Genomic DNA, 70,396 nt, shown 5'->3' with positions numbered 1-70,396 from the left:
CTCCGATAAGAGCATGCCATGGTTGTTTCTGGTGTGGCCCTGCCAGAGCCTTACAAATACAGAGGCAGAAGCTAGCAGTCAACACTTTGTCTGGGTGTGGGGTCCCCAATGGAGGAGCTGGAGGGTGGTCCAGAGGAGCAGAAGGGTTTTACAACTCCATGGGAAGAACGAGTTCAGCCACCTAGACACCCCAGGACTCCCAGGGACTAAAACATCAACCAAGGGGTACACATGGTTCCAGCCAAAAATGTGGCAGAGGAATGCCTTGTCAGGCATCAGTAGGAGGAGTGGTCCTTGGTCAGGTAAAGACTCAATAGATGCCCAACAAAGGGAAATCGAGGGAGGGTAGTGGGGGAGTGGGTCAGGTGCAGGGGCATATACATGGAGGCAGGGGAAGAGGGGTTGGGGGTCTTTGGGGAGGGGGAAAACGGGAAAGGTTTTACCATTGGCAATGTAAATGAAGATGATATTCAATAAATTAAAAAAAACACCATTCTAAGAAAAAAGTTCACAACCATAATGACTTAACTGTTGGATATCATGCATGGATTGTTTTTCTATCAGAATTGTTCTTATATTTTTTCTTATAAGGCAGTCTGGAATGTTTTAACAGTTAATGTAGACTACTCTTGCTAGTTTGAATAATTTTAGAGACTTGTAAATTTATTTCAGGCTTGTGTATTTTATGATACAGAATCTATGACTCAACTTTTCATCTCAATTGCTCTCCCTTTGAACATGTACTTTTGAAGCTATTTTCTTTATTATTGTAACTTCATAATATAAAAACAATAGAAAATATAAATGTAATGGAATTCTTACTTTGTTTAGATTATATTTTTGCATATTCATTGCACGTGGAACTGTGTTGCATGGTGCCACTTTCATAGAAGTGTATGTTGCATCTCAAGCAAAACCCTTAATTTCTTATTTTATTTTATTTTTTATCAAGACTTTTTATGACTATCCTAGATAGGAAGCCTTATAGGTTATCATTTATTTTTTGGCTATAACTCTTTACTACTTGAATTCTTTTTTTTTTTTTTTCGGTTTTTTTTTTTTTTTTTTTTTTTTTTTTTTTTTGGATTTGGTTTTGTCGAGACAGGGTTTCTCTGTGTAGTCCTGGCTGTCTTGGAACTCACTCTGTACACCAGAAATCTACTGGCCTCGAACTGAGAAATCCCCCTGCCTCTGTCTCCCAGAGTTCTGGGATTACAGGCGTGCGCCACCACTGCCCAGCACTACTTGACTTCTTATGGCCAAAAAAAAAAAAATATATATTAATATTAAAATAGGACATTGATCAATGTAAAGTTATTTCTAAAAAATATCAGCTTCACACACTATCATTTAATTCAAGGTTCTTCACAATTTTTGTCTTCCTTTCTGTTTTCAGAATGATATCCCACTTCTATTACTTTTAATCAAATCCAGTTTTAACTTCTTTACTCATCCTGTGTCTCTTCCTAACACTGTTTCAGTTATACCTGCCAACTTCTATCCACATGTCAGTCCTATTTCCAGATGAACATCTTCCAAGCAGCACTGTCAGACACTGAGCATACCTCCTGAAACCTCAGTTGCTTTGTTTGTAACCATGTAAATTTGCACATGAGCCCATTTCACAGAGCAGGCCACATATCCTAAAAGAAAAGGAAAATGCTTAGTGAGTATAACCTTTTAAAATCTATTTCTTATTATCTAAAACGAATGACTATTTTTAAACAACAGAATAGGCATGAATGTACTCTAATAAGTTGATATCTTTACTATATTACAAAATTATTATTCTCCCTACTTTCCTCTCTCAACTAGCAAATGTTTAAAGTATCTTTTAAATATGCAGCATGGTAAACTAATGTTTCTTAAACTATCTAATTTAAAGCCAACATATATATGGTAATATATTCACATTTACTGAAGAAACTAAACTTACAAATTGAAATTTTCAATTCAAATTATAAAAACTGAAGAATGTGGGTAACACTATCAAAATTACTACTATAATTTCTTTAAAACAGAATCCAAATATGAAATCCATCCCTGGATTTTCTATGCCATTCATACATATTTATGGAAAAAATGTGTTCATTCCCTAACCTTATGCTCTCCATATTGTTTAGTCAAGGTACTTGAATATACTTAGGAACTGTGTGAAACCATATTTTAATAGTATAATGCTGGAAAATATAATTTCCCAGACATGTTAGGGCAAATACTACTATATATTGCATTTTCAAGTTTTTCCTCAGTTACAGTCATCCTGTTCAAATGTATTTATTTAACTCAACATTGTTAAGAAAGTTTAAGACATGAACATTTTAATTCAGTCATATTGAAGGGATAAGTATTTAATATGAAAATCATGTTTTTAATTCTCTATATTTTTCAAAACCAAAATGATTCAAAGTCAAGGGAACATAAATAGTTTCCATACCTGTCCATTAATGAAGAGAAGCACAGGCTGTCTCCACAGAACCACACGTATATCCAACACTATTGCTATATCAGAAAGAACTTCACATTTTTAGTTCTTCAGAAAACTGCAAAATTGGAAAGAATTTAAGAAAGCTAAGTCATAGGGAAATCCTTCCAAATATAAAAGTGGTCTCTTTTTGATTAACCAACTTTGCTTTTTTTTCTTAGCTTTGAATATTTGTTCTTCAATTTTAAGGTAACTATAAAATATGAATTATTTTAAATCCAATTTTATACTGAAATTTATTTTACTATATCATTCAAAGCACTTTAAATGTTTAGCATGATATAAGACATGTGAATATTAACTGAATCATATAAATAATGAAGACTTGACAGTTGATAAAAATAATATTGTTTTCTTAGCTAGAGAGGTTATAATACAGAGAAATGAGAAAAAGAAAAATGTATGGCTATTATTTCCTCACTTCTGAAATTTTTGTCTGCTCATCCTTTCAATTATTTCCCTAGGCTGAGAAAATAATGAGTTCCAGAAATAACAGATTATGAAAATGAATCTTAGAATTCAAGGCCAAATATCAGATGTGAGTGCTTTGCCCAGAGCCAGGGGATACTGAAGTGTGTCACTGTGGTTGGAAATGATATCAGCCCAAACTGGGACCTGGAGATCCCTAAATTCCCAATGGAACAATTATCACCAGGCATGAGTGACCAAGAGCAAAATCTACTGGGAAGCTGCATTGTAATCACTGCTGCTGCACAGGTAGGTCTTTAATATGAGAAAATTCCAGGCTGTCAAGTCACATTCTGGACAAAGATTGTGAATGAGAATAAATTTCTCACTTTGAGCAAGACTAAAGATCTAATGATTCTCCTGGAATTGCCTTCATTGACATATTTTGTAGTCTCTATATAATCAGAACATAATTTCAAGATCCTCTAACCTGAATATAGGTAAATGTATGTAACAACTGTTGTCACAGGGATAGATTTTCATATGTGGAGTCTATTGGAGAGAAATAAGAGTAGGTATTCTGACAATGTGGTCTACATTCTTCAAATATTATAAAAGATACTGTAGTCACTTAGTTGAAGAGGCCTCACATATAAAAGTTCTCAAAGTTCATTGATACTTCTTTCATATTCATAAAGCAAAACACACAGGCTAAGTTGTTCGGGACTACTTTCTTCCAATTCATTTTCCTAAAAGTCTTTTATTGAGTAATATGTCTTAATAACTTATATTAAAGCAAATGCAGGGAGACTTCATTACAGAAACATGCAATTTAGGAATAGAGAGAGCAAAAACTTCTTGACATCAGCCATAAACCACAGCTAATAAACACACAAACAGCGTGAGTTTCATGAAGAACACAGACATGAACACAGATAATTCTCTCAGTGATAACTTTCAGAAGATCTGAAAAAGAAAGCTAATTTCATTCAGGGTCATCTTTAAAAACAAACTGAAAATATATAGGTAATGACAATTTCACAATAAAAAACTGTCATGTTGAGATATTTAAGAGATGTACCTCTCTTTATGCCTCGAGATCAGGGTTGAAACATCATTAGATTAGTTTTATATAGGCTCCAAGTTAGTAGTAAGTCTTTAATGCAAAAATGCTTTTTTTAATTAAAGATTTATTTATTCATTCATTCATTTTATGTATGAGTACACTGTAGCTATCCCTCATACACATCAGAAGAGGGCACCAGATCCCATTACAGATGGTTGTGAGCCACCATGCTGTTTCTGAGAATTGAACTCAGGACCTCTGGAAGAGCTGTTAGTTAACCACTATGCCATCTCTCCAGCCCACAAAAAAATGCTTTTAAATAAGCTATTAGGTACTGGGAATTTTTGACTTATTGAATGATAGCTTTTAGATAAGCTCCTGATGCCCTTGGCTTCGCTGAGTGAAAACCTATCCTAGCTTGTTTTATGTCAACTTGACATAAGCTATAGGTATTTGGGAAGAGGTTTCCTCTATGGAGAAAATGAGTCTACCAGATTATGGGCAAATTTGTTGTTTATTTTCTTGATTAATTGATGTGGGAAGACTCTTTATGGGTGGAATTACCTCTTTACTGGTGGTCCTAGGTACAGATTGAGCAAACCATGATTAAGCCAGTAAGCAGCAGTCCTCCATGGACCCTGCATCGATTTTTACTTGCGGATTCTTTTTCTAAGTTCCTTCCCTGACTTGCTTGGATTATATACTGACTAAAAGTTGTAAGATTAAACAAACCTCCTCTTCTTTAAGTTGCTGATGGTCCTAGTGTTTGATTTTAGCACAGGAACTTAACTAAGACAAAGACTTTATGCCATGCAACCAACTGGATAGCTATCACATCAAAACAGGATGCTTCAAACACTGATGGCCTTGAGGAAGCCACAGAAAACTTACATCTGCTTACTGTTGAAGTAGAATATGAGCTCCAGGAGGGACTCTCTCAGCCTTGGCTGCCTCAAACAATTTAAGTTAGACCTTTTCATCACAAGACTTGATGAATTTCAGATACTACTCACTCTTAGATATTCTCAGTTAAGGCCATGGTGGGGAGCACTTCCCTGTCTGCCTAACAGAAGTCTCATGATTGATTCAAAATCAATTCTTCCTATGCAAGGTCCATCTCAAAATTTTCTCTCAGGGGTGAATTTCTATGTTTGTTAAAACTTGTGAAAGTTATGTGTTCATTTGAATTTAATTCTAGGAACTTTCAAATTACTTCCTGATCCTTTCAATGTTTGACTACTCTTTCAAAAGTTTCTTGTTGGATTCCAAGTGGTTTTGTAGTTTCTGTACTCTCCTTCTACTAATTTCTAGTTTGATTATACTATTACATGATATAATAAAATAAATTAATTTTATTCTTTTATGGTAACATTTTCCTTATGTCATAATATGCATAATGTCCTAAAACAAATGATATCAAAACTGTTTAATGTAGAAACACAAAGTATAAATTTCCCTAAAATAGTTAAGTATACTAAATCAGTGCTCATGAAATATAATCCTTGAACAAATGAGTGTGTTGTGGCTCCTTACCCAGGATTGCTGTTGTGCATCAGTGATCTCAGGGTGGTCAGAGGAGCTGGGGATCAGGGTCTCTGGTGGTGCTGGGTATGGTTGGTATAAAAATGCCAGAAGACTGTATCAGAGGACAGCTTATGAACTTAAATGGCAGGGCTAGTTTATAGAGGTCAAGGCACGGGCAGGGGAAGAAAAAGAAAAAGGGAGTATATGCACCTAATGTAAACGAAAACTTTACTCAGCTATCACTAACAAGATAAGAATATAATATTCAAACTCACTAATAAGCAGATATTAGCCTAGAAAATTGGAATACCCAAAACATAATCCATACATCAGATGATGTACAAGAAGAATGGAGGAGTGGCCCCTGGTTCTGGAAAGACTCAGTGTAGCAGTATAGGACAAAACCAGAACAGGGAAGTGGGAAGGGGTGGATGGGAGAAAAGTGGGAGGGAAGAGGGCTTATGGGACTTTCAGGGAGTGGGGGGCCAGAAAAGCGGAAATCATTTGAAATGTAAATAAAAATATATCAAATAAAAAAAAAGAATATAATATTCATCACCTTGACTTGAAACTCAGAGTGCCTAGCCATGAACAAGTGCTGTGGTTTGTATTAATGATTCTCCAGGAGACCATATGTTGGATCCTTGTCATCAGTGTGGCATTTTGATTCAGTAGTAAAATGATTAGCTTATGGTGATACACCCTTGTAGATGGAATGATTCAGATGTTCTGTAATAGAACTATTTCTGAGGAGAAAGGGCTGTTGCAGAATTCTGCTCCTCTACACAGAGCTATTGTCCTGTCCATAAGGACTCTCAGGATGGCAATGAGAAGCCTTCTGAAACTTACCAGTGAGAACAGATTGTGAGTCTCCTGGGGAGAGTAAGAGAAAAAGGACTCAGAAGACACAAGAATTTTAGTATAATATGTATATAGCTCATTGTTTTCCAGGAAAGGGGAAAATGCACATAATAGGTGTAAACCGTCCAGTGGTCAGTTATTCCAGGGTCCCAAAGAGGTGCTACCTGAGGGTCAAAAGGGGTGGGGGGAGAGAAGGAGGCCAAGCACCAAGAAAGACATATCAGTCTGGGTTATGTCAAAGCCTCGTTTAATGTTCTGAGGTACACAGGTTTTAAGGCTTTCAGGAGGGATGTGCCTCAAGGCAAGGACAAAGGAAGGAAGGGCAATCTTAGCAGTTTCAGCAGGAAGAGATAAGGGTCCTCAGGTGGAGACAACACATGTTTGCACAGGCTGGAGCCTGCCAGAGTTATCTAAGGACTTCCTTCCACCGCAATTACCGGAGAGGCTCTCCTTTGTTTTACTCAGGACCTTTGCCCTGTCAGCCGAAGAGAGGATCTCTAATGGCTTCCCACAAATGGGAATAGTGAAGTAAGTGTGTGTGTGTGTGTGTGTGTGTGTGTGTGTGTGTGTGAGAGAGAGAGAGAGAGAGAGAGAGAGAGAGAGAGATATTGGACATTGCCTTAAAGGACATAGTGCTATCTCCTGAGACACACAATCTTAACACCAGGCATGTTATCTGACTATAACAAAACATTTTCAATGCAATATAGAGAAGAAGATGGGAATGGTGTGTGTTCCATGTATGTTGTAAGGAGAGTATGAACAGAAACCCAGGAATAGAAACTACCAATCATCTTTTCACATACTGTGATTTAAGGTACGCACCACAGTTAATTTATCAAGAATAGGCCTGAGAAAAGTGAATTGAAGTATATAAAAGGATATCAGATACTCAAAACATTTTTACATTCTTGTTATTCTAATTAATTAATTCTTTGAAGACTATTAAAGTTTATGCAGACTCCATCATCCCTCTCAGTAAACAGCTGTGTTGTGTTAATCGCTTTTTTCATACTAAATCAGAATTCACTTACTACTGACATTCTCAGGTTATGCAGTACATTGTAATCTAGTCAAGTGATCCTTCGGTCTCTAATGTATCAAGCTAAAGTGTCACTCAGATGCATAAGTATTACTAGGTGAGTGATACAAGGAAACTAGGAAATCAGGGGTGAGCCTTCTAATAATCTTTTCCTGAGCAATGTAAACAAGGTGTGTGTGACGTTATAGAATTTTAGAAATAGTCACCATATAATAGTAAAGATGAATACTTCCAGACCGTTTCTATATACTGACACTGCAGTGTTTCAGAAACATTTCTAACAGTGTATGGCAGCCTTAAAAGGTAAGGCACTGAGCCCACCAATGAACATTTGTTTTGACACCAAGGGGAAAACTGTGGGTTTTTTCTACCCCATTCACAAAACAGAGAGATATGTAGAGTGAGATCTAGGCTATGTGAGGTATCATGCAAAGGCAAGGCAGTAAGATTTCAAGGTCCTCTCATGTCATGGATCATCTCTTGCATATATACAGTTGTCACAAAAACACAGCTGGTGGTATGAACCTTCACAATCTTAGCAGTGATTAGCGCACACTTGACTTATAACACTGAAGGTTTATGTATAAGATAGAGCTGATTATTGGTAAGAAAACAGTTCAAAGTGCTCAACTAGAAAGATGGGGAGGACATGACGTGTTTACAAAAAAAAATAGTGAACCCAAAATTAGGTCAAGAAAATATAAGAAATGAGAAGCAGAAGGAATTTATACACCACAGTGTTCTGAAACTTGTTTCTCAAGAATCTTGATACTCTTTCTGAGCAAATCATTCTTATTACACAAATTGAAATGAAAATATAACATTCTGGGCTTCAACCTGAGTTTCTGGAAATTTAACTGAGAGAGGCAACACCACACTCTCAAACTAAAGAGCTACTACACAAATACAGAAGTTACTAATGAAAGACAAGGTGGTTAAAAAAAATATTTCAGATTAAAAAATAGCCATTTCTGTGTTGGCTTTTGGGGAGGCATTATTTATTTGGGGTTTTGTTTTCTCATAAGATAGTACAGTGGACTATATAAGTATAAAATGCATCACAACAAAATTGTCAGCGTTTTAGCAAATTTTTACAAGAATAGAGTCCATTGAGAGGTCATAGTTGTCAGAACTTAAGTTAGTCCTGTGTTTCCTAGCCTTGTATCTTTAGAATGTCTTCCTAAATGGGTGTATGTCTAATCTAACAAATCCAATAAGCTATTATATACAACGATATCCCCCTAGGTTAGAAAATTATGTATATTTTTTGTTTGTTTGTTTTCTACTATTCTCAGTAGGAAAATAATCTTGTGATCAATTAATGAATAGGAACAAAGATTATGGATTATGGTATAAAACTTCCCAAATTAGAGTGTACACAAAGGTAAACCTAAAGTGCTTATGGGTAGACATACACACATGTTCATGTCCTATGTAGCTGATAAGCCTTCAGCACCTGGTCAACATAAGTGATTTGGAAAATTAACTTAATTCTCACTGCAGCACCTCATGGGGAACACAGTTTTTTTTCTCAGACCTCTTTATAAGTGACCAAATGGAGAAACATAGTGTGAACAAATGCTGTTAACATGCATTGTTGTTTAAATTAACACTTTAACTTTAACAATCTCCCCCATGTGATCACTTGCTCTACTTTATTGTCACAAGACAAACCTCAACAAATATAAGAAGATTGAACTAATCCCATGCCTCCTATCAGATCACTATGGAGTAAAAGTGGTCTTCAATAGCAACAAAAACAACAGAAAACCCACTTACACGTGGAAACTGAACATACACTAACAGCTTAACAACATACCTGAAAGCCCTGGAACAAAAAGAAGCTATTTCACCCAGGAGGAGTAGAAGGCAGGAAATCATCAACCTCAGGGCTGAAATCAATCAAGTAGAAACAAAGAGAACCATACAAAGAATCAACAAAACCAGGAGCTGGTTCTTTGAGAAAATCAACAAGATAGATAAACCCTTAGCCAGACTAACCAAAGGGCACAGAGACAGTATCCAGATTAACAAACTTAGAAATGAAAAGGGAGATATAACAACAGAAACTGAGGAAATTCAAGAAATTAGATCCTACTACAAAAGCCTATACTCAACATAATTGGAGAATCTGGAGGAAATGGACAGTTTCCTAGACAGATATCTGACACCAAAACGAAATCAGGATCAAATAGATCAACTAAACAGTCCCATAACACCTGAAGAAATAAAAAGGGTCGTAGAAAGTCTCCCAACCAAAAAAAGCACGGGACCAGATGGCTTCAGTGCAGAATTCTATCAGACTTTCATAGAAGACTTAACACCAATACTCTTCAAACTATTCCACAAAATAGAAACAGAAGGAACTCTGCTCAACTTGTTCTATGAAGCCACAATTACCCTGATACCAAAACCACACAAAGATCCAACAACAAAAGAGAACTTCAGGCCAATTTCTCTTATGAATATTGATGCAAAAATAGTTAATAAAATTCTTGCCAACCGAATCCAAGAACACATCAAAACGATCATCCAACATGAACAATTAGGCTTCATCCCAGGGATGCAGGGATGGTTCAATATAAGGAAATCCATCAATGCTATCTACTACATAAACAAACTCAAAGAAAAAACCATATGATCATCTCATTAGATGCATTAAAACCGTTTGACAAAATTCAGCATCCTTTCATGCTAAAAGTATTGGAAAGAACAGGAATTCAAGGCCCATACCTAAACATCGTTGAAGCAATATACAGCAAACCGGTAGCCAACATCAAACTAAACAGAGAGAAACTTGAGCAATCCCACTAAAATCAGGGACTAGACAAGGCTATCCTCTCTCTCCATATCTTTTCAATATAGTACTTGAAGTTCTAGCTAGAGCAATTAGACAACACAAGGAGGTCAAGGGGATACAAATTGGAAAGGAAGAAGTCAAATTATCACTATTTGCAGATGACATGATAGTCTACTTAAGTGACCCGAAAACCTCCACCAGAGAGCACCTACAGCTGATAAACAACTTCACCAAAGTGGCTGGTTATAAAATCAGCTCAAGCAAATCAGTTGCCTTCCTATACTCAAAGGATAAGCAGACTGAGAAAAAAGTTAGGGAAATGACACCCTTCACAATAGCCACAAACAATATAAAGTATCTTGGTGTGACTCTAACCAAACAAGTGAAAGATCTATATGACAAGAATGTCAGGTCTCTGAAGAAGGAAATCAAAAAAGACCTAAGAAAATGGAAAAATCTGCCATGCTCGTGGATTGGCAGGATTAATATAGTTAAAATGGCCATCTTGCCAAAAACAATGTACAGATTCAATGCAATCCCCATCAAAATCCCAACTCAGTTCTTCACAGAGTTAGAAAAAGCAATTCTCAAATTCATCTGGTATAACAAATAACCCAGGATAGCTAAAACTATTCTCAACAACAAAAGAAATTCTGGGGATCAGTATCCCTGACTTCAAGCAATACTACAGAGCAATAGTGTTAAAAACTGCATGGTATTGGCACAGTGACAGACAAGTGGACCAATGGAATAGAATTGAAGATCCAGAAATGAACCCACACACCTATGGTCACTTGATCTTCGACAAAGGAGCAAAAAACATCCAGTGGAAAAATGATAGCCTTTTCAACAAATGGTGCTGGTTCAATTGGAGGTCAGCATGCAGAATGCGAATTGATCCATTCTTATCTCCATGTACTAAACTTCACTCCAAGTGGATCAAGGACCTCCATGTACAACCAGACACACTGAAACTAATAGAAAAGAAACTGAGGAAGACCCTAGAGGACATGGGCACGGGGGAAAAGTTCCTGAACAGATCACCAATAGCTTATGCTCTAAGATCAAGAATTGACAAATGGGACCTCATAAAATTACAAAGCTTCTGTAAGGCAAAGGACACTGTTAAAAGGACAAAACGGCCTTTTCCCATATCAAATTGGGAAAGGATATTCACCAACCCTACATCTGATAGAGGGCTAATATGCAATATATACAAAGAACTCAAGAAGTTAGACCCCAGGGAACCAAATAACCCTATTAAAAATGGGGTACAGATCTAAATAAAGAATTTCACCTGAAGAAATTCAGATGGCTGAGAGGCACCTTAAGAAGTACTCAACATCATTAGTCATTAGGGAAATGCAAATCAAAACAGCCCTGAGATTTCACCTTACGCCAGTCAGAATGGCTAAGGTCAAAAACTCAGGAGAAAGCAGGTGTTGGTGAGGATGTGGAGAAAGAGGAATACTCCTCCACTGCTGGTGGGGCTGTAAGATGGTACAACCACTTTGGAAATCAGTCTGGCGGTGCCTCAGAAAACTGGACATGACACTTCCAGAGGACCCTGCTATACCTCTCCTGGGCATATACCCAAAGGATTCCCTGGCATGCAATGAAGACACATGCTCCATTATGTTCATAGCAGCCTTATTTATAATAGCCAGAAGCTGGAAAGAACCCAGATGTCCCTCAAAGGAGGAATGGATACAGGAAATGTGGTATATTTACACAATGGAATACTACTCAGCAATTAGAAACAATGAATTCACAAAATTTTTAGGCAAATGGTTTGATCTGGAAAATATCATCCTAAGTGAGGTAACCCAATCACAAAAGAATACAAATGGAATGCAATCTCTGAGAAGTGGATATTAATTAGCCCAGAAGCCCTAAATACCCAAGGCACAAATAGCATAACAAATGACTCCCATGAAGAAGTATGGAGAAGGTCCTGATCCTGGAAAGGATTGATCTAGCATTAGAGGGGAATGTAAGGACAGAGGAAAAAAAGGAGGGAGGTTATTTGAGAATGGATGGAGAGTATAAGGTTTATGAGACATATGGGGAGGGGGATCCGGGAAAGGGGAAATCATTTGGAATGTAAACAAAGAATATAGAAAATAAAAATATTAAAAAAAAAAAAAAAAAGAAAGAAATTGCGACTCTCCGTGTCGGGTACTGCAGTTGTTTCTGCCGAGCCATCTCGTCTCCAGGGATCCATCTTTTCCCCTGTGTCTAGCCGATGATACTGTACGGAGACATAATTCTTGAGTAGGGTGGAATCTATTTGTGATTTAATGAAGCGGGTTAATCGTTGAAAAGCCCAGGGACCAAAGGAGATTAACAGTAATAACCTTGTGAAGGGTCCTAGAATAGAAGGTAGTAGGGTAGAAAGCCACGGGGATGTGGAGAACCAATTTTCATACCAAGACTCCTGCTGTTCTTGTTCTCTTTTGCGTTTCTCTAAACTTTCTTGTACTCTCCTCAGACTGTCATCTACCAATCCTGTCTTGTCCACATAAACACAGCATTCTTCCCTTAAGGCTGCGCAAAGTCCTCCCTGTTGTAGGAAGAGCAGATCAAGACCTCTCCTATTTTGTAATACTACTTCTGATAAGGAGGCAACAGAATCTTTTAAATTGGCTAAACCATCTGAGTTTGGCCAGGTCCTTATCAATGGCAGCACTAAGTAAATGATATTGTTGTCGATTCTGTTGAGAAGTAACAAGGAGGCAATGCCTGTGGATGTCTTAAAGAAAATAAATGGCAGGCCACATTCTATCTGGTCTACACTTGAAATCTGTAAAGTTTAAATATATGGCCTTTTGACACCCTGAAGGGGGGCAATCAGCAGTAGTCAATATCTCCCCTTGATCTGTTTTATAATTTGTTTAACTTTCAGCTAAATACAATTGCCATGCAAAGAGGGATGTTGAGTCCATAGTTGTCTGTGTTGTCAGCAGTAGTAAGAAGCATCCAAAGGTGTTGAGGATTGAGGCCATTTTCAATGATTATAATCAGCATCATTCTTTGTCTCAGCATCAGCATACTCTGGCAGCTAGCATGTTCCTTCGGCATCCTGCAGAAAAAACACAAACATGCCCTGCTCTCTACACTCAGAGAGATCCCTAGCATTAAAATTTTAAATTTTTTGTAGTATATAGAGATGTGATTCTCCCCTCTTTTATTATAAAAATATTGTTGTAAAGTTCTATGAGCTTGTTCTATAATATCTTATCTTTGTGAATTATGAGGAATCTCAGTAATATGACTAATATAAAATTGTTAATAAGACATCTCAAATGACTGACTATAATAATCAGTTATAATATATGTCTTAATCTGATTTGGAACATTTAGTATAAAAATATGTAATGACTAATTTTATTTTATATTTTGTTTCTTATGTTAAAATAATTATAACTAGAAATCTTGAAAAGCTGTCAATAGTCGTATGTATATTTTTTGATTAATTTTTTGAATTGTATTTGTATAAATAATTGTAAAAGTTAAGAATTAGTATCATTAAAAAGAAACAATTTTAAGCAATTGTAAGCCATGCTCTCTTTCTCTCTATATATATTATTAACATATAAATCAAAAGTTTGATTTTTAACATTTTAAAACGAATAGCTACAGCACCCAATTCAATTATCTGTGCTGAAACAAGGGGATACTCAAAAGAATAAACATGTGACCTAATTATATGAGCTTTACTCTCATAGTAGATGCATTTTTATAGGATGCATGTATAAATCTATAACAATATAAAAACATGTATAGAGGCAAATTTTTAACAATTTATCTTTTAGATAACAATTATTAATTTTGTCAAAAAAGGCTTGTCATGTAATACATTAACAATTAATTATAATCACTTTGCTGTTTAAAATAAGGAACAAACATTTCATCACGCTCTTAAAACATTCTGTTTTAAAAATATTTTTATGATTTTCTTTTGTAACATTTTATTATTACACCAAATCTTTATTGGAGGATGTCAAAACCTTATTTGGAGAGATTTTTATATTAATGGTCTCTTTGTTAAGGAATGGAAGTGAACATATATCATAAACTGTTGACAAATACTTACGGTAGCTTTCTCCAAGTTATGTCTCTCAGTATTTATTTTGCATCTATCTTGAGAACATCAGAGGCTTAAATGGCAAACTTAAAGTGTCTTAGACAAAAAGTTTATCTTAACACCTTTTGAAAAATCATTTTCTTAAAAATTTTAAAAGCCCATTGTTAAGAGCAAGCCATTTCTTGAGGAATAACTTTCTAATGAAAATCTTTTACAGATCTAAGTTTGAACTTTATTTTGAACCACATCTGTATGAATCTTTTAAAAAAAAAATGTTTTTTGGCCAGAAACTCTCTAAGTGAGTCCTACAAGACAAAACTGCATCTCTCAAGCCTCTGCAGCTTTGAGCAGCTTTGAGGCAGCTCTGAGCTTTGTATTAACTCAAATGTAAATCTCCTGATCTGAGTTTGTTATCTCTAAGGCCAGACCTACACCCACTGGTCCTGTAAAGAGTAACCAGACCCCATTGTATGAAGGTCAAATAACAAAAGGGACCTGTAATATCAAAGCATAACTACAATTTGTGGAAAGCAAAATCCAGTTTTAAACAATCTTTTCTCCTTAAAATTAATGGCAAACACATTATTTCCATATTGTAAAGTTTGTCCATCATCTTGTTGAATGTATGACAGTGTAACTTATTGAAGAGACATTATTTTAAATTGTATTTCTTATAAGTCCAATCTCCAGGCCAAGATTCACACAAAACACAATGCCAATTTAAAAGCATCTTAGAGGCCTGTATTTCCTGGGTTGCATCATGCCACGTGTAGCTAGATAAGATGCCTCCGACACTGAATCACCAGGGTTTGTTTTTTTTTGGGAGGGGGGATTTGTTTTTTCCTGAGACAGGGTTTCTCTGTGTAGTCCTGGCTATCCTGGACCTCAGTCTGTAGACCAGGCTGGCCTCAAACTCAGAAATCCGCCTGCCTCTGCCTCCCAGAATGCTGGGATTACAGGTGTGAGCCACCACCGCCCGGCTGAATCACCAATTTTAAACTAACCTTTTCTTAATAACACTATACCTTTTAAATCATAACCAATTAATTTATAACTCTATAGTCAAGATATGTAAAACCTTATACTATTAAGACCAATTAAAAACAAGAATAAAGCAATTACACAAATTTCATAAATTAAACCAAAGTTTTCCCAAACTGAAGGGTATTGGCCCTTTAAGAGAAAAAAAGTTGAGTACTCTGCCACTGCCTCTTTAGCATATCCTACCGGCCTGCACCACCAGAACCGGCTGCTGTGCGCAGGGTTTTGTTGTTGTTGTTGTTGTTGTTGTTGTTGTTGTTGTTGTTTTTCTAGCTGTGTTTGACTTCTACTTAAGAATGTGAAGCACCTTGAATTAGCCTCCTCTGTGTAAACTAGGACTGACAGGACTACCAGCAAATAATTTTTTTTTTCTTTTTAACATAAAACATAAAAACAACCAATCATTCAGCTAAACAAAACAATGGACAACACAAATTGACACACATATAAACAAGTTTTGGTGCACCAAGGACAAACAACAGACAGCGAGGGAACTTGATGTCCCAAAGAGATCCAAATATCTTAACCTGAACTAAGGAGATCTCCAGTAGATTTCAGAGAGAAAACAGGACCATCTCTCATTTTCCTGTTCTCATCAGGAGATTTTGAAATAGCTTCCAACCTTTTTTTTTTTTTTTTTTTTTTTTTTGATATCGTGCCCTACACATGGAAAAACTGTTTTTCTGAAACCTGCGTTTTTTCTCTTGTTTAAGATTTAACAAGGGGGAAGTGGGGGGTGCCTAGGTGAACACACATACCTGTAGAGGGAGGTGGGAGGGGAGGAGAGTCCAGGAATTTCTTTGCAGTCCAGGTCTTACATGCTGCGGTAAGCGGTTTTTTGTCCGGCTGCCTCAGCAGCAGTCTCTGACTTCCAAAGAAAAAAATTTCCCTCAGAGAAAGCTCAGCTTGGGCCAGCTGGATAAATTCCTCGGGTGTCAGCCAGCCCTCAGCAGAAGATTCTAAGTGCCAAAGTGAAAGTCCACCCATAGGCTGTGACTGTGGACTTTAATTCTTCTAAAATTTTAAAGGAAGGGGCTTGTTTTGGCTCTGGCTTTTTCTAGGCATTTGTCTTTGAAATAAATCTTGAAGTTAGAGTGACCATTTGTCCCTCGTAGCTCCTTTAAGAGGGCTACTTGCTCTCTGCAGCTTTTCTCCTCCAAGTTGGCTTTCTCCCGGGGCCGGGGGTCTCTTAACTTAATGGCATATCAGCAGGGGATGGTCCCTTTCTCATAGTTTCTTGTAGGTTCTTAATTTCTAAAGAAAGTTCTCCTAATTCTTGTTGCAAATGTAAGACCTGTCTGAGCCCGGTGATTTGTGCCTGAAGCGCAGCTTTTGTTTGGGTTAATCCTTCAACCACTGAAATCGACAGAGGCCCAGGAGCGGCTGACGGCATCCAAGGTAAGTATGGTGGGGGCCAAGTGAATCCATGTCTTTGTGTGAAAAAGACTCGAGATTCTCGGGGTCCGTCACCATACCTCTCCTCTTCTAACTCAGCCTCGGAGGCTGGGTATAATTTTGAGTCTGAGGAGCGGTGCGGGCGGCACTTGTTTTTGGTTTCATTTTGGCTTTTTGAAATCTCCTTAAGAGAAGGGTATATACTTCTAGGAATTTTGGGGTCCTCTAGGGGTCATATAATCTTTGGAGGAGGGTCCTCCATATCCCCAGGCATATCTACAATCACAGAGGGACATAGAGAGCGTGGCTCACCCTCACCGCTTTTGCTTTTGCGTGACGGCGGTCTTGAAGTTTGCAGATGGGTGCTCTCCCCTCTATTCTCAGCATTTATTATTATGTCCCATATAAGGCCCCAGTAACTAAAAGATGCATCAGACACTGGTTCACCTGTTTTAAATCTTATTAATTTCTTTTTTTTTTAAATATTTTTATTTTCTATATTCTTGTTTGCATTCCAAATGATTTCTTTACCAACCCTATTCCACATTAGCGGGTGAATGTCAGGTCCACTTAAAACTAACCAAGGGCATTTTTTATCAATAAAACAAAAGAACTTAATTAAATCTTTTTTCTTAACTCTTATTCCTCTCTCCCTGAGTGATTGCTTGATTTCTCCTATAAAAGAAGCTTCTTTTGATAATTGTTTCCCCATGACAATTGGACGACAAATTTTTGACCACTTACCTGCCCCTCCAGTGACGCATGAGCATTGCGGTCTGTGGGGTCCTCCTTTTCCCGGGGGTTTCTCCTCCATCGTCCAGTAGTTGGCCGTACTTCGGGTTCCTGTTTGGGCACCACTATGACCCATCCAGCAGGTCCAGTTATTCAGGGTTCCGAAGGGGTGCTACCTGAGGGTCAAAGGGGGAAGAGGGAAAGGAGACCAGACAAAGGGGGGGGGGTTTCAATTGTCAAGGTCTTGTTTAATTTTCCAGGGTACACAGGTTTTAAGCTTTCAGAGGAAGGGCTCGCCTCGAGGCAAGAACAAAGGAGGGAGGGGCATTCTTGGCAGTATCAGCAGGAAGAGATAAGGGTCCTCTGGTGGAGACATCTGATGTTTGCATAGTCTGGAGCATCCCGTGGTTATCTCAGGACTGCCCTTCGACTGGCAGTTCATGGGGAGAGGCTCTTCTTTGTTTTACTCAGGATCTTTGCCCTGCCAGCCCTCCGGGCTGTTAGTGAGGGTCCATTATGGCTTCCCACACATATACAGGAATTGAAGTGTGTTTACAAGTGATGGAAGACTAATGTAAAAGGTTAGCTAGTGTCAGATAATTGGATTCTGGATGTCATTCCATAAGAAAAGAAACCAGAGTTCCATGGAGAAGTAGCAGGATCATTTCAAAGATAAGACAACAAACCATCTAAATCATGAAGCACATACAACATGCTGAAAAGATACAGGAGCCAACATGGAAGAGCTTTCATGGCCAAAGTTGAAGCAATTAGAGCACTAAAACAATTAATGGCAGAAGTTATAATAATATACAAAATAAAATCTTGAGTCTTTATGTATATAATGGAACAAAAATAAAATTCCAATTAAATGTGCAGAAAATTTGAAAGAAATAAAAAAAATTACCATTACACTAAAACTGCAGTATTGATTCATCCAAACAGAAAGACAATATTTATCTACTCCTCAGACTCATTGTTCTGTGCCTACTTACATGCAGTAAGGACCATTACAGCCAAACTGTTAGGAAAAATTCACTGAGATGTTGAAAACAGTGCCTAATGTTTTGAAGAGGCACGGATTATTTTCATAGTCTCTCAGTATTTCTTCTATGGCTTCTATTATTTTAAAAGGAAATACAAAAGGAAAAATCTTTACAATATTTTGAATTACAAAAGAAAAAATAGTTTAAAATAATATCATTGCTCCTTAACCGGGTGATTAAGATACCATGCATCTCCCTAATGTTGAAATGAGATAAACAAAGCAAGAAATACTTTTTGGTATTTGCGCTAAATATATATGACCTCAACCTAAAAGAGAGAAATCCAAATTCAGAGACATTCTAGCAAAATAAGTAATTATTTCTCTTCAAAGGTGAGGTCACCAAAGATAAAAATAGTAATGAACTATCACAGACTAGAATAAATTAAGATATATAATAAATAAATGTCAACTGGATTTCTGGATTGGACAGTGGAATAGAAGATGTACAGTACTAGAAATATTTCTGTCATCTTTAGGACAACATATCATGAAACTTGTAATATTTTACTTTTTCCAATGTCCTAATTTTGAGAATTAGTCGTTAGAATATAGAATATAAAATTCAGGAATAGGGGTAAGATATGAAACATTAGTACTGCTTCCTATGAGTTAAATATGACTTTCCTGTACAGATTGATTTCTGATTTTTTATTATGTATTTATTTACTTTATTAATTTATTTACATCTCAAATGTTGTCCCCCTCCCTGTCCCCTTCACAGAGTCCCTTTCTCCATCCCCCATCCCCTTCTCCTGATTTCTTCTTTCAAAAAGGCAAAAAACAACACAGTGAAATGGCATTCTCAAGTAATTATAAGGCATGCTTAGTCCCTGAATAGATGCCTAATACCCTCTGTATATATTCATTTGGCCATGAATTTGAAAATCTACAATACTAATAGTGTAAACATCAGGAAATAGCTTCAAAAATGATCTTCAAAAATGAAATATCTCTGGCTCCCTGCCTGTCAAAACTAGAAGAACCCCTCCTTACCCAACATACCATTTCATGCTATGAACAAGAAAGTTAAGGCACGATTCTTGCCAAGAGAACTCATGTGCATATGAAAAATATAAAGCACTGTAAGAGCAAAACTATTCTTGTAACATACATAGAGAAAAAATGATCGGTCAAGAAGAAAACCAAATAGGAACCTGCCTGGATTCAACTGAAGAGAGCCAAAGAGACAGAGCCTGAGCTCCTGTAGTGTATTCTGCGTGAGTTATGGGATAATACCTGCAAAAGGACACATGCAGAAAACAACAAACTAAACACACGCTACCATACTTATAAAAGTTTAACAAGTATGTGGAAAGTATTATTTTTCAGCTATATGTGAGTATACTACTGTTTATTAACTTCTCTGTTATATTTTGAGAAAGATTTTAAGTGATCCAGGTGATCATATCACTTTTCATGTATTTGCATTATAGAATGTTTATTTGAATATGATTGTCACTGTAAATATTAATATAAATCAAATTATGTCAACCAAGAACATTCTGTTTTTATACTTTTTTCTTTAACATGTATGAGCGTTTTCCTTGCATGTATATCTGTATACTAAATGAATGCCTAGTGCCCAGGAGGCAGAAGAGTGTGTCAGATCCTCTGAGACTGAAGTTACAAATAGTTGTGAGCTATCACATGGGAGCTGGGAATTGGTCCCTGGTTCTCTGGCAGAACAGACAGTTATCTTCATCACTGAGGCATTTCTTCATCTCCAGGAAAAGCCATTTTTATAAATATAGTACTTAAGCTGACCTGTCTTCTGCATAGACCTCTTTTTTCTCTGTGACAATTTAATTTTAAACACATACACAACTGCTTCTTATCTTCATGTAGGCTTATTTTTTATTTATTTATTTATTTTATTCACTTTACATCCTACATACTGCCCCCCTCCAGCTCACCCCTCCCACAATCCTTCCCACATCCCCAGTCTTCTCTGAGCAGGTTGGGGCCCCATGGATATCCACTCACTTTGCATATCAAGTCTCTGTGATGCTAAGCACATCCTCTGCTACTGAGCCCAGCTAGACAATGGTGGAGAGGTAGAGGACATATCCAGAAAGAGACAGAGACCTGGGATAAGAGGAATGCCCAAAAATCAATGGAGGTTTCCTTAGCTGTGACTCACAGCATTGATGATAGCAAACATGAAGAGGCCATCTCCTGTAGCCAGGCAGGAACCCTAATGAAATGATAGGAACACCAATTTTCAGTCCAAAATGTATCCTATCTACAAGAAATGCAGGAACAGGAGATGGAGCAGAGACTGAAGGACCTTCCAACCTACAGCCAGCCCAACTTGAGACCCATCTCATGGACAATAGTGTCAGCACCAATTCCTGACACTATTAATAACATTCTGTTATGCTTATAGACATGAGTCTAGCATGGCTTTCCTCTGAGAGGCTCCACTCTGCAGCTGACTCAAACAGATAAAGACACCCATAGCCAAAACATGAATGGAGCTTGGGGATTCTTAGGGAAGAACAGAAAGGAAAGGAATGTGGCCTCTGAGGGAACTCCACAGGAAGACCACAGAGTCAACTAATCTGGACCCTTCTGGCTCTTAGAGACTGAACCATCAATCAAGGAATATACACAGGTTGGGCCTAGGCCTCCCAGAACCTATGGAGCAGATGTATAGCTTTGTCTTCATGTGGGTCCTGAGCAACTGGAGTGGGGGATATCCCAAAACCTATTATCTGTATGTGGGATATCTGTGTCTTTTAAAAATTTATTTATTTATTTGTTTGTTTGTTTATTCACTTTACATCTCAATATCAATGACCCCACTCCTCCTAGTACTCCCTTCCAAATATCCTTCCCTACTTCTTCCTCCCCTTCTCATTTGAGAAGAGGGACCTCCCCTCTGTGTATCACAACTCCCTCTTCTTCCTGGCACTTCATTAACTGCAGGATTTGGTGGATCCTCTCTCACTGAGTCCAGACAAAGCAACCCATTTAGGGAACAGAATCCACAGTCAGGCCACAGTTCCAGGGAAAGCTACCACTCCAGTTGTTGGGGGACCCGCATAAAGACCAAGCTATACATCTGCTACCTATGTGCTGAGAGCTTAGGTCCAGTTCATGTTCGCACTTTGGTTGGTCCTTTAGTCTCTGGGAGTCCCAAAGAGACCAGGTTAGTTGACTCTATTCGTCTTCCTGTGGAGTGCCTATCCTCTTCCGGTCCTCAATTCTTCCCCTCTCTCTTCCAAAAGACTCCCCAAGCTCCACTAATATTTGGTTGTGGATCTCTATTTTTGTTTCTGTTAGCTGTTGGTTGGAGCCTCTCAGAGGTCAGTTATGCTAGGATCCTGTCTGCAAGCATTATAGAGTATCTTTAATAGTATCAGGGATTGGTGTTTGCCCATTGGATGGATCTCAATCTGGGTCAGTCATTGGTTGGCCATTCTGTCTCTGTTCTATTTTTATCTCTGCACATCTTGTATGCAGGGCACATTTTGAGTTGAAGGTTTTGTGGGTGGGTTGCTGCCCTTATCCCTTCACTGGAAGTCATTCCTGGCTACAGCAAGTGACCAATTGAGGATCCATATCCCCCACCGCTATAATTTTTAGCTAGAGTCAGTCACCAGCATAAACACCCTGGGGACTCCCAGGGTGGTTCCCCTCTTCACCCCCCCATCCCTGTGCCAGGTCTCTAGCACTTCCTAGAAATGCACTCACCCCCACATCAGATTTCTACTTTCTCTCCTATGCTTTCCCTACACCTACTCCCCCAGAACCCACTCCCTTCCCAATCACCCCTTCCACACAGTTCCCTCCATCCATCCACCTCAATATCTGTTTTGCTAAATGCATTGTAAAATAAGCATTTAGGAAATAACATTATATAAGTATTTAATGTCAATTACAGTATAAGAAGTATTTTATAAGTAATAATGGTAGATATGAACATATAAATTTTAAAGAGGCAAAAATTACTAAATATATTGTTAGAAGACATGAAGAAAAATCATTTATATATTCTATTAAGTAATATCATAAATGAATGTGTAAAATGAGTGACATCACACAATTTTATTATTTTAAAGCTCTGTTTATTGCAAACCTTTATACACTGAAAATTATGACTGCTTAAACCTGCGTGAGTGTAGTTTGTTGTAAAGTTAAAGTTTAGATATACAGGTTGATGACAACAGCTATTTCAGACTCACAAGGGGATACATCAGGGTGTTATCTGTTACCTTGCCTATGTCTTCTTTCCTTTATTCCTTTATTCCTAAAGACTCATCTTATTTGCAGCCCCTGCTGAGAGTGAGACTAATCAGAAGAAAATGCCTAAGCATATATAACCCAGAATCCCCTAATGAAAAGGATAAGGATAAACATGTCCAAATAAGATACTTAATGGAAACTTTCTGGTAGATCTTAACACTTGAAACAAAGTACAAAGAGAAACCCCACTTCCTAGAGTATTATCACATACAGGACAGACAAAAACTGTATCCGTGAAGTTGAAGATTTCTTTGGCAAGAAAAGTAGTTCATCTCTTGACAGCTGTGCCCTATGTCCATTACTAGAACAATGGCCATGCTTTATGAATGTAAACAAATAAAATCATATCAGTTTTAATTTCTCCTGAAAGAAAATATATAACTTTCCAGAGATGAAATAAAAGAATTTAAATTAGTTGGTATCAAAATGCTATTAAATTTTTCTGCCTACTTTTATTTAATAATTTTGACTGTTCCTACTATGACAAGAAAAGGCAGTTATATAATGTCTTCTGATCCCCAAAGCCTGAAACATTGTGAAAGATTGTCTTATTTCTCCCTAACTTGGATCTCTGGTCACCGACCTTTGCATTGTTCATCTAAATCCTTTGTTTCTCAAATAGATCAGAGGTGAGGGTGTCACTACCATGTAGAAGACTGAAAGGGATTTTTTACTTAAATAAAGGAACTTTACTCTTGGCCCAGAAACAGAGGCAAGCCCGAACAAGCCCTGGAATGCAGAGCCCACCCTCAAGGCTGTTAAGACATTAAGAGAGCTACCTCCACAGAGTCAGGGACCATCTGGGCTCTTTCTCCCCGCCCAACCCCGGCCCCTCTGTTGTAACAGATAAGCTTCCCACCCTTCCCCATCACCTACATGCCAACCCGCACGTACTACCCGCTGATGTAATTATATGAGTTACCCAATCTTGTAAAAGCACACGAAACCCCCTCACCTTTCCTATAAAAAACCCCAGTTTTTGAGTCTCGGGGTCGGCCCCTCTGTCTTTTGTACAAGACATGTTTGGACCCGGAGCTCCGCCATTAAAACTACCTCATGTGTTTGCAGCAAGTTGGTCTCTCATGCTTCTTTGGGTGTGCGCCAATCCAGGACTCGAGTGGGGTCCCTCATTTGGGGGTCCTACAAAGACCAAGGAAATTTTCTGTACTTACATGCATTTGGGTGCATGTAAATAGAACTTTCAGTTCCAAAGAACAAAACACCAGGCAGTTGTGGCACATGCTTTTAATCCCAGTATTTGGGAGGCAGAGACAGGTGGGTTTCTGAATTCAAGGCCGGCCTGGTCAACGGAAAGAGTTCCAGGACAGCCAGGACTACACAGAAAAACCTTGTCTTGAAAAACAAAACAAAACAACAACAACAACAAAAGAACAAAAACATGGCCATAAAAAGGGACCCACAAGAACCAACAGCTTTCTTCCTGCTGTCAGTGAACTTTATTTTCAGCACACTCGTAAAAATGCAAGCAATAAGATAATGCGATATTCCCCTAGAGGAATTGCTGCCTAAAGGAAAGGAAATGCTGAGATGAGATTTTCTAGGGATGTTAAAGCCATGAAAGTAATGGCTTCTTCACCAGGAGAGACTTTTTATACATAAAAATCATGCATCCAGTGGTGGCTACCCATAAATAATTGAAAAACTAGAGTGGTGTGATCAACAATAGACAAAGATCTGCTAAACAAAGAAAGTAATCAATTTATACAACTAATAACAAAGCACTGTGTTATATGTTTCTTAAAAATACTATATTCACTAAAAAGAGAAGCCAGCTCTGGATTTCCTCAGCTTTTAAACAAACTTCCTTTTACTTTTCTTAGAACATGAGAAGGAATTGCCAACCTCCCAAAAGAAAAGCAATCCAGCCAATCTGTGTGAGGACAGTTAACTTCTACATGACTATCTACAAGCAGACACACACACACACACACACACACACACACACACACACACACACACACTTCTGCTTTCTGCCTCCTCTCCCTGAGTATCCAGGTGCACACCTAAATGAAGTGGAGCCAGGAAGCCATAGGCCAGCAGGATCTTGGTCTGATTACAAATGAGCTGAGGGGATTCCTCAAAGGATTTCAGTGTTACAGCTCTTTTAGAAGGTATTCAGTGAAACAGCTTGTACATATATTTTATTCAGAGTGAACAAAGGCTATAAAAACCTAAGAGATCAGAAAAGGGTTTCCAGGTGAATTTACATTGATTGAGGGTTAAGGTAGTGGGAATGCCTCATTTTCATGAAGAGGCATTCCAGGTGTTTGCTTTCTGGGCAGATTTTATAAGGAGAAAGGGAGTTCATGCCTTAATTTAACCAAGGACTATGTGAAATTCCTCAGAGAGGATGCGGGGCAGGAGGGGCAGGTTCCCCAGATAAAGTCAGGCAGAGAAAAAGAAGCACTACTGGGAAAGGAAGTTCCCCCAGTTATGCCAAGCTCAGGGAAGCTGTCTGGTCATAGTAGAATAAAACCTTAATAACAGAGCTTCCCAACATCTCCCCCTATTTTGTTTTATAATGGAGAGATGTCATCACATGCTTTGAGAACCTTATATCCTGTATTTGAGGAGTCTAGGGTCTGATAATCCACCATAACCTAGTTGTTGGTAATTCTGGCAATGATAGTAACCTGTCATCTGAGAAATTACATAAGGGAAGGAACAAATACCAAAATAAAACACGACTAAATCAGAAGGCTAAAAAGGTATTGGAGCCCAGATAAGAAGGAGTTATTGAATCAACTTAATTGCTCACTTGGTTGAAATCTCAAAAGCAAGTTTGTACAGAGTTTTTCTGAGAGTATTAATATTAGTCTTAAACATCATTTGATTCAATTACATAGATGCAACATTCTTTTTCCCATATTATGGAAGTCACTGCCATATTCACACAGGAGGTGAGATATTATTATAAACATATCCCTAAAATAATCAGGGATATTAACATCTCAAAGACATTTTTCACTTCCATTCTACACTGTACAACTGTACTGCATATAATGAACTACCACTGTATCAATGTACATAATCACATCCAGTCATTCATCTCCCTCCTACAAAATGTAATATTAAAAGTATCAAAACTATTTTCATATTTTCCTAAAGTTTATTTTAAGTTATAGGTAAATATTACAGAGACTATTTTGTGCACATATATGTCTATAAATACACATATGAAATTAAAGATCTGCCCCTAGAATCACTGCAGGTGTGACTGCTGTGTCATAGTGCATCAAAAGACAGCAGAAAGAAGAGACCTACAAACATCTGAGTGATTAGTAGCCTAACATTACTAGAAGAAGAGAGAGAGAGAGAGAGAGAGAGATAGAGAGAGAGAGAGTCTGAGACAATCACCAGACAAATGTCACGGTGCCTGAGCAGATAGCTAGTCTAAGATGACCATTAGTCTGGTGCCTTGCAGTTCTGAGCAGGGGCAGATCATGTCCCAGATGACCCTTTCCTGGAGCCACAGGGCACAAGCACAGCATAGCAATCCTGAGATCACTGCTGTGTTGACCACAGACACTCAGAGACCTCAGATTCCACTAAAAGGAGCAAGTAGTAGAGAAATAGAAAAGAAAAAATAGAAGGATGTGAGCACAATATAAAGAGGAAGAACTGGAGTCTCAAGGGTAGTGAGGAATAGTTTTATATGAGTAGCTAGTAATGCCACCTAGGACCATGGTGGATTTCTGGCCTGTGCTGCTACCACAGTCTATATTTTGCTCTATGGTTCAGCAACATCAGGGATCTATCACCAAAAACCAGGTGGATTTCCCTGGTCTAGGCTGAGACAGTGTTCATGTCTGAGGGCTATGCAGAAATGGCCCAACCCTCAACCTGGACATCATGGGAGAGCTGGCCCTAGGTGCATTAAATCAAGAGGGTTGTCCATGGCCCTCACTTGCTGCAGCACTTAGGAAAACAGGCCCTACACCTAACAGGGACAGCATAGTACAGTTGGGTTTTAGATAAGCTGGCTCCAAAGGCAGGAGTGTGGGAGAGCCAGCACTACTTCATATCTGGTAAGTGGTCAGTGGCATCTGCAAGGGAGAGATTCCCCTCTCCCTTTACCTTTGTCACCTACAGTGGATAAAAGAACTGACCACAACAGGGTCAGGAGACCAGGAGAGCTATCTTTGTCACTCAACTGCTGCAGCACTCAGACAGTAGGCCCTACACCTTGCCTGGACAGCATGATAAAGCTGACCCTGGTTGTAGGGTCTGCTGGTGAGCTGACTCCAAGAGTGTGAGAGGAGGAGAGCCAGTGAGCTAACAAGTCAGATACCTCTCAAACACAGATCTAGGACTTTGAATTAGCCCACCCCAAAATCTATCCGATTGATGAACAGCTGGGGTTATGAAGGGGCCAATCCTATGTATCCAAACTACAGGACCTCCATGACACAGGCCAACAATAGGATATCCAAGAGGCATCCCAGTGACATTCTAATATTGATAGAATAACTGAAGTCACAAGACTCCTACCAGACCAATGAGTCATTGCAATGAATATTTGCAAGAAGTGTGGCCAAAAGGCTTTGAAGTGAAAATTTTTACTTTCTTTGGAAAATTAGTTATGTCAAATGATGTTTTGCTGGGGCACACAGGTAAAAGTATGTCTTGCTAAAGCAAACACTTGAAAAGAATGTTTTCCTGAAACTGACACAGGTGAAAGGATGCTTTGAAATACCAAACACATGTAGGGACCTGTGATAGAGTATTAATATGACCCAATAGACAGTAGGAGATGAACATTGGGCATTGGTTTGGTTTGCTCTGCCTAGCTATTCTTTGCTAATGACACACATGTGTTGGTTGGCTTACATAGCATTGTTGAACTTGTGGTAACAATGATACCACCCAAGAATCTCACCCAAGAACTGCTTGTGAGGTTCCTGCTTCAATGACCTTACTTCAGGTTCATTGGTGAGCTTTGCAGTTCCTTCAGACAAGAATATCAGATTCCCTAGAAATGGAGTTGTGGATAGTCATGGGCCACAATATGGATTCCGGGAATTAAATCCAGGTCTTCTGCAAGTGCAACAAGTACTCTTAACCACTGAGCCATCTTTCGAGTCCTAGAATGCTCTTTAAAAATACATATAACCAAGTCTGATTAGTGCTGCTTGCATACACACAATTCATATGCAGAGTTCTCTATCCAGGGACCCCATCACTGAGAAAAACGATAGGCAACTTCATTGGTTCATTGGTAGGCAACTCAATGAAATTTCAATAGCCTATATTGTTTTGGGAAACCTATTAACAAACATTTCAAGGGTTGGGGATACCCCATACCTGTGATTACAGGTTCTTGTTTGCTTGTTTGTTTGTTTGTTTGTTTGACATACTCTGGAAGGAGCAGTATACCTCTGATATTTGTTAGATATTTTTATTAATATCCACAAAAACAATGCTTAAATAAAAATTAATAAATTTGTAAGTTGAATTTAGATAACATTAAAATAACTTGGTGTACTAATATTGAGTTTTCCTTTATTCCTTTGAATTATGACTTGAGAAATACCCAGAATTGAGAATACTGACTTTTCTTTTGAACCAAGAACAAAAAATAAATTACTAATTTATAAAAAGTCATAGGTTATTCTAAGAATCCTATTATGCAATTTATAAGCTGATATCAGTAAATTTCATAAATGTATTTGAGAAAAAAAACTGACAAATATTTTTACCTGAACTTTCAGTATTGCACAAAATAATTGTGAACCCAAGACTTCATTTTTCTGGCACTAAGATCAAACTACCTGAAAAAGAACTTTTCTTGTAAAATATTCAGTATTATAGCTCAGAACCACATATTGCAGAACTCAATTTAATCCTTGTCTTTCAGTTAAATATTTTCCTCTTTCTTAAGTATTTACTTTCAACCATAATAACCAATATAAATATGTTTGCAAGTAAAAACACAAGGCATATAAATTCATCTGACTTCATCCTCCCATATTAGTTTGTATATCTACTAATTGCACTTTATCCTACATTGCATTAAGGGATACCTGGCAAGTCTTTGTCACTTAAAAAATTAAGAAAAACATCATCACCAGGTATCACTCTTTTACATTCTCCTTCTATTTTTTCAAACGTATTTTAATTTGTTAAAAATAAAGTGCTCACAAAAAGGGACCTAGCATGATAGCACTCTGGAAGACCCAACACTCAGCTGAAAGAGACAGATGCAGATATTTGCACCCAACTAATGGACAGAAGCTGCTGGCTGACCCCAGTGGTTGAATTAGGGAAAAGTTGGAGGAGGAGGGTGACCCTATAGGAGGACCAGTAGCCTCAATTAATCTGGAACCCCAGGATCTTGTAAACAGTGGACCACCAAACAGGCAGCATACACCAGCTGATATGAGGCCCCCAACACACATACAGTAAAGGACTGCCAGGTCTGTGTCCATTCAGAGATGATGCACCTAACCCTCAAGAGACTGCTGGCCTCGGGGAGTTTAGAGCTCAGGTAGGCTGGAGGATGGGGACATCCATGTGGAGACAGTGGGAGGGGAAGAGGTATGGGATGTGGAACAGTCGGAGGGTGGATGGGTTTGGCAGAGTGGGGAATAAAATACAGAGTGTATAAAAATAATTAATTTTGGGGCTGGAGAGATGGCTCAGCAGATACGAATACTGACTGCTCTTCTGAAGGTCCTGAGTTCAAATCCCAGCAACCACATGGTGAGTCACAACCATCTGTAATGAGATATGATGCCTTCCTCTGGGGTGTGTGAAGACAGCTAAAGTGTACTTACACATAATAAATAAATAAATAAATACATACATACATACATACATACATACATACATTTTTAAATGGGGGAAAAAGAAAAAATAAAATTCAGAAAAATACTAGAGACTTGAACAGGCACTATGTATAAGCTCTCTCCATGATCCATTAAAAAAAGGTAAGCTAGTCAACTACTGTAGTCATCAGGTGTATGTGAAAGAAGATTATATAGCACGATGCCCTTTGCATACTACCAAAATGCCTGAAATTAAAGGACAGAGAATACTGAGTATGACATATATGCATCTGCCTGCAGAGTGTCTATATGGAGTACAATGGATCCATCAACTCTGAAAGCATGCCTAATTTCTGACTAAAATATCCATTCTAAGAGCTCCTGTCAAAATACTTACATTTTTATTTACGCAAATATACATGCAAAAATATCTAGAGAAGCATTTTTTTATTAAAGACATAACTGAGAAACACAAAAATAGTCATTAACACAATAGTAAATAAATGGTTTATGGCATATTAAAACAACAAAATCCAGTGTGGGATAGAGGTTATACTCTGCTGTTAACATGGGCCACAATAAATGATTCTCAGAAAGATGTTGTTGAATTAATGGTGGTAGAGACAAAAAACTGCAACACACAATTTTTCTTGCACCTTGTTAAATTCACAGTAATAGTTACACAAGGGCTCAGTAAAACATATTCAATTGGGCCAATACAGATATGAAGAAAGGATGGAGAAATAGATATGTTAAACAAATTATTGATGGAAATTTAACATGGAAACTGTTGAAATTCCTTGAACATTCTATATAGGTAGGTTATGAAGGTAAAAGTTATTAGCTTTGTTTTTTTTCTTATATTGAAATAACTGAAATATCAGAGATCACATAATCTCCTTCCAAATGGCCTTCTGGGAAGGTTCAGCTTTGGATGCAATACAGCATGAAACTAATTGCCATAATGGGAGACCTGGGCCCCTGTGATATTTCCATTACAGTGGCCTGTATCCTTGCACAATCTCTCCTGATTTGCTACTCTTCAGAGAATTATATTCTCAAATAGTAGCACCTACACACAACACAGTGCTGAGACACTGATTGTCATTCAAGGTAATAACTCTATGAGCTCTCTGGCTCAGATTTCAATATTGTTTCAATGCTATTTTCCATATGAAAGAGTGAAGGAAATTATCTTCTGCACTAGTTTTCTACCACTTATGTCCTGATTTACGTCTATGCATGTGTGAGATTCTTAACAAGATTCAGGTTTCAAGTGATGTTCGCTCACCTGGGTGAAAAGAGACAGCAAGGACCTCAGATGTGATCAGGAGTATATCAGGGAGAAAAATAACTCTTCTAGAAACCCAATGAGCATATTCTAGTAGAGAGGTGGTCCACAGTCATGAATTTGTCTTATAAAATTCTTTGGAGGTTGCCCAAGTTTTTAAGTGTTTTAGAGGTAATATAGAATGTTTCATTTTATCAAGATGGGTTAGATGCCCACAAACAGGAGTCAGACAGAAGTGGTATGTCTACCATCATTTCATTTCTTTGATGACTTCAAAGTGAGAAAATGATAGCCATGTATTTGTGTTTGTATGCATGCATAGTTATATAACTATGTGCACATATTAGAATTGGAACTATATATTCAATATATGTTACAGTTACTCTAAGCTAATGCAATATGGGTATATATTATGCATATGCACATATAATAACAATGTGTATGTGTCTAGACTTATACATATTATCAGTATATATGTGTGTGTACATACACACAAAATGGTTTGCTCCTCAGGAATTCCTTTTTATCTTTTTATCACTGTGTAGCCCTCTTCCTAATTTCAGTCATCACTCAGATACTTCACATTGTTTTTGGCTGTTAGGTGCTGGATCCCTTACTCAGCCCTCCCTGACTTTATTTTCACTGACTTCTGTAACAGATTTACATAATAAATGAAATTTGTTAATAGTTAAGAAAAACTCATATGTTAAATCCACAATTAATTTTCCTAATAATAAGAAAATTATAGTATATGAAATGTAAGGAAGAATTTTAAGGTGTGAGTGGCTGTATGTCAAGTACCAACTGAATTACACATCGGTGTAGTGGTCACAGTTTGAGGCACAAAAGAAAGCAGTGAGTTCACCTTAGATGTTTGTATTTGTAAATTTTGCAAGTTTCTTAAAGTTATTCCTTTAATCTTGTTGAGCAATTAATGATTGTTAGGTACACATAGAAGCATCCTTTTGCATAAGGATCCCTAATTATAGTGGCAAATATACTCAATATATGTTACAGTCACTATAAGCTAATGCAATATGTATATATATATATTATGTATGTGCACATATAATAACAATGTGTATGGGTCTTGATTTATGCAAACTAGGATCCCTAATTATACTGGCAAATATACCCTAAATTCAGATTCATCCACCTTCTCATTCAATATATAAATCCAGAAAGTCAGTAACGCTACCCACCACCATATAGCTATGGAACAGAGCTGTGTAAATGCAATCTAATCCCTATTTGCCGCAAGTTGGTAGCTGGTAGACTGGACAAGCTAATGATTCTTACAAGAAACATGTTTCTGAACACATGTATGCATAAAATTTAAAACCCTGACATACATTTTAATGCAGTTTCATCAATACAAATATGTTTGATCTTTTACATCAAAAGTGGCCTTTATAATATCCAGAACCTGTTAATTTTTTTAAAAACTTTTTTTAAAAACTGCCTAATTTAAGGATTGTAGTTGAGAGAAGTAATTTTTTAAATAATTAACTAAGCATTAAAGACACTAAACTATTTTATTTAATTTGAATGAATTGTTATCAGCTATAAATGGCTGATACATTTCTCCTTTGATGTACTTTCTTCTGTGACAAACTCTGTCTCAGCTTCACACAGTTAATACTTAAGCAAAGACTTTAATTCTACAGTGTCTTTGTACTTCTCTAAAGATTCATATCCTTTCTGTGACAAAATCTACTTCGATTTCCATAAGACCCTACATAATAAATCAATGTGTTTGTTCAGTGTCAGTATTTTTAATCATTTTATAGACAATGATTTTATGACTTTCTATTAATCTAATATTTTCCTTCTTGTCTACACCAGGTGATAGGGATGATTAACAGTAGTGTCAACAGTGACTTCATTCTGGTGGGTTTCTCAGATCAGCCTCAGCTGGAAAGAAGACTCTTCATAGTAGTTTTAATTTCCTATCTTCTCACTCTGGTGGGAAATACAATCATTATTCTGATCTCTTCAATAGATTCTAAACTCAAAACCCCTATGTACTTTTTCCTCACTCACCTATCCTTCATTGACATCTCTTTCACTACCAGCATTGTCCCCCAGCTGCTATGGAACCTAAAAGGACCAGCAAAGACTATCACAGTTATGGGCTGTGCAGTGCAGCTTTATGTCTCTCTGACTCTGGGCTCTACTGAGTGTATTCTCCTGGCAGTAATGGCTTTTGATCGTTATGCTGCTGTCTGCAAACCTCTCCACTATGTAGCTGTGATGAATTCACAGCTCTGCCGGGCTCTAGCAGGAATCTCATGGCTCAGTGGAATTGGAAATGCTCTCATTCAAGGAACAATCACTCTTTGGCTCCCACGTTGTGGCCACCTGTGGCTCCACCATTTCTTCTTTGAAGTCCCCTCCATGATCAAGCTTGCCTGTGTGGACATTCATGCCAATGAGGTCCAACTCTTTGTAGCCTCATTGGTCTTGCTGCTCTTACCCTTAGCACTGATACTGACATCCTATGGACATATAGCCAAGGCAGTTATAAGAATCAAGTCATCCCAAGCTTGGCGTAGAGCCCTGGGCACATGTGGATCCCACTTGATGGTTGTGTCTCTCTTTTATGGGAGTATCACAGCCATCTACATCCTGCCGAACAGTTCATATGCCCACACCCACGGGAAGTTCATCTCTCTCTTTTACACTGTTATGACCCCAACCCTTAATCCCCTCATCTACACACTGAGGAATAAGGAGGTGAAAGGGGCTCTGGGACGACTCTTCAATAGAGCCTCTGGAGCATGCAAAGGAAGTAGAGCACGTGGTGACAAGATCCTGACCTGATCCTCTAGTGTCTGATCTTGCACTGCAGTCATCTTGGCCTCTGAAGCTCACTATATAGTTTGCCATTGTTGTAATGCACTTCGCCTTGAGCCTGCTGTCTTCTCAGTCTCTTCCCAGGATGTTTTGGGACTTAGGTGAGGCAATATTTCCTTACATCCCTAGAAGTTCATGACTCTTTTGTTACTCATACTCTCCAATTTGTCCCATCCCTACTTTTTTTTCTACTTGGCATATGAACTCACAAACATTATCATAATGTTCCATATCATGTCCCTCCCCAGGAATATTCTAATAATCCAAGAAAGCAACTATTCCCACTTTTACAGCAAACACCACCATTAATATTGCAGAAAACATTGGGGGAAATTAAACTACATACTTGGGATTTTAACTCTACCATTTCTTTTCTGAGCTTGTGCAGACTTTAGTAAAATCTTCATTTTCATATTGAGTTTTAATTTAAAAGTAATGTTCATTGTGATAACCAACTTATTTCATACTAAATGATGAATAGCATGTTTTCAAACTTCTATTTTTATGATTATAATATTAATATATTCAGGTTTATCAAGTTTGATTATATCAAGTAATATTCCTTACCCAATTTGTATTTATGTATTTACTTGCATCCATATATGAATGAAAAAATAACCTACTTGAAAATGTGACCAAAATGAGGTAAACATTATTTCATATTACTTTGTAACATATACTTTTTAAATGTGATTTTTCAGGCTAGAGAGATGGCTGAGAATTTAAGAGCACTGGCTACTCCTCCAGGAGTCCTGAGTTCAGTTCCCAGCTACTACCTAGTGGCCCATAGCCATCTATAATGGGATCTGGTGATGTCTTCTGGCCTGAAGGCATACATGCAAGCAGAATGCTGTATACATAATAAATAAATAAACAAATCTTTAAAAATGTTATTCTTATGTCATTCAGTTTTATTAAATTATTTTTTATTTTATGGAGATTATAATTACAACTTTTCCCACTCTAAACCCTCCCATATGCCCCTCCTTGTTCAGTGTTGTGGTCTGAATATGTTTGGCGAAGGGAGTGGCACTATTAGGAAGCTAGAGTAGGTGTGGCTTTGTTAGAGGAAGTTTGTCACTGTTGGGTTGGGTTTTAAGATCCTCTCCTGGTTGCCTTCAGATCAAGGTGCAAAACTCTTAGCTCCTTTTCTGGCACCGTGTCTGCCTGGATGTTGCCATGCTTCCTGCTATGATGATAATAAACTAAACCTCTAAATTTGTAAGCCAACCCTAAGTAAATGTTTGCCTTTATAAGAGTTGTCTTGTTAGTGTCTCGTCACAGAAATGAAAACCCTAACTAAGACCCTAATTACTTGATTTTAATGATGGCAATGGAATCAAAGGCATCCTCCCAAGACAGATGCTCTCTGTGTGGCAATAAATAGCAGCACCTGGAATAGGAAAAACTAACAGAGTTCAACTTCATGCTGTATTGGAATAGCTAGAAAACACTGAACAAGAAGTTAGTAAGTAACATGTATCATTAATAAACTGTTTCTCATCCTAACAAAACTCATACTGTCAAGAAGAGGATATGGCCTTAATGGACACATAAATGTTTTCCAGAGATAAAATATCCAAGCAGTTACTGGTCATTACCAATACCTTACTCAATCCATTTGTAATAATTAAATAAATTAGGCTTTATTCATCTTAAATAGTTGTTTTATGTAAATGTGTACTTTTAGGAAACAATTCACTATGATAGGGTTACTCAGCTGCAGTCTAATGGTGGTGACTTATTTGTAGCTTTAGGTTTGATTTCTATGAATTTTGCTTTACAGAGTGTTGGGAAGATATATTCCTCACACTGACATGAACTCAAACTCTAAAAGACATTCTCACCAAACATTATAGATTATCCCCTATGGTTAATCACCTAATTTACCTCCTCCATCCAGGATACAAGGTGTTCACCTAGTACAGCTATAACATGTGGCACTTAAAGCTATTATTGAAAAGATATACTAGCACAATCCAGCTTTCACCTTATAGTTACTTACTTTATGATTTTTGTTATAATTAGTTTAATAATAATGAGTTACAGCCGGGCGGTGATGGCTCACACTTGTAATCCCAGCACTCTGGGAGGCAGAGGCAGGCAGATTTCTGAGTTCGAAGCCAGCGTGGTCTACAAAGTGAGTTCCAGAACAGCCAGGGCTATACAGAGAAACCCTGTCTCGAAAAAACCAAATCCAAAAAACAAAACAAAAAAAAAAGCAAACAAAAAAATTAATGAGTTACAAATTTCCCTACTATCTTTTGTTACCTGTTTTCAATTTTCTGGCATCCTTGTGTAGTCCCTCATATTAAAACTTCATCGATAATAAGTTAATATAAAATAAAATAAACCTGTAACCTTTCCCCATTTAAAAATTGTGTTTTAGGAAAAAAAACATGAAGGTAAAAATGGTTAATCAAAATATCAGCCATTTATCATTCAAACAATATTTCAAGAACCACTGTAAGTACATCACTATAAGCAATTAGATGATAAATGTATTGCCCATATTAATACATAATACTCCATGGAAGGGAATATAAACAAGAAAAAAACCTTAAATACATATACAGTTAACTTTACTGATTCTTGGGGTGTTTAAGAAATTAGTAGTAAATGATTTATTTTCCATTGACTGCTATTACTTTGCAGATGATATAACTGCAAATATATGCAAACAAAAGAAACTTTTGCTTTAGTTAAGAATATTTTGAATATGCTGAAGAACAGAGGGCATATTTCTGAAGAATGGATGTCAAGTCCTTGACTTCTAATGATAAAGGTCAAAAATTGACCCCACATGGCAACTCACAATTTTTTAAATAAAAATAATTGAAGCATCCAGAATGTCAACAAAACAGTCACAGTTTTTTTCTTTCTTTCTTTCTTTTTTTTATTTTTCGAGACAGGGTTTCTCTGTGTAGCTCTGGCTGTCCTGGAACTTACTGTGTAGAACAGGCAGGCCTTGAACTCAGAAATCCTCCTGCCTCTGCCTCCCAAGTGCTGGGATTAAAGACGTGCGCCACCACTGCCTGGCAATTTTTTTTTTTTTTTGCAATTACAGAGTGGTATTCAATTAACAGAACAATAATTGTCTTTGTATAAGCTGCATCAGAAACAACTGAAGATAAAAAAAAAAAGAAAACCAAAAGAAAACGATTAAATAAGTAAATAAACCAAAAACCAAACTATTATTCCCATATATAATTTATGTTGGAAACCAACAAAAACTTGCTTTAAATTTCTATGCCAATTTACAACCCCCAGACTGTACCAGGCAAGGTTAGTGGCTATTGAAAATACCACCAGGACAGGACAATCTAAAGACACATTCAGCAGTGTGCTAACTATCCAAAAAAAAAAAAAAAAAAGACACTGTACAGTTAAAACCAAATCTTACACAGCCTTACATTTCTTTCTCTATAAGGGGGTTAAATGCTTTATAGACAAGAGAAAAAAATGTGTTAGAACCAACGTATTCATCATCATCTTCTTCCTCTTCTTCCTCCTCCTCTTTATCTTCCTCTTCCTCTTTTTCTTGCTCTTTTCAGCCTTGACCATTGTCCTTTTCGCTGCATCAGGGCTTCCTTTAGCTCTGTAGGCAACAATATCCTTTTCATTCTCCTTCAGCTTGGCAACCGCCTTCTCATAGGGCTGCTTGTCATCTGCTACAGTGTTATTCCACATCTCTCCTCGTTTCTTTGCAACAGCACCAATGGATAAACCAGGATGTTTGCCTTTGATTTTGGAGCAGTACTCAGAACAAGAAGAAGGCCAAAGGAGGCCTCTTGGGTGCATTGGGGCCCTTGAACTTCTTTTTGGTCTCCCCTTTGAGGGAGATGCAGGTTTCATTTCTCTTTCATAACAAACCTTGTCATCCTTTGCCGTATCTTCAAATTTCTCCTTTTCTTTAACAGACATGGCCTTCAAGCTCTCTGAGCACTTCCTGAAGAACTCTGAGAAGTTTATAGAAGCATCTTGGTGCTCCTTCCAGCAGGTTTGCACAAGGAATGCATATGAGGACATTTTGCTTCTTGGCTTCTAAGGATCTCCTTTGCCCATGTTTTTAGTTAATTTTCCTCCGTGAGGTACAGAGTCGTCTCAAAGTACCTGTCTGGCTTTCCCTTGAACTGGCTCTGTCTCTATGGAGCTCTAAGTACTGCAATGGCTGTGAGAGCCAGAGCCATACGCCCAACTCACACTTTTATAACTATTCAAACGTCCTTTAAATATTTCTATCAATTCATCCTCATTGTTATCCACATGAGTGTCTAAAAATGAGATCTGATCAAATATGATCTATTAAAACAGAAGTGATAATTGTCATTCTCTTAAAAGAATATAAATGTTCCAATGAATAGTACCATGTGATCTTAAAAACAGGAGAAAAAGTTAAAATCCATATTAGAAGGCAGAGTGTGTTGTGAAACTAAAATCATAATTTAAAACCTTATCTAAAACATGGATAGTCTCCAGGTCCACACATCCAGGTAAGGGTTCTATGATGTCACAACATTTGAAAGTAAAACTTGCCCTTCAAAGCCTCAGGATCTGAAGCCTGTAGAACTTCTATACCCACCCTGCTAGGTCTGATTGACATACTGTCAGTCAAGACTCTCCTAGATAAAGCATGCAGCTTTTACTTGAGAGTTTCCTCATTCTGCTCCGAGAACCCAAGCCCTGTAACACTGTTTAAAAATCTACAATAAAGAGCTAAAATGATGCTGACACATGCCTCACATGGTTCCCTGAGCATCATCAGGAGTTCAGAAAGTGTCATAGTCCTGTTCATTTTGTGAATACATCATCTCACTTTTGAGTAGCACTTAAGACACAGGCTCTGGCATTAGTAGGCAGAACAAGAAAAAACTTTCATGGGCTTTGACTGCTGTTGACAAGACACTTAACCATTGATTTGATATGGTTATTCAGTACTGGTTTGTTTAGGCTTCCTACTTTGCCATTCTATCTTAAGGTGGGATTGTGTGTGTGTGTGTGGTGTGTGTGTGTGTGTGTGTGTGTGTGTGTGTGTGTGCATGCATTTGTGTATGACTATGTACATACCTTGGAGACCATTTTAATTTTCTATCCATAAACTTTTTTTATTATGTTTAATTAATAAATGCATTACAGTGTAAATATGTAAGGAATAATCACAAGATTAGTGAGCATTTAACATGCATTATTCTGTGCTTATGTAAATAACGAATTGAAGATGTTCATGCCTCTGCATGAACCGATGGCAATCTGTGTCAGATGTAATGTACATTCCTATGATATTTGCAGATGGCATAAAGTCCAAAGCTGCTTTCCAAGATTTGTACAGATGACATTATATAACCAATTTGATACAAAATGAAAATCTTTGTTCTTTTCAATTTAAGTAAAAACTGTATCCAACTATGACTTTAATTATATTTTTAGATATAAGAATAAATATTTTATTATTCATTTAAGTGTTAAACAAGATTGTTTGCCTTAGTAATTATCTGTTGTTTTTTGTTTGTTCTCCTTCCTTCATGGTAATCATCTCTTCATCTTTGCAGAAATTTAACTTTTACCAAAACATATGTCTTTTAGGGACTCAGAGTTTTTAGTGATATCAGAACTAAGTGATATCTTTCTCCATTATTTCATTGCTATATTAACATTTTTATTGTTTTGAGATATGTTAAATGTGAGATCTTAATTCTGAATTTTTCCAGAGATTTTTAAATGATATCCCTTCCAACCACATTCTATGGAAGGGATTTTTCACCTTTATGATGTGAGATGCACATTTGATACAATGAATTTTCACATGAACTTCAGTTCATAAAATGAGAGAGAAAAAAAAAAACTAAATCAAGTCCAGTGCATAAGTAGAGAGTAAAAATATGGAGCAGGAGCCAGACTAGGAGACCTATGTGGGTTATAAGAGGCAACAATTCAAAACTTTGCTTAAAAGATGAACAGTCTCCAGGTCCTCACAAACCTATAAATAATCAAATATCGCTTTATAATAGTCATACTTAGAAACATTTTACAACTGTATGAAGTTGCACTACTTTTCTCAAAACAGTAAGCACACTAGTTCCAATCTAGAAATTCCCTTATTTGACCAGGTCTTATTTGAGTGGTTTGATTTCTTCTTACTGACTCTAAAGTTTATGTTTTGTTTTAATTTTTTAAATTTTTTTAGAGATTTATTTTGTTTATTTTATGTGAATACACACACCAGAAGAGGGTGTCGGATCCCATTACAGATGGTTGTGAGCCACCATGTGGTTGCTGGGAATTGAACTCAGGACCTCTGGAAGAGCAGTCAGTGCTCTTAACCACTGAGCCATCTCTCCAGCCCTTGTTTTAATTTTTTCTTGTTTGTTTCTGGGGTTTTCTTTCTGTCTGGTCCCTCTGGTTCTTTTCTTCTGGACATGCTGGCAACAATGGTGATAATTGTGCTGAACCTCAGAGGTTTAAAACAGGATGCAACTAAGGAAATGGGGGAAACCTCCCTGTTGGTTTGTGGGGCCAGAAAACAGCCATAAATGGGAGTTGGATACTTAAATTTGGCCTTTTCATAGGTCAGAAAGAAGAGATTCAGATAGAAACTTGTCCGCACCCTCTATCTGAGACACAAGTCAGTTTTTTTTCCATTCCTGATCATTATGCACAAACTCTATAGACCCAATACCAGGAAAACACAGGAGGGATCTGGAAATGGAAGGTGAGTCAAACCAATCATTTATTTAATTTTGCTGTAGCTCTCAGGAATGGAATGGAAAAATATATAAAACAATAATTTTAAACTGAAAGGTTAATTCTCTCTAGTCATCCACATTTTCATTTTAAAAACTTTGAAAACTGGATTTGAAACCTAACATTATTCGATCTTTGATTTTGAATTTACATGCACAAACTTGAGCAAGGGCTGGATATATTCTCTTTATACTTGTTTCTTCTCTTCAATTGAAAAACCGATGATAATACTTATTTAGAGGCTTATTGTAAGAACCAATCAGGTATGGACATGAAAAGTATAATATATATGTGAAGATTATATATATATATAATATACATATATGTATACACATAATACATATATATTATGTATATACATTATGTGTGTGTGTGTGTGTGCATTATAGTATCCACAGATCCTTCTCATACAGTTTTATTAGGAGGCTATGAAAATATACATCACTGCTAATGCTATTTACATTCAGAACCTTGTATCTTCATTTAATATCTGTAGATAAAATTTTCAGCACTTTCCAGATTGACTTTTCTGCATTTCAGTATTTGTGGGTGTTAAAATAGAGAATTATGTGTACAAATCTACCTAGTACTGAAAGCCCAAACATATCAATAACTTCGAAGCTGTTTAAATTTGACAATTAAAAATAAGGGCATCTAATAACCAAGTCAGGAAGTTAAAAAGATAGCAATATCTAAGTAAATTTAGCTTGTTAGCATATATCTGAGCCAGTGTAGAAAGTGAGGAGCATAGAACAATTTAAACATCTGAGATGGTTAGCTACCTGCCTTAAGACCTAACATCAGATTCCAACCTCAGGACCTTCCACTCCTTTTCACACTTTTTTTATGATATCAATTAGATACATCTTGCATATTTAATTCCTCCTTTCACAGGAACCACAGCATATTTTTATTTCTAAATTAAGTTTCCCTAAACACCATAATTATCTTATATATCAATAAGGCAACCACTCCCCTTCCCCATAGTCCTTTCAAGGCAAATCAACTGAATTACCTTAGTTAGTCTTAACTGTCTCCCTCATTATAATTTTGTTCTACCTCTGTGCTTCTGCCTGACAAATACTGACTTAAGCATCTTCTCTGAGTCAGTGCAACAGCAGTACAGTCCTCATATGATTCTTTCCCTCCCACTCTCTGTTCCTTCTTCTCCATTTTCTTCTCTCAATTCTACCTTATGATTTAAGAATTGGTCTTTTATCATTATTCATTTTTCTTCCATATTCCTAGAAATATTTAATATTTAGGAGTGTATCAAGTACTTAAAACTGTAGAAATGTGCTGTAATCCATATATAAAAACTATACTGATGACTACTGTTATTAATTTATTACACTTATAATAAATTTTATTTTTATACAATATATAATTATGTAATATTATATATGCCATATATTACATAGAATGTATCATATATTAAATATTTATATTAAATGCTTTATTATTATATTAAATATATGTGGATCTCACATTGGCAAGGAGAAAATCTCTCCCACAAAATGTGGTTGTACGCAATTTACTAAAATCTCTGAAAAAATACATCAATTATGATCCTAGATTCTAACATATTTCAAAACAATTAGCAGTATATTTTACTAAAAATCAAATATTATATAATATATCATTATATATTATATAATTATAAGTAACATTTTATATTTATAATATACATATATTATGCAGAATATATAATACGTATAATATATCATGTATTACATAAATTATATATTTATATAATTATAAAATATATATGTATATTTTATAATTATATAATATATAGGATTATATATTACATATGTATTATATATATTATACAATATTAAAATCACAGTTATTATAAATTATAATCATGTAATTTGAAATTATTGGAAACAGCCCATGCTTATCTCAGAAACTCAATAGCATTTATAAACAGAAATAATAGCCTATACTTATTTGGAGAGAAATGGTGGGAAAATAATGTAATAATCACTGTGAAACACAGTGAAAGAATCTTGGCTTTTACAGCTTAGAAAAATAGTATGAAATTTTCAGAAACTCAGAAATGATATTGTGAATGCAGACTTCTTCACAAAGCACTCATCCACACTGGACAAAGGTAATATTCTACAGTTGGCATTTTAGAGATTATAATCATACAGAAGTTATGTGAATGCTGAGTACCATCCATGACCGAATCTGCAACCCAAGAGAAAACTTCATTTGTTCCCAAGGCAAAATTTGGGTCATGAATACAAAGAAAAATAAAGGTTTTTCTTCATGCCAAATAAATCTCTATTCTTAAAATAATCTTCTACTCTACAGGAAATGCTGTCTGTCCCATCTCCTTGGGAATATAATACAAGAAATTAATATGTTTCTGAAACACTACTTCTAAAACACAGTCACTGAGTGAGAAGTGGAAAAAGAGTGGAATTATATGGACCAAATTTGAAGTGAGGACTTGAATTAGTGTGGTGAAAGTGAACAAACTCTATAAGGTAGAAGTCTCAGTAATCAACTTAATTTTCCATAGATGGTCATAGGCATCTGGAAATTTCTGGAGCAATTTCACTATGTAAGTTATTAATATTGTTGCTATCGTTTACATTCCAACTTACATCATATACAAATGGTACAGCTGGTTGTCTTTAATTACAAAATAGATGAATTTCAATTTTCAATGGTTGTAAAAGCAATACAGAGTTTATATCCAAGTACTTTGATTTGTTTTAACTAATGGAATCCCTAAAAGTTATGAAGTAATACACTCAAAGCCCACTGATTCTTACCAAGTAAAATAAATATATTTATTGGTTAATGACAGAAATTTTATAATTAGAGGTAGAAGGATACATACATAATATTTTTTATTATGCCTCAGGCATGGAATGAAAAAGTAAAAGGTTTTTCTGGAAACAGATGAGATAAAATATCAAAGGAACTCATTAAGATTAAAGACAAGAGCCGGGCGGTGATGGCACATGCCTGTAATCCCAGCACTCTGGGAAGCAGAGGCAGGCGGATTTCTGAGTTCGAGGCCAGCCTGGTCTACAGAGTGAGTTCCAGGACAGCCAGGGCTATACAGAGAAACCCTGTCTCGAAAAAACCAAATCAAAAAAAAAAAAAAAGTAGTATGAATGTGCCCACTACCCTGTAGGGAAATGCTACTATGTATAGGGATATTTCTTTAGACCTGATTATGCAATAGAGAGGCCAGGCAGGCTTCAAGCTTGCAATTCTTTGCTTCTGTCTCCAAAAGGATGAGATTACAGGGGTATGCTATCACACTTGATTTATAGGTAGAGACAGAGGTCTGGCTGTAGAAATACTCTCTCCCTATCATTCATCACTGTCATTCATTCTACCACCAGAGCAATAGCACAGACTTAGAAAATAGGCCCGGCTAAAGAAAGCCTTTAAGATTTTCATTGTCTCATTGTAATAATAGGGTGGGACAAAAAGGTGTCAGAATAATAGTCAATGAATCTGAAACTGATTTATCAGTCATATCATTTTTACTACATCCTAATAGATATCTGTTAATTTCTATAATACAGTGTATGTAGGTACAAAATAAAGCAAACACACTATTTTTAACTTCTACCATGTAAATAAAGAATCCATAGTTAATTGATATAGAACTGAAACTGGGGTAGGTTTACAAGTTACATTATATTGTTTAATACACTTACCTATATAAGTGCTTCTATGCTTGTTTTAAAGAAGAATATTGAAGCATGAAACAGACACTCAAAATCACAGTTAGTAAGCAGAAAGTCTGGGATTTCAACAAAGGGCAAACTTATACAAATATTGGGATTTAAACAAAAATGAATTTAAGCATGTGTATATTGTGTGTATATATATTTGTATATGAATGTGGGTATTCGCAGGTGAAAGCTTATGAGAGGAGAAGAATAAAGGATTTCAGGAATCATTTCTTTTCTTCAAATTTGTTTTAAAGCAAGGTATCTTATTTTTCTGATTCTGTGATGAACATATGAACTTCTGGCAAATCCTCCTGTCTCCCATCTTATTGGAAGAGTATTGGAATTACAGATGTGGCCCACTATCCCCACTTGTGACCTTATTGCTTTTTTAATTATGTAGGCTCCAATGATGAGCCTTGGGTTATATGGCTTGGGCTGCAAGCCTTTTATCAACTGAGTTGTTTCCCAGCCCAACAAAAACAAATTTAAGACAAGAATTAGAATAACTGGCCATTGAGGTTACTTTTCATAAGTGATAATATAAAGGAATTTCAATGGGGCAGCTGAGGTAGTAGACATAGTAGAACTAGTGAGTCATATTTCAGAATAAAGAAGGCTGAAGGGAAATGTGTACATTTGTGTGTGCTGATAACACTGAGCAATTACAAGTAGATACAGAATTGTACAAGGATTTAAACATTTGAAACTCTGGTGTTTCTCTAAGATGAAAAGTCTTTTATAGAGATATTTTTAAACAGCATGTTCACAATCTACAAATATCCTAGGCCTGAAATTTTAAGAAGGTTCTTAAACGTTCTGCTGTGTTCTATGATGCTTTTTATCTCACCATAGGATGGGCCGGAGAACTTGGAAAGAACAAAAGAAGTCCTGGCATGACATCTTCTTATCACCCAGGTTTTATGAAATGTTCCAGGTCTCATGAGATTCTTGGTCTTATTCTCATTGTGAGAAAGATGGATGTGTTGCCCTAAAACACAGACACAGACCCACTGCACTCTGCCTTTGCTACATTGTTCAAGTGGTTTGGAGGAACTCTGTCTTCTCCAAATTTGTGTTAATCTATTCTATGCTGTCGCTACTAAACGCCCACATCATGTTGAGCCAATGGTATTACTGAGGATGCATTTTAAAAGAAAATATAACAAAATCCAGAAAATAGCTAACCTGAATTAACCAGCCATTAATTAAGCAACATTCCACAGGTATACTGCTGTTCTTTCAATACTACAACCATGCCAAGGCAATATTATACAGAGAGAAAACGGGCATCTTATCTCTGTATTACTTCTAATTTTCCATTGTTTCCTCTTAGCTGAGTGGTGACCATCTCTGAAATTAGGTATTTACAGGTTAAAGCTAGAATTTTACTTGTTAATAGTAATATGTGGATCAACAATCAGAGCTCAGTAGATGACTTCATCTTATTGGGATTTTCTGACCGGCCTTGGCTGGAGACACCTCTCTTTGTAATTTTTCTGGTGGCCTACATCTTTGCCTTATTTGGTAATATCTCCATTATCCTGGTTTCTCGCCTAGACCCCCAGCTTGACAGCCCCATGTACTTTTTTGTCTCTAACCTTTCTCTTCTGGACCTCTGCTATACTACAAGCACTGTCCCTCAGATGTTGGTCAATCTTAGAGGGCCTGAAAAGACCATTAGCTATGGTGGCTGTGTGGCCCAGCTTTATATTTTCTTGGCCTTGGGCTCAACTGAATGCATCCTTCTGGCCATCATGGCCTTTGACCGCTTTGCTGCCATTTGCAAGCCCCTTCACTATCCTATCATCATGAACCAGAAACGGTGCATCCATATGGCCACAGGGACCTGGATTAGTGGATTTGCAAACTCTCTTGTGCAGTCCACCCTCACTGTGGTAGCCCCAAGGTGTGGACAGAGAGTAATAGACCATTTCTTCTGTGAAGTTCCAGCCCTTTTGAAGCTAGCTTGCATTGACACAACTGTGAATGAAGCTGAGCTTAACGTTCTTGGAGCTTTACTGCTCTTGGTGCCTCTCAGCCTCATCCTGGGCACCTATGTGTTCATTGCTCAGGCAGTGCTGAAACTCCGTTCTGCTGAGAGTCGCTGGAAGGCCTTTAATACCTGTGCTTCACATTTGGTAGTGGTCTTCCTCTTCTACTTTACAGCTATCAGTATGTATGTTCAGCCTCCCTCAAGCTATTCTCATGACAGGGGCAAGATCATGGCTCTGTTCTACGGCATTGTCACACCTACCCTCAACCCATTCATCTATACTTTGAGGAACAAGGATGTGAAGGCCGCCCTGAGGAGGGCACTAACAAAGGAGTTTTGGGTCAAGACAAGGCAATAGCTAAAGAAAGGCCAAAGCAGCAAGAATAAACAGATTTGCTTCTCAAAGAAAATTCTGGACTTGGAATTCATGAGGGAACCATCTAACAAATGCCACAGAGATCTTAAGAGTGACTGGGCCAAGAAGGAAACAGTCAACTATTGGTGATACATATACTGCACTATAAAAGTGCAATAGATCTCTCATTGTGGCAATAACCTTAAGGGATGCTTGAACTGCAGGCAGGACTGAGCACTGTGACTGAAGAGTTCATACAACAGCAGATGGCCATAACATTTGTTATTCTGAGTCACAGTAAAGACACTCATTTTAAAGTACATAAGAAAAATCTGTAAGAAAATTTGTACATCAAAATTTTAAATATAAAATATTTTGAAATAAAGCTTGTCTAATAATTCATAACACACCCAACACAATTTGGGGTTGTTACTCAATAAACAGGATGTGGTTTAAAAATGTCTAATCTGGAAGATAAGGCAGAACAGTATGATGATTTGCACAAGAAACACTAATTAGAATAACAAATGTTGAAAATGTTCTAACTGAAGAAAGTTAAGTCACATGAAATTTATACACATAAAAAAGCTATCTCATTCAAGGCATGCTCATTTTATTTCAATGTATGATTGTGAGAACAATATTAAATTACAACCTTTGGTGAATATATTAAATATTTTATTACTGTTTGCTTTTGACTGATTAACAATACATATTGGGTAAAGCTGTAAGGGAGAACTGAGTTCATCAAATGCCAGCATTATTACCTTAATAGGAGTAAAACTCATATTGAATCATAACATGATTTCTTCAACAAGTATAAGTTGTGTGTATAAGACAAGTTTTTTGTCATTCTTTTCACCAAATGTGTGCAGCAACACTTTCCTTAATTCAATGTGCATGAGGGGGAGAGAAAAGGGGACAGAGAAATGGGGTGAAAGCATACAGGTAATATTTGAAAGTGCTTTGAATTTTTCTAAAAGGACATTGAATTTAAAACTTAAAATTGAAGTTGTAAAAGAAATCATAGATGTGTTGCTAATACTGAGATTAAGAAAAAAAAAACAAGTTCCATAATTTGGAGCCAATCTTGAAGCAAACTTTAATTAAATACTGACCATGATAGACTCTGGTCAGATCTGCTCCCTGGAATCCAAGCAAGTAGCAATGAACACAAGTCACAGGAGCTTTTTTTTTTTTTTAAATAAGTCTTTGTGTGTGTGTGTGTGTGTGTGTGTGTGTGTGTGTATAAAACCTGAGTACACTGTAGCTGCCTTCAGACACACCAGAAGAGGGCATCTGACATCTGATCCCATTACAGATGGTTGTGAGCCACCATGTAGTTGCCAGGAATTGAACTAGAACTCAGGACCTTCGGAAGAGCAGTCACTGCTCTTAACCACTGAGCCATCTCTCCAGCCCCATCAAAGGGGCTTTTAAAGACAAAACCATACAGTCACCGTACTTCCCATATGACTTTGCTATTTTCCAAGAACTACAATACCCAGCGTTCTAAGACGTTACCTGGTCCTTGGGCACGTGGGACTTACAAGTTGAATATGGCTCTTACTGTGTCTAATTGAAAAATGAGTTATTTCTCATTTCATTAATCTACACAAATTTCTCTGTGATAATTTATAAAATCATGAACATATATGCTCATTATGAATAATGTGACATTTTCATACTGTGAGTATACATCCATAGGTTTTCTTTACACAAATCATATACTATAAAGTATAAGGTGTGAATGTCTAAACATTCACCTAATAAATATCACTTCTTTGTTTTCTGTCACTATTTCTTTTTTTTAAAATGTAACTGTCACTTTTTTAATATATGAGTATACTCTAGCTGCTTTCTGACAGACCAGAAGAGGACATCAGATCCTATTACAGATGGTTGTGAGCCACCACATGGTTGCTGGGAATTGAACTCAGGACCTCTGAAAGAACAGTCAGTTCTCTTAACCACTGAACCATCTCTCCAGTCCCCTGTCACTATTTCTAAGTTTAAGATTAAGTTCTTGACAAAATTTTTAAAAATGTTCTGAAAAATCCTTTTTTTTTTTTTTTTGGTTTTACTGTTTGTTGTTTATTTGCTTTTGTTATTGTTTTAAGTTGTGCAGGAAATATTCTAGGGTATAGAATCTGAAATTTAAATTAAATGGGTTTGTGATTAGAAACATTAATGGTCTATATTTCCAAAATTATGGAAATTTGGAAATTAAGACCATGCAGATGTCATCTAATACAGAATATATGCAAAAATCATATCCATTAAAGTACTCCAGTAAATTGAGATGCTACAATCCATGAGACTTTTCTTTTTGTGTATGAATTCTATTTGTTTACCAGACAACCTATTTAAAAATACATTACAGTTGCTTCTTTCAGCAACACTGATTAACCCAAACTTTCTTTAGATGGGCAGATTAGTCCTATTTGAATCTTTTACTTATTCTGTCATTTGTTAACTCACAGAGCACACACATAGCCTTCTGCTTCTCAGTATCATGCTGTAGACATTAGTGCTCAGTAAATAAAACAAGGATGATTGAGCTACACTACAAGGGCTGCGGCAATATTTCCATCTCCCTCTAAAACAAAGAACAAAATGCTGCATTTCCTATCACTGACACCAAGGTAGCCTCTCCTTTTCCTGTGTTTCCAATTGATGAGGCAAAGGAATCTGGAGCATTAGAAAAGGCTTTTGTAAAACCTTGATGACCCATTGTTATACAAAAGGAGAGCCCATTTCCTTAGCTAAGTATAATCTGAAAAGGAATCCCAAGTTTACAAAGTTTTTTATCTCAGTATTTCTCACAAACTATTGCCTTTTATTAGGTGCAATTCACAATAATATGACATAAAATATAAGCTAACTTGTATTAACAAACGTGCATAGTATTAATGTCCATTGTTCAAGCAATGTTAATTCTCAGAGACCATTTGATGTTGAGAGTAGATGAAAAAATTACACCTTAGTTTCTTAGGTTTTCCTTAAAGTCTAGATAAAACTCAAGCATTAAATATTAAAACTTTTGTTTTGTATTGAAATACACATAATCATTTAGTTATGACAGTAGTATGAATTTCTAAACAAAATCACCAAAGAAATGTTTTGCTGTTTGTGAGATATTCTTATAATTCTCCAAGCCCACTGAGTTAGGATGACGCAGCAAAAAGTACCTTGGTGGGTCTGTGCCACGTTATGTTGCATGGACTACACCATGTAACAGATCTAACAGGAGAGGTTTACTGAGGAAGGGGAAACAGAAGCGGGAGTGGGGACATAAAAGAGAAGTGAACACTGGCAAGCAGAGAAAAAGGGAGATAGAGAAAATGAGAGAGGCATGACATCTAGAGGGACCTTGTAAAGATGTGTCTATTACATAGGAAAAGATGGAGCTCACAATGACAGTGAAAATGAGCCACATCTTACAACAACAGGTATGTCAGCTACTGGTGCTAAGTCACTGAAAGGTAGGCTGATGGAGTGCCTGATTTACAACATTCCTCCCTTTTGTTTGCTAAAAAAAGGTGAGAAAATAGAAAGGGAGGTAGGAATGAGGCTGCTGTACTCTTTACAATGCTTCCTGTTGTCTGAGGTTGAAAGCATCTTTGGAGATGCAAGTCCTAGGAGTGCTGGCTAATTCCCTGATTGTCTAGGCTCTGTGTGATGATCTGGAGCTTAAAAAAGTTCAGGCCTTGTCAAAGCAATCTGTGAGACTGGACCATCTATCTGGGTTTAGCACTTTAAAGCTGCCTGGAATGCAGATTTGGAGGAAACATCTGGACCTGGCAGGATGCTGGAACAGATTAGGGGCAAAAGATAAAGTTAAGGAATTTACAGATTTTTTTTCCTTAGGTCCATGGTCCTGGTAGTTGGTGGAGGGGAGTCCTAAGACCAGAAAAAGGGGAAAGGATCCTATCCCTAAGAATAAACAGATGGCAGAAACAGGCCGTTGATTGACAGAAATACTTATCTGGAGTCCATTTGACTCATGAGAGGTGGATTCAAGAAAATTCCCTTACTATTACAAGAATTTTTTATGCTTATAGAAAGATCAGTTTTAGATATAAAGATCAGTTTTATGTTTATAAAGAGATCAGTGGTGATAGCATCACCATTGTTTGTAATATGTACAGAAATTCATACTGTAGAGATGTTGTAGACATGCTACCAAGAGCATTGTTTGTAATTTATATTAAAATCTGCATTGTAGAAAAGATAGTAAAATTACATTTTTTGTGTCATGGTAGAATCTTGTGTTAAAAGCATGAACTCTCTTTAAGGGGAGCTTAGGATGGACAAAACGTCCCATGAAGCAAAAGGGCAAAAGCTTGTGATCTTGATTTTCAGTATGACTAGAAACTGTGAAAGAGGGGCTATTCCCCTCTATCTAGAAGACTGGAGGATTATTCAGAAAGGTATCTCTAGAAAGAGGGTTTTTAGCACAAGGAGAAGCACTTCTAAATCTATACTTAGAAGACAACCAAATAAATAAATAAATAAACAAATACAATCTTAAGCTTGTAACAATGATAGTAGTTGTGGTAGTGGTAGTAGTAGCAGTAGTAGTAGTAGTAGTTTACCAGAGCTAGGTTAATAGCTTATCAGAACTCCACTGAATAATGTTAAAAGTCTGAACTTTTGTAGTCTTAATAAAACAGTTTATTAGCGAGAAAAATAAATCTGAAGCATATTGCATTCTTTTTATATACCATAAATCACTTTCTTATCACTTCAGCTTTCCTGTCCTCTAACTTTCAAATTTTGCATTTACATACATTAAAACACCCTCTTAGACCCTAAAACATTTTCTTAGGTTCCCACAATGTAAGCCCTTGTATTTTCAGATCTAAAATAACCCTTATACATTTTTTATCATGATATTTACCACAGGGCACATGTGGTTAAATACTGAGAGCAATCATTGTAAAAAGAGTTCCTTTAAATAAAGGAATAGTGAAGCATTACATTGAAATCTGTTTTGTGAGGTTATCTCTTTTCTCAGTCTGGTAACAAGGTATATTGTATATAGGCCTAGTAGTAACTCTAGGAGAATATGGCCTGTGGCCTGATTGTATACATGAAGAGGCAGATACTGAATCTACTAAAAATGGTCAGAGGGCAGGCATCCAGAAGACAGTCAGAGGACTACCCACCACCTGGGTTGGGAGCCACTTTAATGAATAAGTATTTGGTGGAGAGATGGAAAAGAAAGAGAAGCAGAGCAGTTTTTATACCATGAAGTGAAACAGAACTGTAGACTTGAAGGTCTCGAGGAACATCTTGACGTGAGAGGCTTATGTTGCTACCAGAGGTTATTGTGATTTCTGGGCCCATGCTGCCACCAAGGGCCGTGCCTGGGTTTATGGTTCCATTTCACCAGGGATCTCTGTGATATCTTTGGCCCATGTTGCCACTAAAGGCCATACAGACATTCTGATCTGCTGTCTGAAGCCACATTGATGTCTATAGGTTATCTGAGCAGATCTCATCCCTCACTGGCTGTGACAGTATAGATAGCTGTCCACAGCCCCATCCTGGGAAGCACTGAAGATCTGTCCTGGGTAGCAAGGTTGTGGGAGAGCTGTCCTTATCCCTCAATGGCTATGGGACTACAAAGAGCTGACCCCACCCTTCACATGATGAGTTAGGGAAAGCTAGCCCTAGTGATGTGGGTGTGGGAAAGCTGACATGATGACCAACTCAGCTACTAAACTGGTCCAAATCCAGGGCTTTGAGATGGCCCATCCCAACATCTAAATCATTTATGAGCTGCTGGAGTGTATGAAGGAACTGTTCCTGCAGAATCTCCATGACTTAGAACAACAGCAGGAAATCTGAAAGGATTCTTGGTGAGGGTCTAGTATTCATGGGTTAGCAGAAGCCAGAGGCCCCAAACCAGACCACTGATGACTCATTGCCAATGAACATTTGCAAGTAAAGCTGTTTGGGCAAAAGGGTATACTGTGTAACACACCAACACACACTGCAGCTTCCACAGAAAGATGGAATTTTTTGGTTTTTGTTTGGTTGTTTTTTTTATTATATTTTTTTTATTTTCTTTTTTGGGGGCTGGTTACATGGGTGGAGGACAGATGTGGAAGGACTGGGCAACGGGTGGAATAAGGGTATATGATGTGAAATTCACAAAGATTCAAAAGAAATATATTAAATTTTTAAAATGACAGAGACTTGGCCGACTACCTGGATAGAAACCCTAGGTTTCTCCATGGTCATTTGGACAGAAGTCCCAGGGTAGTATCAGTCTTTGGCTGCCAGGCCCAGAAATCTGGTAGACTTTCCTGTAGGGTAGGACCTTGGGGCAACTGCAAAGTGGTAGGGCAGTTCAGAGTTTGGAGAGCATTCTGGCTGCAGTCAAGGTGAAGGGCAGGTTTTCACCCATAGCTGGCCTTGACACATTAAAAACAAACTCCAGGTGGACTTTCTTCTGTGCCTATCTTCTTTGGAGGAGAACAGGAGTACTGCCAGGAAATAGCATATCTCTCTCTCATGAAAAACTTTTTTATTGAACATTATAAATGTCATTTTCTGAAGATCTCTGAAGAGTTTGAGGGCCATCTATCTATTAAGTATACCTCATGTAATTACTTGCTCTAGTTACTTAACTTTGAAAACTGAATAAGACTTATTCCTGTAAGTAATTATATTAGCACGACTACAAGTATAGTTCTTAACATATTACAGAATTTGTTCATTTGTAAGATGACTGACAATATTAACTTGTATTTCTTAATTATGCTTAACAGTTTACAATAATTTAGTAAGTCTAGGACTTAATAAGACTAGGACTTTATATTCCATATCTATTATGTTTACACTTAAAAATAACATTTTTTTTCGAGACAGGGTTTCTCTGTGCAGCCCCGGCTGTCCTGGAACTTCCTTTGTAGTCCAGGCTGGCCTCGAACTCAGAAATCCACCTACCTCTGCCTCCCAAGTGCTGGGATTACAGGCATGCGCCACCACGCCCTGCTAAAAAATAACAATTTTTAATTGAAGCTCTTCTAGTATCAAAATAAAACTTTTAATCATAGACACAGTCCATAGAGAGAGTGGCAACTCCTTTGATCCTTTTATAGTACACAATTATATACCATTGAATTTTTTGTATGGCTTAATTTATCCAAATAGCTAAAACTTAAAAAAACAAAGAAAGCTAGACAATTATTACTGTGAACATGAGTAGACCTCAGAAACTTATAAATCTTGATTATCAAACATATGTTGTTACTTTTCTAAATTTTCTATTAGCTTGGTGTTAAGCAGTTACCAAAGACATGCCATTAGTCCTACATCTTAAATTAACTTTTATTAATCTGAATAGACCTGTAGAACCTCATTATTTTATCATCTTAAACAGTATATCTGAAAAACAATTGAATGGCATATACAATATGTTGTAGCATATATAACCTTAATTTTCTAGCATCATAGTTAAGTTTGTACCAATTCAAAGTATTTGAGCCTTGTTGCTTCCTTAATATAAAAGGAGATACAATGAGAAATAGAAAGTTCATTAGGACTAAGACATTTTACAATTGTTGCTTTATGCCATGTGGTCATCTTAAGATGGTGAAGTTACATAGCATGCACTCTTTAATCTGAGTAAAGATAGTTGCCAGCCCATGTGGCTGCTTACATCCTGATGAGATCACTAGCAGAGATGTGAGAGAGCTACATGGTTGCTTTTTAAAAACAACTATTTCCTACCTATACATATATTAAGATATATTATTTAAAAGACTTATGGCTAAAATAAATATAATTTATATAAATAATAATTTAAAATGTTTATATATATATACATATATACATACATATATATATATATATATATATATATATATATATATATATATGTCTAGATATAGATATATATCTACAATAATTTACAAATCCTGAGATAAGAATTTACAGCATAATCTTAGGATATTGTTTTTGGATCTAAGGCCAGAGGTCACATGAGGACAAGCTGTAGCTTAAGAATCTGACTCCAGAATTTGAAATCAAATTCACAAACAAATGATCTTCATACCTTAAGAGATTATTTCCAGCAGGCTCTGCAGGGGGGAGTAGGTGCAAGCTGAGCACACCACAGCTAGCCTACTTTGTTTTTTCCCCCTGCTCCCACCTTAACACACTGTTGGGGACAAGGAGATCAGACAGAAACAAAAAGGGCTCAGAGAGAAGAAAAAAGAAATAGGGAATGAGGAATTTTTATGTTCCCCTGATCATTTGGTTAGAAGCATTAGGATTCATTATTTAAGGTGTATGGAAGCCAAATTTGACTGAAAGGGGAAGATAAGTTTAGAGGCTCTTAAGTCTGGCACTAGGTATAGTCCTGATAGGTCTATGGTATTTTTTCTTTTTAAAAATTAGTTATTTTATTTATTTACATCCCGTCCCAGTCCCACCTCACAGAGTTCTTCCCCCCATCCACCCACCTGACCAACTCTGAGAAGATGCCACCACACCCCCATATCCCCTCACCTTGGAGAACCCTCTGACCTGAGAGGTTCTCCAAGAAAAATCCCAAAATGGAACAAGGAGATGGATGAAGCAGTTCCCATAGGTGAGGTAGAGAGGGCAGTCCAAAGCCTGAAGTCCAAGGCGTCTCAAGGATTTAGGGAAGACCAGGTAAAAAAGGCACAAGTTGGACAGCAGGTTGTCACTTCACAGTCCAAGGGCCAGGGCTAAAAGCCCAAGGAGATGTGGATGACTGGTACCAGGACTTTCCAATGAAGCCAGAAGGTGAAAACCACTGAAAACTCACCAAAGAGTCCCAAGTGGGCAATTCCACCAGAGACTCAGGGAAGCATTTACACTTTCTGAGATGGATCAGTCACCAATTCATGGATAGAGTGTCATTGTAGGCAGACTGGGGATAAAAGATAGGGTCCTAGTGTAGCTCAGGCCCACAAGAGGGGAGCACACAGGCACCAGGATATCCTACCAAGTCTTTAGTACTGACTTTAGGATCAGGCAGCACCTGGAGCTTGGCTGAACCAGGCCAAGGTATGCTACATTGATCATGTGATATAACAGATCTAACACAAGAAGATTATTGGGGGCAGAGGGAGCAGACAGTCACCTTGGAGTTGGGACATGGGAAAAAAGAGATACCAACAGAGATAGATAAACAGGGAAACAGAGAAACAGTCGAGATGTTGAGAGGGACCTTTTATAAAGGGTATGCATGTCACATAGAAAAATATGCAACTCATAGTCATAGTGGAAATGTACCACACCTGGTACTGACAGGTGATGGTGTAAGTTCCCACAGGTGAGGTAGAAAAGGAATTTCTGGTGCTGAAATGCTGAAACTTAGGCTGGTGGAGCACTGATTTACAACACAAAATATCTATTTGATTCTGTCCACATCACAGACTTGCCAGAAGTATTTCAGGGATTGGATGTAGAAAACCCAACTTTGAATTTTTAACCATATAAATATGGTTCACATTTCTACATGCATGCTTCCTAGTGATATACCATTAGAAACCATGGGAAAGACCAAAGACTTAGACTTGACTCTAATATAGATTGAATGAATTTGTTCTTACTGCTAGCAAAAGAACAGCAGTCTTAGAGCCAAACATACAATGCAGTAAGAAGCTAAAAGAATAATTTATAAAGGTGAGCATCAAAAGTTTACATTACAATGTTTTTAAATATTTATTCATTATTTTATTTAAGTACACTGTAGCTGTCTTCAGATACCAGAAGAGGGCATCAGATCTCTTTACAGATGGTTGTGATCCACCATGTCGTTGCTGGGATTTGAACTCAGGACCTTCGGAAGAGCAGTCAGTGCTTTTAACCATTGAACCATCTCTCCAGCACTACATTACAATTATCAATGGAATTCATAGCTGGGCAGGAAATTGTTTTACACCCCTCAGATCCTTCTCTTTCTCATGATATAGTAATAAAAAGACTATTTTTTATTTACAGCAATAAGCAAAGATTACAAAAGAGAAAGCAGGAACAGCATTATCTTATTATCTCACAAGCAAGACACTAAAATCTCTTAGGCATTCCAGAGCAAAGGTCAATGGCTCTTAAAGCATGCCTAATAGCATTGTAAATTTCCTTAGGGACCCCATGGAAGTTATGTGTAAGTGTTACACAGGGTAAGCACTGTGGGGGAAGTGTCACTGATTGACTGGGATAGAGCAGGCAATAGCATAGTGACATCAGGTTAGGACTGACTATGACATCCCCACACTAGAAAGAATTTAATGCATCTAAACACAAGGCTAAGTCCACTAAAGAATATGTAACATCAGGCAAGCAAATCAAATTAGTTTAACAGTAAAAACAATAAAAAAATCTTTATCTTTGAAATTAATTTACGCTATTAGTAAATTGACTAAACATATTGGCAATTTTTGCAAATAGACAGTGGCCATCAAATAGAAAGAAAAGTATAGACCCATATTTCATAAACTAAAAATATTCATATTGTTAGGTTTCAAACCCAGCACAAACAGCTGAAATGCCTAGTTAACATATCAAGTCAGATACTGGCTGCCAGTTCACCCTCTATCCCTCAGGGCCCTGTTACAGTGCCCTCCTAACCATTTTGGTTACTGGATCTTTTCATCTATTCTCTTTGAGGCATCTCTTTACCCTCTCTCTTCCTCTCCCTTGTCCTCACATGGCTCAGGGTCATGTCTACTCTGAACTCTCTCAGATATCCTTGACCCTGGCTATACTCTCCCACATGTCTATAATAAATTTTCTTCTTCACCATACCTAGAAGCAGTTATGACCTTTCCTTTTTCTTTCTATTTTTCATATCAGAACATTGTTGCCATGTTTATTAGACATAAATGGACAATTTCCAATGATGCTATGAGCAAATAATAGTTTTACATTTTGAATATAAGTATTTATTATCATCTTACCAACATACTAGACTTAGCATTCACTGACCACATGTGTAAATTCTTTTTTGGAGGGGGGGAATTTTGTTTGTTTGTTTGTTTGTTTTGTTTTGTTTTTTGAGACAGGGTTTCTCTGTGTAGCCTTGTCTTTCCTGGAACTCACTCTGTAGACCAGGCTGGCCTTAGAAATCTGCCTGTCTCTGCTTCCCAAGTGCTGGGATTAAAGGCATGCACCACCACTTCCCAGCATGTGAATTCTTAAGAATAAAGAAAAAATAGAAAAATAAAATAAAGGATTGGAAAATGAAAAGCAAATTTTAAAAGAGAAAGAACTTCATGATGGGTTGGCAAGTATAACTAAATAATACACAAATAAGTAAAAGACAATCTTGCAAAAACAACCACTGAAGATGTATTGACCCCAAATGAATACCCAGTGAGTTGAATTGTAACTGTAAGTTTTTTGATTATCTAACCCTCATAGTTCCTACTTTGCCTATAGGACCACATACTTTTGAAGAGCTTACCACTTTCTCTATTAGCTATTTCATAGTTGGGATTAAATGACTGGTAAGAAGAAACTTTTGGAATCAAGAATTTATGTTGGCTTAAAGTTTGAGAATGTACTTCCAACACTGGGGAAGACATGGTAGCATGAGCATGAGGTCATGTTGTATCAAGAGGGAAGAAGCAGAGAGCACAGAAGAAGTGGAACCCAGGTTAGAAAACCTCAATGCCTGGTCCAAATGTGCAACATAACCCAAAGAAACACAATCTCCCTAATATTCCAACAACTTTCTGAACAATGCCACCTATAAGGCCCCAAGCATTCTGACACATGAACCTGTGAGAGATATGTCACATGAAAAACCCATTAATTGTTAAAATGGAGACTTGAAATGAATCAGCTTTACAATGATTTTAGAAAAGACACGGTGTTTGGAGGAAGCTTAGAGCTCATGTAATGCTAACATAGTATAATGCTAAGAATTCTTGTAATTGAGAATTCACATATATAAACATCTACTAAATATTTACCTATTTATATGAAGCTTATACAAATGTGCATGAGTTTATCAATGACAAATTAAATTGAAATAAAAAATAAAGGGAAAAAGGTTCTTTTCACATATAAATCTATAAACAAACTTTAGAAATCAGATTTAAAAACCTATTTATTTCCCTTACCTGTAGTACTTGGATTATAACATTCAGTTATATCAAGACAATAATTAAATAGTCTCCACTGGGTGAGTCCCTGAGGAAGAATTCCTCAAAATTCCACACTCTGAACTCACAGTGTTTATCTGAGAGCCAGCTTAGAGGAACAGCATGTCCCTTGGTGCCTGGGCAGCTTCAGGTACCATGAACCTAATGAGAGGTTAAAACATCTTTTGCTTCACATCACTTTTGTTTGAAAGCTCCTTAGTTTTCTCCTTGGAAGAAAATCCCATAGCTTGATTCTTGAACAAAGATGTTCTGTCTCAGGGATTCAATGATATTTGTTCCTACCAACTAAGATCAGCATCGGTGAGTGAAACTTCTTCAAATTCTCTAAGATGCACCTGAGATTTAAGCAGCATGAGCAAGCATCCATGTCAGGTATCAGGGGTATGACTTCTAATAAAACTTACTAAAATCTCCTTCCTCAAAGAATAGTTTGAATAGCCTGGAAAATACATGCAGAAAGTGAATTTATGAAAATCACATGAATTATAGCCACCTCAGTGTGCATGATCTGGGCTACCTTGAGCAAACACTGCTTGGCCTGCCTATTGTGCTCAGAAGAATTTAAAACCAGGGAAATAACATGACTGTCTTAAAATTATCAAATATTTTTTCAGACAAAGTAGATGGGGTCTTAGGGGAAGAATTTCAAATTCCAAACATCAAAATTAATTTTGAAATTGAAATTTCAAGTATCAAAGCATGATCCAGGAAAAACAAAACAGCATAGACTTGCAATATGACTGATTCTTTGTGAATAATCTAAGAAATCATCATTATTAGACACAGGGAAAGGATTTGATAAGTAATAATGAGTAAAGAGAAGGTCAGTCAGAAGACATCTTGGGGAAGATAATGTTTGGCATGCCAAGATTTTTGGGTATCACTTGTAATAATGAAATTGTCAGAAAATAAAGTATGGAATTAAGAAAGTCATGGCAATTTCCTTCACAGCTCTGCCTAGCACAAAATGGAAGCATGATTGGAACTGCATAAAGTTAAAGAATGAAACTGCCAAAGATGAAAGAGTCATTTACAACAACATAACAAGAGGTAATAACTAAAGAAACAGTTGCTTGAATGTGAAGATGAAAGAGATGTGACAGACAGAGGTGGAGTTGACCCAGTGGGAGATAGCTAACCATGAATATGAGGATCTGAAACAGGAGCAAAGAAGCAAGAGAAAATAGACTATAAGAGAATGCTGAGAATGGAACATGGGCTTTTGTCTAAAATGGATGAGATGTGATATATATATATATATATATATATATATATATATATATATATATATATAATACAGAGATGTACAGAGAGAGAGAAAGAGAGAGGGAGGAATAGGAAGAGAGAAAGAGAGAGAGAGAGAGAGAGAGAGAGAGAGGGGGGGGGGAAATCACACTGTAACAAAGCAGTCACTGAGATTGAATACAAATGGCCAAAGAGCACACACAGGCTTGGAAAAGGCAGAAAGAACTTTATTTCTGTGCAGATAGGAAAATGAAGAACTTAGTACAAAGTTGCCTTCATGTTCTCACTGAAGTGACTAATAGGTTTCTTGTCATTGTTGTTCCTAATCATTTATAGAGTGTACCAGTAACTGAATTTTCTATAGTCATCAGAGGAGGCTGCAATATATTAGCTTGATGCTAAGGTACCATGTATAAAGGATGATGTTACTATATGACCTCATTCCCACTGGCTTTATTGAAGTAAAGCAATTTTAGTCATTCAGTTATTCTAATAGTGACAAGTCAGGCTCTAGCCCAGAAAATTCTTTTGACTTGTTGATTACACTTAAGGTTTCTAGTTCCAGAAAATTGCTAAATATTTGTTAGAACTGAATGTTAACTAATCCCAGGGATAACAAGTTCTTCTTGCTATCACTAGTTTTCTTTTAGCTTTTCTTAAATAGAATTAAACTTTGAGTCTCAAGAGTGACCATAATGAATGTGAGCTTCTGTGGCGAGCCCCTGACCAGCAGGGGAAGAAGACCACCGACACGGATTCTTCTCTGATCACACTTTATTGGAGCCTACTTGGTTGAGGGAGAGCTGGAGGCGAGGGGCGAGGGAGAAGGAAAGGGAGCGGCATATATAGGCAGGACAGGATGTTTCTACTATAGATAAGCTAGTCAAGCTGGGATAGGCTGCTTGCTGTTGCCGGGCAGACTTGTGCTGGGACAAAGGCCAAAATGAGATGTTTACTGCAATCCTCGGCGCCATCTTGTAATGGCGTTTGCAGGAACAATAGGCAGCCCCTCACATCTCCCTCCTTTTGTTTTATTATGCAGCAAATAGATCTCCCAAATGAGAGGGTAGAGACAGTGGTCGTACCTCCCAGCCTTTTATCAGACCATGTACGGGAGTAATCTCTAGGCCTATTCTGGAGCCCGAGATACTCTCGACCTGTCCTCTGCCGTTTTTCTGGGAAAGGGAAACTTGGGCAGGCAACCCTTATGCGGAACGACATGTCTCTCAGAGGGATAGTGGCCCTCTGTGCGATACCTTGTTCAACAACCCTCCTTGGGTGCTGAGTTGGACACTCTGCCCAGTGTAATGAACCTGAGTTCCGGGCGTGCAAGAGCTGTCCGGTCAGCTGTCTAAATGCTTGAGCATAATTCCAGGGCTGCAAATGCCTGAGTAATAAAGCCTCAGAGATCTTTGTAGAGGCTGATCCAGGCTTGAGGAGATTGGCCGGCTTCCAGAGCTGTCAAGGCTCGAGCAATGACAACCTTTTCCCTGTTCCGAGCTGCTCACATTTTGCAGAAAAGAAATAGAGTTAGAAATAGTCCTGCCAGACAAAACACGCCAAACATGCCAACTCCTATCCACTCTTTAAAATAGGAAAAGGTTTTTACCATCCAATCTGAAAATTGTCCTATAGTGACCAATTCTACCTTGGTGCTGTTAAGCACATGAATGTGATAACTGAAATTAGCTTGTAAATGCTCAAATTCTCTGGACCAATTTCCACTCAGAATATTAGACAACTGCTTAGACTCATTGAGGGTCGCAGAGTAGGGTGTTACACAGATGTGGGGAGTTCTGTCTACACAGCTTGTAGAGATGACATCAAATAAATCTTGTAAGGCTACCTCTAAGAGGTCTATTCTCTTATTGAGCATTAAGATTCCTGATGCAAAATGAGCATTCATTTTCTCTTGTGAGGAAAGAGCAGTAGAAGTCTTCTGTACTATTTCATTAATTTGAGTAACTGTTTGTACCTGATTAGCCATGGCAACTCCTGCAGTGACCGCTGCAGCTGCAGAAACCGCTATTGCAGTGACTATTGCGGCAGTGATGCCAAAATCTCTTTTCTGTCTAAACAAGGTAACCAAAGGAAATTCACTTGGATCGACCCTAACGGGGATAGGTACTAGGGTAGGCATGCGCATTACTAAAGCTGAGTCATGTTTTCTGTTGCCCCAGCACTGACTGATGTAACAACTTTGGTTCTTGCAATCCACTACTGGAGAGGAATAATTAAACAGCAAAAACAAAAATGGAGGATCTACACACATGCGACCTCTAGAGAATGTCATATTATGTTGCTTATGAAGACTATTAACTACAAGCCTATTAGTAGTGGAGTTTAGGACTCCAGAAACATTGAACATATCTACCTTACTATTTTCCAAATTGACTATAGGCGATAGATCACAGACTGCACCCTTAGAGTTAATAAGGGTCCAGGTTGATAAAGGCCATCCTTTCTTTGTGGAATTGTTACGATACTTGTATCTGTCTAGATCAATTGTAAACCAGAAACCAGGTGAAATGGGAAACACTCTATCAAAGTGTCCCCTGCAGTGTAAAAACTCAGGTGGGTAGTCAGGAAGGACATTTGGACAAAGATAAGTAGGCTTAGACCCATTGTATATCCTGCTACTATTGTCCTTAGAGATCATGGGTATCAATAATGTCATGTTCATCCAAAAGGTATGAGTATTAACTGTGTCCAAGCCATTACTACCATCGCCCGAGCCTGACTGTTGGCCTGCGCTGACTTTAATTAATGCCTCAGTCAGCATCTCGACCGGAAGACCTGGTCGTAGATATCTAAGTGGATCATCAAAAGCTGCCAGCGTTTGGTTCTGAATTTGAATACATTGTGACTGAAAAGAATTGGAAAAACAAAGTGTTCCTGCCAATGGAACCGAGTCTGATTAAAACTTTGCACCTTCAATTCAGACTGATCTTTAGATTTACAAGGTACCCCATAATGGCATCGGGTGGAGTAAAATTGAGAAAAAACATTGGATTCATTATGCACAGGCACTGGTATTGGCCACGTGCAAGAAAAAGACCAAAAATAACTTTCACTGGCGATCGTCAGGTGAGTCAGCCACCACAGCATCATTATTCTTCTCCACATCTTTGTCACTGGGATTCGAATCCTCCTCTCTTGGGCTTTCAACTCGGCGAGTCAGCCTCTCTGGAACCCAGATCGGATCAGCTCGGTCCTGTGGAAAAACACAAACAGCTCCCCTGGATCTCTGAATCACAGGATCCGGTCCATACCAGTTATTGTCCAGCACATCCTTCCACATGACGTGCATGCAAGGGGATAGAACTGAATTTACGTGCCTGTCGGCGGCAGTTGTATTGGACTCTTTAAGATTTAAGAAATTAAGTGTAAAGAGAGCTAGAGATATTCTTTCTCGTGGGGTAGCATGTTCAGCTATTCCCCCTTTTTGTTTAATTAAGTAAGATTTAAGAGTGTGGTGGGAGCGTTTCACAATAACTTGCCCTTGGGGATTATATGGGAGGCCAGTTAAATGAATCACATCCATTTGACTGCAAAACTGTCGAAAATTTTTGAAAAGTATATGCTGGTCCATTGTCTGTCTTGAGGAGTCTGGGTTTGCCCCAAGCACTCTATGCCTCGAGGCAATGTTAAATTACATGTGAGGCCTTTTCTCCTGTTAGAGGTATAGCATACATAATGCCAGAGTATGTATCAATAGAAACATGCAAATATTGAAGTATTAGTGGTCGAATTCCCCGTGGGTTAATTCCCATGTGAGGCACAGGCAAAAATTGACAACAATTTTGACATTGGGTAACTATTTCTCTAGCTTCTTTTCTAATCAATGAAAAACGGTGACGTAAGGTTTCAGCCATCACATGAAAGCACTTATGAAATTCTTTTGCAGCTTCTGTCTAGGAAAACAGTGCAATAGCCACGATCTTGGTGGCTTTATCCGCCAATTCATTTCCTAGCGACATAGGACCAAGGAGGCCCGAGTGTGCTCTGACATGAGTAACATAAACAGGGAATCTTCTATTCACTAACACAAATTGTATTTGTTGAAAAATATTAGCAACTCTGCTGGAGGACTTTATTACCCCAGCTGTCTCAAGAAGGTTAACTGCATTAACTACATAAGAAGAATCTGACACAATATTAAGCGGTCCTGGGAAGGTCTCAAGAACCTCTAGTACTACTAAACATTCCACAATTTGAGGTGAGATTTCATTATATTGTTTAGATACTACCTTGCAATTAACTACATAAGCACCTATACCAGTTTTTGATCCATCAGTATATACCATGATTCCATCTGGGAGTGAATTTCTGGCTGTCACTCGTGGAAATAATTTGTAATTTAACCACCTGTGAGGAGACAGGCTGATATTGGCACAAAACGGGCTCATTGCACTCGATCATATAAGCTCCACAACCTGTTTTTGATCCATCTTTAAATATATTGGGGGCACCTGGCAAGGGTGCTTGTGCAGTTACTTTTGGAAACACCGCAGGATGTTCCTTAAAAAATGAAAGCAAAGGATATCTGGGATAATGATTATCTATTAATCCATCAAAACAGCAGTGCAATATGACCCAATCATTAATTGTTCTGCACAAAATCTGCACCTGAGAGGCAGTATAGAAAATAATCAGTGATGTAAGATTCTTCTCAAAAAAAAACTGTAGGCATTGTTGTATCTCTAGAAGGGTCAATTTTGTAATTGCAGTAGAGTAATGATCAATAGATTTTGCTGGTGAGGCTCTAGGATGCACCCACAACAAGGGACCTTCTTGCCATTCGGCACCAGCTGTGTTGTGTTTAACTCATAGTTAAGAATATGAAGCTCCTTTAATCATCTTCTTCTGTGTAAATTGCAGACTGACAGGACTGCCAGTAAATAACACCCCCTTTTTACCATTTTATGTTTTCTTTTTAACACATAACATAAACACAACAATCATTCAGCCACTCAAACAATAGACAACATAAATTGACACACATATAGACAAGTTTTTGGTGCACCAAAAATACGCAACAGACAGAAATGGAACTTAATGTCCCAAAAAGATACAAATACCTTAACCAGAACTAATAATATCTCCATAAGGATTCAGAGAGAAAATAGGACGTCTCCCATTTTCTTCTGTTTCCTGGAAAGTTTTAAAGTTAGCTTTTAACCATTATTATTATTATTATTATTATTATTATTATTATTATTATACTTTTAATACCATGTCTTATACATGAAAAAACTGCTTTTCAGAAACCTGCTTTTTCTCTTGTTTAAGAGTTAACCTCTTATCTTCTTTTCTTCTGGGAGTTCTGCCAGAGAAGGGAAGAAAAACACAGTGACCTTGTAGAGAAAAACACAGTGACCTTGTAGAGAGAGGTAGGAGGGGGGGAGAGCCCAGGATTTTCTTTGTCCGGCCGTTTTAACTGTCTCTGACTTTTAAAGAATAATTTTTTCTTCTAGAGAATTTAGCTCGAATAGGCTGCATAAATTCCTCAGGTGTGATCTAGCTCTCCGTGGAGCTCCTTTAAGAGGGCTATACTTAAAGCAAGCTCTTGCTTTCCCAAATAACCGCGCAGGCTAGCAAAAGGCTGCTTTTAAAAGGAGGACAGGGGAAGAGAAGGGGGCTAGAAAAAGGGGAAATCATTTGAAATGTAAATAAATTATATCGAATAAACCACCGGAAGGGCGATACGGGCCACTGGTCCCGCGCCTACTCTGGCTTTGTTCAAAATTGGCTACCGCCCATAACGATCTCTCTCATACTCTGCAGCAGTTTCTTCAAGCTCCTCCTTGTCCTCCTCCGACAATCCTTCTACTACCGAATCATCTGAAATTTCTAAGTTTGCAAACTCTTCCAGAACTGGATATAGGGGTTCCTTTTTACTTTCCCCTTGTTTTATTTTTCTTTTCTTTTCCCTTTTATTTCTGTTGTATTTTGCAGGCCTGTCTTCCTCCCCTTTTGACTCCGCTTCCAAGAGACTATCCTGTTGCGAAGCCAAAACTTTGCGCCCCTGCTTAATCAGCTCCATGTTCTTACTGTCCTTGAGGCACGAATGGACCAGCTTCCATAAAGGAATTGATCCTCGGCCAATTCTATCCTCCTGTTTTGCTCTTTCAAGGTCTTTTCCTAACTTTTCCCAGCAGTCGAGGTTAAAATCGCCCGAAACAGCGAACCACGGCGCTGCCTTATCAATATCCTTCACTATAGTTTCTACTGTGCGCAGTGATATCTTCAGTCCTCTCTGCTTTAGCAGACCCTGTATACGGGCTGCAAAGTCACAGGTGCCAGGTCCAGCCCCCAAGTTGTTGCCCACACTGCCCACTTATCTACGAGGGACTTACAGTACAGCGAGAAACGCCGCTTTATCTATATCTACAGCGGTCTTACTTTCGTTTTTTAAATCCAACAAAGGCACTCCTCGCCAGGTTTATGGCAACGAAGCCAAAAACAGCACAGAAGAATCACCATGACTGCACAGAGAAAAAATCCAGCAAACATCAAAGGGTCAGCAGGGTAGTCGAGCCACATACTACTTACTTGGGGAGACTTACTCACTCCATGTGTAGAGTTCTGAATCCTTCTTGGGCCCCTCAGACGTGTCCACTGGACCTACTTCCCGGGTTTCGGCACCAGCTGTGGCGAGCCCCCTGACCAGCAGGAAAGAAGACCACCGACACGAGGATTCTTCTCTGATCACACTTTTATTGGAGTACCGATGGGTTAATGGAGAGTTGAAGATGAGAGGCGAGGGAGAAGGAAAGGGAGCGGCATATATAGGCAGGACAGGATGTTTCTACTATAGATAAGCTAGTCAAGCTGGGATAGGCTGCTTGCTGTTGCCCGGCAGACTTGTGCTGGGACAAAGGCCAAAATGAGATGTTTACTGCACTCCTCGGCGCCATCTTGTAATGGCATTTGCAGGAACAATAGGCAGCCCCTCACAAGCTTCAAGACTGGATTCCTCCTCCTGGGGTTCTCTGATGAGCGTAACCTTCAGATTTTACATGCAGTGCTCTTTTTGATCACATACCTGTTGGCCATCATGGGCAATCTCCTCATTATCACCATCATCACCTTGGACCAACGTCTTCATTCTCCCATGTACTACTTCTTGAAGCAACTCTCTCTTTTGGACCTCTGCTTCATCTCTGTTACTGTTCCTCAGTCCATTGCAAACTCACTCATGGACAATGGTTTCATTTCTTTTGGTCAGTGTGTGCTTCAGGTTTTCTTCTTCACAGCTCTGGCTTCATCAGAAGTAGGTATTCTCACGGTGATGTCTTATGACCGGTATGTTGCCATCTGTCAGCCACTGCAGTATGAGACAATTATGGATCCCCATGCTTGCAAGTGTGCAGTGATAGCTGTATGGATGGCTGGAGGAATATCTGGGCTCATACACACAGGTGTTAATTTCTCAATTCCTCTTTGTGGTAAGAGAATTATTCACCAGTTCTTCTGTGACATTCCCCAGATGCTAAAACTAGCCTGTTCTTATGAATTCATTAATGAGATTGCAGTGGCTGCATTTACAACATCCACAGCCTTTGTCTGTTTGATTGCCATAGTATTCTCCTACATTCAAATCTTCTCAACTGTGATGAGAATTCCATCAGCTGATAGTCGGACTAAGGTGTTCTCCACCTGTCTTCCACATTTGTTTGTAGTCATGTTCTTCCTCTCAGCTGCAGGCTTTGAATTTCTAAGACTTCCTTCAGATTCCCTGTCAGCAATGGACCTCATATTCTCCATATTCTACACTGTGATACCTCCAACACTCAATCCACTCATCTACAGCTTGAGAAATGAGTCCATGAAAGCAGCTCTGAAGAAAGTGTTGTCAAGAGAAGAATTTTCTAGGAGAATGGTATATGCAAACGCTATATTCAATCTCTAAAGTGACAACAAACTAAGAGATATTGCTACTATGTCCTAGATTAGAGGAGTGATGAATTAGATTTCTTCTAAGACCCTGTTTCAGTGTTTCTCTTAGTTATGTCCTTCTCAAGAGAGTTTTCTTTTGGTTTTTCGAGACAGGGTTTCTCTGTGCAGCCCTGGCTGTCCTGGAAATCACTCTGTAGACCAGGCTGGCCTCGAACTCAGAAATCCGCCTGCCTCTGCCTCCCAGAGTGCTGGGATTACAGGCATGCGCCACCACTGCCCCCTCTCATGAGTGTTTTATCAAGTGAAAAATAATTGACCAGTAAGGATATGCATGGGCTCCCTTGTTCCTCTAATTCCAATATTATTTCAGATCATTTCTTAAGGATGTACAGGAATTAAGAGTGAAAAAAGAGTTAGTTTTGACAAGACCCAATACCAATTTAAAGTTAATTTTAATAAATACATTTTAAACTGCCATTAGGTAAACTGATTTTGTCTGTGTGATACTAGATCCCTTATTGCTGTACATAATTCCCTCTAGGCTACCAAGTTACCTGCTATTCTTACATAGCTACAAGGTTTTCTTGCTCATAAAAAGTACAGTAACTATGTCCATAACTTATTCAGTCCCTACAAAAATTCACATTTCCTATATATTCCTTTCCTAATCCAAGTGAACCAATTTATAGTTTTACTATATTTTCCATTTTTACTAATAATGCAACAAGAATATTTTTTCAAATAAATATAGGTAAAATTATAACTCATGTTAATGTTCTTATAGTGTACATTTATCTATATGTCTCACAACATAAATGCTTTGTTCCCAAGAATAATTTGTATGTGTGCATATGATTATAAAAATAGGGACACATGATTATACCTCACTAATGAAGTAGATCCCAAGGATCCTCTTTTCCATTACTGAAAATGCTCAAGTTAAATCTTACCCTATCTGATACAAAAAGAGACTCCAGCAAGATCCTTACAGTCAAAAGCACATCTGTGATGAGTCCTGTGTGCTGAGCACAAATCTGTGAGTGCATTAGCTGAAGTGTTGAGAAGCTAATGGTGTTGCTCACTTGGGTTAATAACCTGCTTTTTTCCCAAAGACTCATTATTTACAAAGTTAAAATATAAAGGACCCTTTATCTTGAGTGTTCAAAAGAATCAAAGTACACAATTTAATGATACGGGGAATGAGTAGTGGTAGAACAATAGATTTTTAGATTGTTCTATTGACTATATGCAATATTTAGTTTACTTTTTATTTTGAATATTTAACATTATTTTAAACATGATTTAATTATCATCTGGACCTACAAATGCATTTATCCATGTATGTAAGTAATTCCTTGGCTTTTATGCCTCATCCTCTCTCCTACATCAATTCAATTCTTGGCTGCATCTTCCTGAGTACTGTTTTACCCACTATATTCCTTGAATACAGGATATCATCTATGAATTATATTACCATTGATAAATTTTAAAAATTTAAGTGTTTTATTTTCTCACAGAAATAATTTTAAAAGTTCCAACAAGAAAGAAAACAATGACACAAAATAAAGATAAATAACATTGTAGGTTTATCTGTGTGTGCCTCTTTGATTCTTGTCATCTTTGCATATCATTAGATTGTACTGTTGTTGAAGGGTAAGCCCACTGAACTCTAATCAGAAACTATTTGTCATTTCATGGACGGAAAATATGTAATACTAATTGACTGACTAACTTCCAGAGAATCAGCCATAATCAGGCATTAATATCTTCCACATTTCAATCTTTTCTCTGTTTTCAACTCACATTTTTTTTGTATCAGTTTTTTTTCTCACCACAGTTAATGATTCCTATGGCCACTTAATTGTTTATGTACTTGAATGCTATCTTCTCCCAACCCCCAACCAACCAGTCAGTAATTAGTTCTGATTGTATCTTCACTGGCATTCTGGCTTTAGATAAACATTTTCTCAGATTGGTACACTGGATAAACAATCCCTAGCAACTTTCTGTTTTGAATACAGTATAGATTTCTTTAATTTGCATTTTGCCATCTTAATTGTAATGAGATTTGTATACATTAAAAATAAATAGCAAAAAAACAAAAAAATTAAAAAAATTAAAAAAAAATGGCATTCATGTCAAGTGTACACATACTGAGCATTAAAGTCAACCATTTAAATAAGCAGCTTCAATCAAGACACTCACAGAACCAAACTGGTATTCACATGTATCTGGCAATCTTTTCTGTCCCAGCCTTCTAACCCCAGGGACCACCAAACGACTTTTATCATTACACAGTTGTTTCCCTTTCTGGATTTATACCATTCACTCTTCAGCAGGAAATGTTGCTGAGTGTGCTATTCTGAGGCTGAACTACATAGTTCACTTCTTTCTATCTGAATTGTGTTCCATTACATAGACATAGGACTATTACTTTGCAGTAGTATGATTTGTTATGTCTTTTACTAGGGGAATATCTTGTTCATTATGTTGTTGGCTGGTAAACAACTAAATTGACTACAATATGGGATCATTCTAAAAAAAGTTTTTATGAATGTTAATACAGCATTCTAAGGTCATGTTTTGATTAAATGTGTATGATGAAATATTTTACATGTATTTG

At 37.5% G+C, this 70,396-nt stretch overlaps 3 protein-coding genes and 2 pseudogenes across 3 annotated transcripts; 4 read left to right on the top strand and 1 right to left on the bottom strand.

Annotated features, from left to right (window-relative positions):
• The first annotated feature begins 25,947 nt into the window (after positions 1–25,947).
• On the top strand, positions 25,948–26,052 carry LOC127670284 (uncharacterized; annotated as a pseudogene).
• A 6,618-nt stretch (positions 26,053–32,670) lies between these two features.
• On the top strand, positions 32,671–33,639 carry LOC127669305 (olfactory receptor 2G3-like). Its single transcript, XM_052163136.1, has one exon. The coding sequence runs from the start codon at positions 32,671–32,673 to the stop codon at positions 33,637–33,639; it is 969 nt and encodes a 322-aa protein (XP_052019096.1).
• Positions 33,640–37,081: 3,442 nt separating this feature from the next.
• Positions 37,082–37,737, bottom strand: LOC127669302 (high mobility group protein B1-like; annotated as a pseudogene).
• A 7,789-nt stretch (positions 37,738–45,526) lies between these two features.
• LOC127669367 (olfactory receptor 2B6-like) lies at positions 45,527–46,474 on the top strand. Its single transcript, XM_052163176.1, has one exon. It carries the CDS (start codon positions 45,527–45,529, stop codon positions 46,472–46,474), a length of 948 nt encoding a protein of 315 aa, XP_052019136.1.
• Positions 46,475–66,760: 20,286 nt separating this feature from the next.
• On the top strand, positions 66,761–67,786 carry LOC127669301 (olfactory receptor 14J1-like). Its single transcript, XM_052163135.1, has one exon. The coding sequence runs from the start codon at positions 66,761–66,763 to the stop codon at positions 67,784–67,786; it is 1,026 nt and encodes a 341-aa protein (XP_052019095.1).
• Positions 67,787–70,396: the final 2,610 nt, after the last annotated feature.

Source organism: Apodemus sylvaticus, chromosome 19 (assembly GCF_947179515.1).
Source record: "Apodemus sylvaticus chromosome 19, mApoSyl1.1, whole genome shotgun sequence".
Taxonomy (NCBI): Eukaryota; Metazoa; Chordata; class Mammalia; order Rodentia; family Muridae; genus Apodemus; species Apodemus sylvaticus.
The sequence above is the reverse complement of the archived record's forward strand: the minus strand, read 5'-3'. Positions and strand labels throughout refer to the sequence as shown.

Excerpts from the sequence above, each read along its gene's own strand:
- LOC127669305 (XM_052163136.1), top strand. The coding sequence starts at position 32,671 with ATGATTAACAGTAGTGTCAACAGTGACTTCATTCTGGTGGGTTTCTCA.
- LOC127669367 (XM_052163176.1), top strand. The coding sequence starts at position 45,527 with ATGTGGATCAACAATCAGAGCTCAGTAGATGACTTCATCTTATTGGGA.
- LOC127669301 (XM_052163135.1), top strand. The coding sequence starts at position 66,761 with ATGAGATGTTTACTGCACTCCTCGGCGCCATCTTGTAATGGCATTTGC.